Genomic DNA, 69,718 nt, shown 5'->3' with positions numbered 1-69,718 from the left:
TTGCACCACCTCTGGCTTTAATAACAGCTTGCTGTCTCTGAGGCATGGACTTAATGAGTTAGGCTATGTGCCCATGCTGCGGAAACGAAGCAGAAATTTTCTGCTTCATTTCTGCATGTCCTCTCCCGTATAAACGCATGCGGAATTCCGCACGCGTTTATCGTGCGTTTATCGCGCGATTTCCACATGCGGAATTGCCTTGCGTATTTTATTGCACTGCAAAGGCAATTCCGCTTGCGGAAACGCAAAATTAATGAACATGCTGTGGATTTTTCCCCGCAGCAAAAATCCGCAGTATGGGCATTGAAATTGCGTAATCACATTGGGGACCATGGGGGGCGGATAACATAGCGTTTCACAAGCATTTACGCTGCGTAAATTCCGCAGCATATCCGCTTGAAAAACGCTGCGTGGGCACATAGCCTCACAAACAGTACTCTTCATCAATCTGGCTCCAACTTTCTCTGATTGCTGTTGCCAGATCAGCTTTGCAGGTTGGAGCCTTTTCATGGACCATTTTCTTCAACTTCCACCAAAGATTTTCAATTGGATTGAGATCCGGACTATTTGCAGGGATTTTTCAGACCAGGGCTAAATTTTGACACTTTATTACGCCAATTCCTTCCTGTGTGTACTATCCGCACCATTAGGGTTGTTCTCTGCGTTCTTGGCGAGCGGTTATTTGTGATTTGCAGATCTGCTGACAGTTTCTCTTCCTGCGTCTCTCAATGAACATGTATCCGCTCTCCTGACACACATTAGATAGTGGAACTTCCTTTGTAATAATGGTTTGCGGCAGGGGCCGTTCCTCTGTTACTCCTCCTGGAAATGTAGAAATAAATTGACAACAGGGCAGTACCGCTCTCCTTGTTAAAGGAACGTCTGACACTCTCTGATCAGTGTGTCGGATCCCCCCTATTGAGAAGGAGACTAGTAACACCATGTTGTCAGTTTAGCCACACATTTCCAGGAAGAGTAATAGAGGGAAACACAGGGCTGAGTTCTAACCAAAAAATGCTTAATTTTTGTATTTCTGGGGAATACTCTCTTAGGCCAGTGTCACAATTGAATGAAACACGGTCCATGGAAATACACTGACACGTGCACAGACCCATTCATTAGGATGGGTCTAAGTGTGTCAGTGTCTCCGGTACGTGTAGAAACTGTCACCACACATACTGGAAACACTGATGTGTGAAAGAGCCCTTACCTGTCCTCTCATTACAGGCAGAGCGGGGGGCTCCTGAAGCAGTAGTCTGTCTCCTAGCCCACCGCTGGGCATCAGACCGTAGGTCTGTGGTAGATTGGGGGCTAACAGATGCTTTCTCAGACACACTATTGTTTCCACTAAAAAGACTGAAACCCGGGTCAGAGAAAAATATATGTTTTATGAATGGGTAAAAGGATCCTATCTTTTTCAGTCCACACCTTCCCTCGTTCAGAATGAAGCAAGTTCTGTGCTGCAGAGTCAAGGTGACCTGCTCAGGTTTATGAAGAGCCAGTTTGGTGAGAAGTAAATCATTATTCTTAACCTGTGATGATGCAGAAAGTTCTCAGACTTTTAGGCTATGTGCACCTTTGACTTAGAAAAAAAATATTTTTACATATTAGTGGTTACTTAGAGATCCAAGTTTCAGATTTTTCTCTTGTGGGAGTGTCCCTTCCAGTAATATAGGCTGAATATAAGGTCTGTATGTATCCAGGGTGTTGCTGTCTTCATTAACTCATGTATAAGGACAGCTTTTTTCTTTCACTTATTTCTTCTTGATGTGCCTTCCTTCCTTCCTTTAGCCTGTTTTCTCTGCCCTCCCTGAAACATTATGTACTTTCTCCCTACATTGACTAAAGCAGCACTCCCATCAATGTTTTTATCCTCTTAATATATTGCAGTCATCATATTATATAGCACTGTGTACTTACAATTGTTCATTTTGCCATTTACCCAGCTAATTCTTCTCTTTTCCATTAGATCTATGACCTCACGTGATTAAAAATTGATTAGATGAATCCTATGTGATTCATCTAATTTTTTATGAAGCTGTATGTAAAAACAGGAGGTCAATTTTCCCTGTATGACTCATGAGTCACTGCAAAAGTCCCTGGCAGAGGGGAGGAGGGAGCAGCTGGGTGAGAAGTTGAAGAGGGGAATGCAGGGACAAGAGACTTCTCTTTTCTCTGCTCTATGTAGAAACAGGAAGAATTAGCTGGGTAGAAAGGTATAATGAGCAATTGTAAGTACACAGTGCTATATAATGTAATAACTGCAATATACTAAAAGGATAAAAACTTTGATAGGAAGAATGCTTCTTTAAATACATCACTTATTCTGTACTCATCCTGAGATACATCCTGTATTATACTCCAGAGCTGCACTCACTATTCTGCTGGTGGAGTCACTGTGTACATACATTACATTGCTTATCCTGTACTGATCCTGTGTTACATCCTGTATTATACTCCAGAGCTGCACTCACTATTCTGCTGGTGCATTCACTGTGTACATACATTACATTACTTATTCTGTACTGATCCTGAGTTACACCCTGTAGATCTTTTTATTATAAAAATGAAAAACATAACAATAACAGAAACATAACAAAATTAACAACCACAAAATAAACAATGTAATGAAATTGGTCCAGCCGCTCCCTCTCTCCTCACACATATATTATACATACAGTACAGACCAAAAGTTTGGACACACCTTCTCATTTAAAGATTTTTCTGTATTTTCATGACTATGAAAATTGTACATTGACACTGAAGGCATCAAAACTATGAATTAACACATGTGGAATTATATACTTAACAAAAAAGTGTGAAACAACTGACAATATGTCTTATATTCTAGGTTCTTCAAAGCAGCCACCTTTTGCTTTGATGACTGCTTTGCACACTCTTGGCATTCTCTTGATGAGCTTCAAGAGGTAGTCACCGGAAATGGTCTTCCAACAATCTTGAAGGAGTTGCCAGACATGTTTAGCACTTGTTGGCCCTTTTGCCTTCACTCTGTGGTCCAGTTCACCCCAAACCATCTCGATTGGGTTCAGGTCTGGTGACTGTGGAGGCCAGGTCATCTGACGTAGCACCCCATCACTCTCCTTCTTGGTCAAATAGCCCTTACACAGCCTGGAGGTGTGTTTGGGGTCATTGTCCTGTTGAAAAATAAATGATGGTCCAACTAAACGCAAACCGGATGGAATTGCATGCCGCTGCAAGATGCTGTGGTGGCCATGCTGGTTCAGTATGCCTTCAATTTTGAATGAATCCCCAACAGTGTCACCAGCAAAGCACCCCTACACCATCACACCTCCTCCTCCATCCTTCACGGTGGGAACCAGGCATGTAGAGTCCATCCGTTCACCTCTTCTGCATTGCACAAAGACACGGTGGTTGGAACCAAAGATCTCAAATTTGGACTCATCAGACCAAAGCACAGATTTCCACTGGTCTAATGTCCATTCCTTGTGTTCTTTAGCCCAAACAAGTCTCTTCTGCTTGTTGCCTGTCCTTAGCAGTGGTTTCCTAGCAGCTATTTTACCATGAAGGCCTACTGCATAAAGTCTCCTCTTAACAGTTGTTGTAGAGATGTGTCTGCTGCTAGAACTCTGTGTGGCATTGACCTGGTCTCTAATCTGAGCTGCTGTTAACCTGCGATTTCTGAGGCTGGTGACTTGGATAAACTTATCCTCAGAAGCAGAGGTGACTCTTGGTCTTCCTTTCCTGGGGCGGTCCTCATGTGAGCCAGTTTCTTTGTAGTGCTTGATGGGTTTTGCAACTGCACTTGGGGACACTTTCAAAGTTTTCCCAATTTTTCGCACTGACTGACCTTCATTTCTTAAAGTAATGATGGCCACTCGTTTTTCTTTACTTAGCTGCTTTTTTCTTGCCATAATACAAATTCTAACAGTCTATTCAGTAGGACTATCAGCTGTGTATCCACCTGACTTCTGCACAACATAACTGATGGTCCCATCCCCATTTATAAGGCAAGAAACCCCACTTATTAAACCTGACAGGGCACACCTGTGAAGTGAAAACCATTTCCGGTGACTACCTCTTGAATCTCATCAAGAGAATGCCAAGAGTGTGCAAAGCAGTCATCAAAGCAAAAGGTGGCTACTTTGAAGAACCTAAAATATAAGACTTATTTTCAGTTGTTTCACACTTTTTTGTTAAGTATATAATTCCACATGTGTTAATTCATAGTTTTGATGCCTTCAGTGTGAATGTACAATTTTCATAGTTATGAAAATACAGAAAAATCTTTAAATGAGAAGGTGTGTCCAAACTTTTGGTCTGTACTGTATACACACAATAATAACTACTTACACTGTGACATCTGGTCCGGTTACCAAACAAAATAATAACAATATAATAAGTAAAATAAACAATAGCTGACAAAAATATATACAAACTAATATGTACATATTCATTTTTTTTTATATTAATATAAAATAAATACCAACTTTACAAATATAAACAATACTAAACAAAACACCCCACACTCAAGCCCACCATTCCCAACCTCAGCACTGACCTGAGAGCTGGTCCTGCGCCTCATGCCTCAGTCCATGTCCAACGTCCATAGGCCAGATCAGGCAGTGCCAGTTTTTCACTCAAATAACCAGTGTCCCACAAGATGAAACCACCTCCCCCAAATCCATATCCTTATATACAATATATACAGAAACAAACAATACAATAACAAACAATACAATAACCACAACTAACAAAGCCCAAGTTCGGCCTGCTGCCCTACATCACTGTCTACTGATCAAAACAAAACAAAAATCTATGGTGTCAGCCAGGGTCGGACTGGGGTGCCTAGGGCCCACCAGGGGAACTGACTCTAGGGGCCCACACTACAGCCCACCTAAAAGGTTTTATTACTTGTTATGTTTTTCTATAATGTACTATAATTACATGTTTGGCCGCGCTGTGGAGCACCAAGCGGCAGGACTTTCTTCGAACAGTCATTCCGTACTGCCAGAGTCCCTTTAATGGTAACTTGTCACCTTGAAAAATGCTATTTATCTGCAGATATAGGGGTAATCTGCAGGTAAATAGGGTGTAAAGCCTGGTTAGACGGCTTATTGGAAAAGCATTGGCTACACGGAGAAAATTACAGTTTATTCTCCCTGCCGCCACTCGCTTCCTGTCATAGGGTCGGTGAGGGTGCTGCAATAACGTCCGGCACCTTGATTGTGACATCTTCCATGGAGGCCAACCTCAGGCTGAGCTTCATTGAATGACTAACATGGCAGCAGCACCTGGCAACTAGTGCTGAGCGAACGTGGTTGGATAAGGTGTGATCCCAGCATGCTCGGGTGTTATCCAAGTATCTTGTAGTGCTCTGCTACTATGCTCGAGTCCTCGGGGTAGCATGTTTTACGGAGGTAGACAGACGCAACACATACAGGAATTGCCGGTTTCTTAGGTAATCCCTGCATGTGTTGCTTCTGTCTATCACCGCAAAACATGCTACCCCGGGGACTCGAGCATATTAGCAGAGCACTACAAGATACTCGGATAACACCCGAGCATGCTGGGATCACACCTTATCCGACCAAACTCACTCACCACTAGTTGCCAGGTGCAGCTACCATGTTAGTCATTCAATGAAGCTCAGCCTGAGGTTGGGCTCCATGGAAGTGTCACAATCAAGGTGCCGGAAGTTATTGCAGCACAATAATGTCTCTTATCCGACCACGCTCACTCAGCACTACTGGCAACTGAACAGCAACCTGCAACTGCGTCACAGGGGGCTGCATGCACCGGCCATTGTGCTATCTAAATGCCGCTGTCAGTGATTAAAAAGGGCACTTAAATACTCAAAACAGCAGCAATCAAGGCGAGCTCTGATCACTGCTGTTACAGGCAGACGCCGGCTATGTAACACAGCCGACATCTGCCCAGTATGGAGCAGGCTCAGCTCCTGAACCCGCTCCATACAAGCACATCCCAATGGTGACAGTTATGACAAGGTTAGCAAATTTCACTTGTCTGTTCCTAAATGTGGAAAGACAAATGGAATTCCCTAACACATGTGAAAGAGACCTAATAGATGTAGTAAAGGTGCCTCAAGCATATGAATGTTATTACACACCACAATGCACAGTTACATACACGCATCTTACAAAAATACATATTATTCCAGATACGCAGACACATACAAACACGCAGACACGCACAAACACGCAGACGTGCACAAACACGCAGACGTGCACAAACACATGAGTACATGAATACATCATCTGAACCACCATCATTTGTAATGTCAGGTCAGACCCATATATCTTTGTATCGCATAAACCTACAACTCCCAGTATGTAATTAACAATAGAGATACTGGGAGTTGTTATCAGTCATCATCAGACTGCGGACCATACAGGAACCACAGTACTGGCGAGACACAGGCAGGATCACAAATGAACATTTACATCCAGGTATCTTACCTGAGACGTCTTCTCTGATTAGAGTCGTTCTCCTTCTTTTCGTCTCCATCTTGTCCAGACCCCTTGAGGACTTTTCTCATCCACAGCTCGTCTCTGCAGACTTCCATCTTCTCCGGTCTTCTGCAGCACATCCCCACACGATGCCCTTAAAGATAGCAGTGTCATTATAATGCTCCTGAATAAAAATATCTACACTGAGCCCCTGAATAAACCTAACTCTTACAATGCTCCCTGCACAAAATATGACATACACTCTACCCCTCTTATGGTACCTGCTCTCCACACTGTCCTCTCCTTACCATACTGGGCCCCCTCTCCACACTGTCCTCTCCTTACCATACTGGGCCCCCTCTTCACACTGTCCTCTCACACTGTGTCCCCCCTATACTGCCCAGTCTCTATACTGTGCCCCTTCATCACACTCCCCCTCCTCAGCATACTGTTCCCCCCTTTCTGTGCCCTCACACTGTTTCCCCCATACTGCCGCATCTCCATACCTTCCCCCACACTACCTAGTCTCTGTACTGTGTCACCTCACACTTTTCTCCCTTCATACTGTCTCCTCACACTATTCCCCCACTCTCCATACTGTTTCCTCACACATCCCCCTTCTGTTCCCGCACCCATTCCCACACCTCCCCTAGTTATTTCACACATCTCCCCATTCTGTCTCCTAAAATTTCTCTCCCATCTCTCCACAAATATAATAAATCTTCGGAAGAGCACACAGACATGCAGAAGCGTGCTTACACACACACATACTAAGGGCTCTTTCACACGTCAGTACATGCGATGACAGTTTCCACAAGTACCAGAGACATTGGTACACGCAGACCCATTCAAATGAATGTTTTTACCAGCTGCACCTCCTGCAAAACGTCCCACACACTGATGACAGCGCTCTTCCCAAGCACCAGGTGCTGAACGCTGCTCTCATCATAGATCCCTGCCGGAGCTGCAATCAGCAACAGCAGGGTCAATGATGAGAGTAGTAGTCTACTCCCGCCGTGTCCAACTGTAAAAATAGGAATAAAATAAAAAAATCCTTATACTCACCTCTCCTAAGTGTCACCCGCTGTAATCCGTGCGAGCGCTCACGCCGAGGAGAATGACTCATGCAGCGAGCGGGCCCCGGAGCTGCGCTCAACAAGGGGTGCCCTGTCAATCACTGAGCACAGCTCTGGGGCCCGCTCGCTGCAGGAGTTGTTCTCCTCGGCGTGAGTGCTCGCACGGATTACAGCGGGTGACACTTAGGAGAGGTGAGTATAAGGATTTTTTTATTTTATTCCTATTTTTACAGTTGGACACGGCGGGAGTAGACTACTACTCTCATCATTGACCCTGCTGCTGCTGATCGCAGCAGGCAGGGATCTATGATGAGGGCAGCACCCAGCTCTTGGGAACAGCGCTAACTGTACATTGATTCCCAAGCGCTGGTATGTGTCACACGGATGACACACAGGTGGACACGGATATCTCCAGTCCCGTAAACATCAGGACATGTGAAAGAGCCCTAATATACACAAGCAGATACACATACAGAAATGGGGACACGTACACACGCAGGCAAGCACTCACAGAAATGCACACGCAGTCATGCACAGACACACTCAGACAATCACACACAAAAATGCAGACATGCAGGGAAGCATGCACACACGTGTGAAGACACATATACACATGTAGACATGCAGGCACTCAAATACATACACACACACGCATGCAGGCATATACACACACATGCAGGCAGGCATATACACACACACTGTACACACACAGCCATATACACAAACTGTACACACATGCATATACACACAGGCAGGCATATACACACACACACGCAAGCATATATACACACGCATCGCAGGTATATATACACACACACACACACACTGTACACACACAGGCATTTTCACACACACTGTACACACACACGCAGGCATATACACACATGAACTGCAGGCATATACACGCACCAGCAGGCATATACAAAGTAACACACACACAGGCATATGACTCACCCATAAAAACGTTATTGAATATTTGGCACGGTGCTCTTGATATGAAATTGAAGCAGTGAGAGCTGTAGGCCTGCAGCCTTGTTTCCAATTCCAGGCCAGGCCAGGTTGGAGAGTTGAACTGTAGAGTGCTGCAGGTCACCGTCCACATATCCAGCCCCGGAACCGGTATAAAAAAAACAGAGTCAGAGCAGAAGAGAAGGGGGCGGTGCCACCACCCGGGAGCCAGTATTACTACAGGGGAGCAGGCCAGGGCAGATATGGAGCCGGGATAGGACGTATCAGAAGCCCGGGAGCAGGGAGAGCAGAGCGAGACGTCGGCTTCGGTGGCGCCGGCGTCTCAGAGGCCGGCCCTGGAGCAGAGAGAGAGCACTGCAGAGCGCGGCCGCGGCGTATCAGAGGGCAGAAGAGAGCGGCGTCAGCGTCAGTGTCACCTGACACCACAGTCTGCCAGCCAGCGGGAAAGCAGAGCGTGGTGCGTGTCACCGCCCAGAAAGAATCCGTCCTCTCAGTGTCAGAGACTCACGTGGTAAGTATGCTGCATGCACGTCACTGCAGGCCCGCTGTCACCAATGAATGTGCCGTGCGCGCGACACTACATTTGATTCAGCCGCGCTTTTAAAGGGCCCCCGCCACCAATTTTCTCACTCTTATATCGGGGCCCACCGGGAAATTTCCCGATTTCCCGCCAGGCCAGACCGACCCTGGTGTCAGCAGCAGCCCACCACCAGGAGAGGAGATGACCAGACTAGGGCACACTAAAAGAAAAGCCCCTCCAGAGGAGAGCGGCCCTTCGTGTACCCAGTCTCTCATACTCCAGAGAACGCACCTTCACCAGGTCACCGAGTATGGTCCTAAACACATCGTCCACTGGGAGGATTTTCCGTTGCGTCGATACTAAGCACCGTGCGTTCCACATGTGATACCTAACCACTGCGCTAACTAGAAATAAGGTGCAGCGGTCCCGACCACCCAGGTCCCCGAATGCTCCATAGGCCCATTCCGCATAAGAGAGACCGGCCAGCTGGGGCCAGCCAATGGAGGCGCCCACCCTGTTGTACACCTCTGTGTTAAAGGGACAACGAAGCAGGAAGTGTTCCATGCTTTCAAGCATGGTACCACAATGCTCCCGAGGACAGTTCCTGTCCTCAGAGCTCCTACACTTCAGATTGTCCCTCACACACAGTTTCCCATGGAAGCAGCGCCAAGCCAAGTCCCAAAACTTCGAGGGGATCCTGATAGAATTCAAAAGATGCAGACCCACCCCAAGATCCCGACTTGGGCAATCCCTGAGCGCCAGAGGCCTCTGAAAATGGGTCAACAGAACCCTTTTGTCAATGAGCTTCCTTGGCAGAGTCCTGACCTCCCACATTCCCAGACCCCACCGGCGAATTACCTTCAGAACCACGGTAGCGTAAGCCGGGAGATGTCCATGCGGTGTGCGTAGATCCTTCACTTGCCCTCCTGTCTCCCATTCCTGGAAGAAAGGCTGAAACCATCCCTTACAGGAGAATACCCATGGAGGAGCCTTCTCTTTTCAGAGGTTTTCAATATTGATCTTAATGAAGGTATTCACAAGGAATACCACAGGGTTGACCATACCCAACCCTCCTAGTCTCCTCTTACGGTAAGTAACCTCCCTCTTGACCAGGTTCAGTCCATTCCCCCATAACAGTTGGAAGAACAAACTGTAGACCCGAGTCCAGAGAGGCTCCGGCAAGATGCACACACTGCCCAGATAGATCAGCAAAGGGAGCAGGTAAGTTTTGATCAGGTTTACCCTTTCCCTTAGGGTCAAAGACCAACCCTTCCATTGGTTCACCTTCTGAGTGGCGATCTCTAGCCTGCGGTCCCAATTTTGTTTGGGGTAATCCCCCTGGCCAAATTCGATGCCAAGAACTTTTGCAGAGACTTTGGGTCCTGGAAGGGTGTCTGGGAGATCAAAACTAGGATCTCCTCCTCCCAGCCAGAGACTCTCACACTTATCCCGGTTGATCTTGGACCTGGATGCCTCCGAGTGGCGATTTACCTCTGACATCAGCCACTCTGCCTCCCCATCAGAGGAAACAAAAACGGTGACGTCATCGGCATATGCCACCACTCTGAGTGGCTTCCGGAGCTGCCCGGTCCATCCCGATCCCAGCCAACGGTCCACGCTCCACCCTCCTAAGAAGTGGGTCAGTCGCAAACACGTACAGCAGCGGGCTCAAGGGACAACCCTGGCGAACACCACACCCAACCTCAAAAGAGCTGCCAATCCAACCGTTCACAAGCGGGAAACTCTCTGCCCCAGCGTACAAGGTCTTAAGCCAATCAACAACCCCCCCCGACAGGCCATACCTCAGAAGGACAGACCAGAGGTACTCATGATTAACCCGATCAAACGCTTTTGCCTGGTCCAATGACAGCATGTACACCTTCCAGTGACCAGCCCTACCCTGCTCCACCGCCTCTCAGACACAGAGTACAGCACTAATTGTACTGCGGCCCGGAACAGCGCAATGCTGGGCTCCCGAAAGGAGCCGGGGCGCAAATTTCACCAGCCGATTAAACAGCACCTTTGCCAAAACCTTCCTGTCTGCATTGAGAAGCGCTATGGGACGCAAATTCTCAATGCAAGATGAGTCCTCACCCTTTGACAAGATGATCAGGGCAGACCTTCTCATTGATTTTGGCAGAGTGCCCGAGGAAAGACACTCATTGAATACCTCAATCAAGAGGGGAACCAAGGCGTCCTTAAAGGTCTTATAGAATTCAGATGTTAAGCCATCTGGACCGGGAGATTTCTTTAGGGCAAGCCCTTCAATCGCCAACTTAACTTCCTCTTCCCTGATCATCTCTGTCAAAACGCCAAGAGAGGGGTCTACCCCTGGTTCGGGGACGGCTTCAGCCAGAAAAGCCGACATCTCATCCCAATCCAGATCCCTCTTCCCCAAGAGGTGCGAGTAGAAGGATCTGACAACCTCCAGGATCCCTGATCTGGATCTTTTCAGGGACCCCGCAGTGTCAACCAGTCCTGTAACAACTTTACTATTCACTGACATCTTGCAGTTTCTGTAAGGGTTGGGCGAGTGGTACTTCCCATAATCCCTCTCAAAAACAAAGATGCATGTCTATCATACTGACACCTCATTAGCAAAGATTTCACTCTGGAGATCTCCTCGCGGCTACCTCTAGTTGAGACAAGATGCTCGAGTTTCTTCCTCAGGCCCTGATACAGGCGGTACCTGTCCAGGCTCCTGAGGCTCGAGAGCTGGCGGAAGAATCTCGCCACCCTTTTCTTGAACATCTCCCACCACTCTGACTTACTACTACAAAGATCCAGTAAGGGTACCTGGCTCTGAAGAAAATCCTCAAAGGACTGTCTTATCTCCGCTTCTTCCAAGAGAGACGAATTGAGCCTCCAAAAGCCTCTTCCCATCCAGGGGGTCTCTGTAACATTCAGAGAAAACAAAATCAAACAGTGATCGGAGAACTCCACCTCGACAACAGATACTGCTGAAGAGACGGCTTCCTCCTTTAAATAAAACCTCTCTATCCTGGACCTACAGTTACCTCTATGATAGGTGAATCCCTCGTGGCCTGGGGTGTGCCGGATGTGGACATCCACCAGGCGAGCCTCACTAGTTACACTATTAAGGGCGACACCATCATAAGTCAGCTTGTCTCTGGAACCTCCTCTATCCCGGGGCCTCGTGACAGTGTTAAAGTCCCCTCCAAAGACGACCTGCCGACTCGTAAAAAGGTAGGGCTTGATCCTCATAAAGAGACACTTCTGGTTCCACTTAGATTGAGGACCATAGATGTTAATGAGCCGGAGCTCTTGTCCCTTCATGAGGACATCTAATATCAGGCACCTCCCCATTTCTAACTCAATAACCCGTCGGCATTCTACCGGTGCGGTAAAAAGGACCGCCACTCCGCTATACGGCTCGGCCGCAAGAGACCAATAGGAGGGCCTGAGACTCCACTCCCTCTTAACGATAAACACCTCTGCCATATTTGGCAGCCTGGTCTCTTGCAAAAAGAAAATGTCAGCTTCAACCCGGCTGAGAAAATCAAAGGCCGCAAATCTAGCCATATTTGACTTAATGCTGGCGACATTAATGGACGCCAACGTCAACGGAGTGGGTACCGCCATCATTGGTGATTGAGTTAGATGGCTTTCTTCTTCCCACTCCCCTTATCCTCTGCCTCAGAGGAGGAATCCTTCCCTCTCTTTAATGATACAGAGGTGTCCATTCCCACATTTTTCCTTCTTTTTTCGTCCTCGTCTCCGGACTCTGGACCAGTCCCTCCCCCCAAGGACCTTGCATCCCCAGGAGAAGGAGACTCGGCGCCCCCTGTAAGCTCCGCCGAAGCCGGAACCTCACCCTCAGCCTCTTCTGAGGAAGAGATGTTATCAAGGGCTTGGAACCGGTTACAAAGACCAACCAGAGGGGAGTCAGTTTTACCTTCCTTAGGTACCTTGGTCAGAGCGGGAGAAGATGTTTTATCTCCCTTCTTTCTCTTCTTTTTGGTGCTGAGCTTACGCTTGTTCTCTAGCCACCGCTTATTATCCTCATCCATACTTTCATAATGGGAGGATTCTGAGGCAGAGGCGGTTTCCTCCCTGTGGATCCTCCTGACCTCCTCACCCAACTCCTCATCCCTTGGGGCCTCAGCAGCAACACTGGCATCCAGTATAGGGGCTGCCCCAGTAGCCCGGGGCTCGCCCCCTCCCTCTCCTGTCTGCGCTTGTCTAGATGCCTCAGCTGGGCAGGCGTCTTTTTATTGCTTTTCTTCCCTGGCCCCTCAGCTCCCCCACCCCTGCAAGTCCCCTCCCCAGCAGAATCGGCCTCACGGCTTTCTCCCACCGGGGTCTCGACTGCATTAGCGAAGGAGCGAGGACAACGGCTGAATGGGTGACCCAACTCACCACACAGGTGGCACCTAATCTCCACACAAGAGGTAGCAAGATGGCCGACACCCCCACACAACGCACATTTCTGCACAGTGCAGTTTGCACTGAAGTGTGTGGGGTCGCCGCACCTGTGACAGAGCTTCGGTTGCCCCTGGTAGAAGACCAGGATACTATCCCTACCCAGGAAGGCAGATGATGGAATGTGGGCAACTGTACCACCTGAACGCTTAAGTTTTACCATAAACGTCCAGGCCCCTGACCAGATACCAAACTCGTCGCGTTTTTTTTTTTGGCATCTCCACCACCTCTCCATACCGAACAAGCCACGTCATGATGTCATAACAAGAAAGCGACTCGTTACGAGTCATTATGGTCACTGTCTTGATCTGGTTTTGGCGAGACACTGCCTGAACAGCAAAGTCTCGCCGGACGGGCTCATTTTTTGCCAACTCATAATTCGTCCAGAAGCGCTCAAGCCCCTCCAGCCGAACAAAGCTGACATCAAACTCAGGCATTGAATAGGGATGTATCAAGGCGTAGATGTCAATTGCCTTGAAGCCCATCCTCAGCAGGAGCTCCACAACTTTAGACCTTGGAGGACATGCATCACTACTCCTCCACCGAAGACGGACCACATTCCTACGCACACTACCTGGCCCAGCTGTTGGGAGGGACCATACTGTGCCATGCCTCTCTATCCAGAAGGATAGATCAACCTCTTGACCCCCTACCATTAGTGATCTCTCCCCCTTCTTTAGAGCCTCCAGAAGGCGCCGTTGCAACATGCCGTCCCCAAAGCCCGGAGATGAGGAGGAGGAGGATGCCCTGTTTGCCTCGGAGGTGACACTGGCATAACTCTGGACAGGCGTTGCCACCACCGGGGGGGCAACCGGACCAGTGACTACATCAGCCCCAACAGCATCACCATTACCCACCTCCATCTCACCCTCCACCAAACCAGCAACCACACCACTAGACAATGAATTGGCCTCATTCACACCCACCACCACATTCATTCCTGCTGGACCAGTAACAATGGTGGATGACATTTTGACTTCCGCATCATCAGGCACAAGGGGCTCAGTCACCTCCATAGAACTGGAGGCGACCTCACCCCTGGTCTTATGTGTTCCCTCCACATCATCAGTCGGTAATTTCTGTTTGGCATTCGGTATAATGGACCGCTGATCTTTAGCTGCTGTGAGGCGCCGCTGATCTTTAGCATCAGGATCTTCCAGACCAGCGACGCCACACAAAATAGCACTTTGGTGGGAGGACCGGAAAGCTCAGCCCCGACAGCCCCCTCACACTGCCGCCGCTTCTCAACTAAGTGATCAGCGGCAACAGCATTCAGAGGCACCGAGGCTACCGTAGCTGCCCCAGACACCGGGCTGCTCCCCCCTCCCACTGAGGAGCACACCACAGCATCGTGGCCTGACCGAACGCCCGCCGCAGGGCCGCCCTCACTGTCCAGCCTCTCGGCTGATGCACCTCCTGCTGCGTCCCCGCTACTACAAGCAGAGATGGAGCTCTGCGCCTCACTACCACGTTGTGCAATCTCCCCGCGCCTTTGCACCGGATCCACAGCAGCACTCGGGCTGGGCTGGGCAACGGGGCTTATACAGCTAGCTGAGCCTGCCACCGACTCAGGGGGTACAGGGAGGGGGGCATATACGTATCTTACCGCTTCCTGCAGCTTTGGCTTGGTCTTCTTAGCCTTTTTGTGGCCCCCAGGTGCCTCTTCTGGTAAATCGTCACCAAGATGGAAGTTTTGGAGGCACACTGGGTACTCCAGGAGCTTTATTTCTGCCATTAGCGCCCCTCCCTGGCCGCTGCTGTCACTGTCCTCCCCAGAGGACCAGATGTCACTGTCGCCTGTCCTGCAGTGAGCTCGCTGCATGTGGCCTGCGGGTGACTTTGCAGGCTGCCAGGTGGGGCTTCCTGCTGGTCATCATCACTCTCATCATCCACCTGGCTCTCAGGCTGCAGCCCCATCTGCCTTTGCTCTCTGTTATCAGCCATTTCTCTGAAGAGGTCTTCATTTATCAGCTTTTCCTTGAATGGACCACTCTGCTCTCTGATGGTGGCTTTTCTTAGTTCCAGCACATTAATTTCAGATGTTAGCCTCTTTACTTTGGCCTGGAGTTTAGCCTTCCTCTGTTTGGAGGCACCTGCAGCTTTGGCGCTTGTGCAGTGCAGCTCCTCCCGAAGTCTCCTGACCAGCTTACTTGCATCTTCATACTCACGGAAGTGGATCATGACCCGGGAGGCATAGGTGGACACAGACTCCCGGGGTCCCTGCAGCCCCCAACCCCCCTCAGTGAGGTCGGCCTCACCTCCGTGAGCACTCAGCTTTCCTCCGGAAGGAGCACCATCATGCACGCCGCTGTCAGGCTTTACCTCCATGCTGGAAGCCTTGCGGCTTCTGGGAGTCTCCACAGTCCCGGGGGGAGTAGGAGACACATTGCTGCGACTCCTCGTGGAGAGTCTCACCCCCGAGTCCTCTGATGTGCAGGCCGGTTGCTGGTTTCTCCTGCCCCCCGCCGGCCAGGTTCGGGAAGCAGAAGCCTGGGACTTGGCTCCATCACTCATCCCAGGAAACCCACTCCCTCCCTGGGTAGGAGAGAGAGGTGTTGGTTCTCAGGAGAGCTGGAGCACACAGCAGGATCTGCAGCCACCACACCCGCAATCACCACAGTGAGCAACAGCTGATCAGAGCTGCACTCACTATTCTGCTGGTGGAGTCACTGTGTACATACATTACATTACTTATCCTGCACTGATCCTGAGTTACATCCTGTATTATACTCCAGAGCTGCACTCACTATTCTGCTGGTGGAGTTAGTGTGTACATACATTACATTACTTATCCTGTACTGATCCTGAGTTACATTCTGTATTATACTCCAGAGCTGCACTCACTATTCTGCTGGTGGAGTCACTGTGTACATGCATTACATTACTTATCCTGTACTGATCCTGAATTACATCCTGTATTATACTCCAGAGCTGCACTCACTATTCTGCTGGTGGAGTTACTGTGTACATACATTACATTACTTATCCTGTACTGATCCTGAGTTATATCCTGTATTATACTCCAGAGCTGCACTCACTATTCTGCTGGTACATTCACTGTGTATTACATTACTTATCCTGTACTGATCCTGAGTTACATCCTGTATTATACTCCAGAGCTGCACTCACTATTCTGCTGGTGGAGTCACTGTGTACATACATTACATTACTTATCCTGTACTGATCCTGAGTTACATCATGTATTATACTCCAGAGCTGCACTCACTATTCTGTAACTCCTGCAATAAAATCTCCCAGCATCTAATAATTTGCAATTTGGAAATTTCAGATTTAATGCAGCAGCAAGAAAAGATCTTTTCTTTGTTCCAAGACATATGTTCCAAAATTCCCTCCTTATTACAGTGCCACCCTATACTCCCTGTTCATTAAATGGATGCAGCAACCACTGGGCACTAGCATGAACTGATCTGTGCAGGAAGGAGAATGGGAGTTGTTGTCCAGCGCTTTGTATCAGAAAAATGTGAATATTTTTTTTCAGCCCTTTCTGTGTGATTGGCAGCTGTAATGTGTGAGCAGTACAGGCTGCCCCTACCCCTTGTCCAGTAATGTGATATATGTGACGTCAGCTCTTCTAAGTCACATCGTAGCCGCTCTACTTGTCATTTATACAAGTTTATTTTCATACATGAAATTACAACATATTACAGAATCCCGGTCATGTCGATTACCTGGTCGAAGGATGATTCAACCAGGACACAAATTTATCGGTACAGTGATTATGAAGGGGTCGGGGTCCTGATAGGGTGAGATCAGGAAGAAAGGGGCGTCTAGACCAATATATGATTGTACTGAATCACACACATCCAATTTTGATGTGGAGAGGGCAGGTAGAATCAATTATATTAAAGGGACAGTCCATGATATGTCATATAGGCAGGATCAGTGGGAGGGACGGAAGGGCTGGAACTCTTGCAATGCTGACAAATCTCCTTTGATTGGCTGACAATCATCTTTTTTACTGAATTGGGATCCTTTGCCACCAACGATACTAACCTAAATTAAAGAGGATAGCTAAAGAAAATCTATCATGGGATCTGAGAATTCATTAGGTGGTAATTTGTAAATGATTTCTTGCCACAAGGACAACATGCCTCTGAAAATGTGACGATAAAGGAGCACATATCTGATATATATATACAATTCAGCATCTCATCAGATCTGATGCACCTCTGCCTTTTTCCCACCCATGTGTCCTGTCACAGTAGGTTATTGTTTGATTAAGAACATCACAGAGCAATTAAAGGACACATCTTCAAGGACAAGTTCTTCTTTTTTTCTTAAATAAATGTATTTTCAGCTGAAAGTAATGTTTGCAGTTGGGTTTCATTAAGAATGTTGCACCATTTCGCTGTTAAGGCAATTTGATATTCCGTATACTGCTGGATGCAGAATGAGTTAACTGAGAATCCATCAGTGACTTTCTTCTAATGGGAAGTTTGTAACTCTCTCATCTGTCTTTTTTATTATCTCCTCTCTTTTATGCCCACTGGAATCAAAGACCTGGAGCTGCTCAGCAGGGGAGCCCTTTGGCCTTGTCCTAAATCTGACCAGTCTGAATTGATGGACGTGCTTGAGCACATACTGCACCATCATCAGCTTTTCCATAACTCATATGTTTTCTAATTCTGAGGCATGCGCTGTGCAGCTGGGCACTCTTTCCTGGGTTTATCGCTGCACTGCACATGCGCCATAGACTGTCAGCAAATGCAAGTATACCTACCTCCACTTTGCATGTTGGCAAATAGTGGTGGAGGTTTAGTGACAAACACTTCTCTTGGTTGGCACCTATTGCTGAAATTATAAAGATGGTCTATAATAGTTCATAGACAACCATGAAGAGCCAGGCATCAACCAGAAGCAATCAGTGATGGTAAATCCCAGCCACTGAGATAACCCCTTTTAAAGAGCATCTGTCACTTGCTCAAAGAAACTTTGTAAATACATTGTAAAAAATCCCCGAGCTCTCCTGATTCTGCCACTCTTTTCTGTTTTGTTCTGCGCCTCTCCATTGCAGAGATATTCACATTTGTTTCTTCTGGAGCACACTATGGGAAATTTCTGCTTTTAGACCAAATGGGCATTTCTTCATAGTCTTCTCTGAGGGCTTGCACTGTCACTTCTCTGTCCCAGACTCTGTATATCACAACTCAGTAGTCTATCTGTCTTAGATGCTGCTGAGCTGTGATTGGCAGCGTTTGGGGGAGACTGGTGCCCCCAGAGAAGACTCTGGGGAAACACCCAGTTGGTCCTTAAAACAGAGATTTGACATAGTGCGCTCAGAAGAAAAAAACGTGAATATCTTTGCAATGGAGTGACACAGCGCAAAACGGAAAAGTGCGGCAGAATCAGAGAAGCTCAGGGAGTATTTAACTCAATTTTCTTTAGCAAGTCACAGGTCTTTTTTAATATCAGTGGGACTGCTCTTTTAAACCATGGTATTCATCTCAAAAAATGACCTACAACCATTCCGGCTTGTTCTGCCAGCTGACCCCCATTTCTACTACATAAAAAGGGCTGCCCCAGGAAAACTGGCACTGTTAGTAGCTCTATGTTTGCCGCCTAGTGTAAGAGTGGCAAATTAACCCCATGTTGTCACCGCCACAAGCTTTTGGGCCATAGTATGCCGGACTTAACTACAGATCAAGTCAATTCTGTGTCCGAGATCTCAAAAAATAAATAAAAGTTATATACAATGTCACAATTACATTGTGTTAAAGCTGAATTTATGCCTCATTATTCCTCATAAACAAATGTGTGAATTATATACAGATAACGGGGAGAGGGATTTTTCTATGAGAGTGCCAGCCTCGCGTCCTCTCCTCCACCATGTGAGAGACGTGGAAATTATAGGTAATGTCATTATATCCTCTGTCCTGTCACTTCGGTTGGTCATTGTCTTCTGTGGTGTCGCTCTCTGGAGACTGATCTCTCGCTGTTTTCTTCTTACCGAGAGATTTCTTGGACGCTGACAAGAAAAACATTTCACCATAATCACTGTTTTCATTCAGTTACAATGTACATTATTTTCTACACACTGCAATACCTATTCCGTCCAGTGGTGTTCCCTAGAGCAGCACGTTCCCTTCATTGTTTGCCAGGCACAGCGCCGTACTTTTCATAGTGGTTGTGCCTGGCATTACAACTAGGAGCAGCTCAGTCCCATTCAAAACTTCCTGCAATACCAGGCACAGCCAGTGCCAAACCTATGGCGCTGTGTTTGATAATAATGAAAACGTGGTGCTTCGGGCCCCTGGAGAAGCTGATATTGATGGCAAATCCTGAAGATAGTAATTCAAAAAGGAGGAAAGAAAAGTACTAAAGATCATCTGCAGTTCCTTAATTTTAGCAATATAAATCTTTATTATATAGCAAAACACAAAAGCCTAAACAGGACAAATAGAAACATTGCAAAATGCGAACATTGTGCCAGGAGCTGCCTCCTAAACCAAAAACTGGCACTGGGATACAACCCATATGACCGGCATGATTAACCCATGTAAATAAAATGGATGTCTGAAAAAGATATAGATTGAGACTACCACTTAGGAAAAAAAAGAATTGATTATAGTACATGAATAATGCAGTTTCACATGAAGCCATATCAAAAGTATAGATAGAAGTAACACATAAAGTGCCATGTGCATATTCCTCTGGATGATAGTTTCGCTTTGTTGCACTGTGTAACTTCTTTTGATACTGTATTATTTATGTATTATTATCCGCGTTTCGGCGGATCTTCCTCAGAAGGGATGTGTATCCTGAGAAAGATCCTCCAAAACGCGCGTAAAGGGGTGACGCTGCCGCAATCTGTGATCTGCGTAACCATAAAATCTGCTTTGATATCTAGTACTTGCTTCATCATTTGTTTAGTTCTTGCTTGAGGCTTGGGAAATGTTTTAGTAATATCCAGATATCAGGTGTTCGCCAGATCTCATGGTCATATGTATGGAGGAGATTTAGGCATAATTTGTCATGAAATGTATTATTTATTTATAATATATCTGATTTGTCTCCCTCATAGAATGTGTCCTAGAGATCTCCCTGACACTCTGGCGTGTCTACTGTTGGAGTATCCCATTCCTAACCAAATCTAATGCTGCATGTTGTACTTATGGTTGGATATACACTTCCAATATCTTTATTATTTATTCATTAAGGTATATTGAGGACATATCTATTTAAGAATCTGTTTTGTATGTACATTGAGACTCAGTCTAAATGAGGTGCTGGAGTTATCTTGCTCCAGCTTTTATCCTTATATCCCGGACACATTGTTGCCCAGTATTTTTTCATTCCCTGTCTGTTATGGCTTTGACACATTTTATCTGCTGTATGTTTTATTGCGTAATTTGTCAAGAAAGACGTATTTTTACCTTTATTTAGCCTTGTCTGGTAGACCTTTCTTTTGTAGGGTATTTGTTAACGGCAGAGGCCAGAAGTTCTCGGATGCTGCCACAACACCGTGACCGCGTGTCACGGGTATGTCAGGTGTAATAGACAGTCGCTCTGGATCTGGCTGTAGAAGGTCTCTGCGCTTGGCATTACAGACACCTTCTTAATCCTTCTTCCTTTAAGACCCAGTTGCGACCTCCCTCCTGCTCCTTGCATGGGAGTTAAAAACCCTCAGTTTGCTCCAGGCAATTGCCGGTGATACTTCTATGTACAGGCTTGGAGCACTAGCAGTCTGCTAGCGTCTTCTCTGGTGCCCTTGGAAGACTGTTGGCGTTACTCCTCTGGTGTCTGCTCAAGCTACGTTATTCGCCTTGGTTTGTCTTCCTTGCTGTCTTTAGTTTGTAGTGGGGCCTGACCAGTGCTCACCCCTCCCCTTCCCTATCTAGGGCCAAGCTCTAGGGTCATCCAGGGTTTAGGGTCCTGCTAGGCGATCGGTGTGGGATCTATATAGGGACGTTAGGGCAGGCAGCGTGATATTAGATCTGCCTAGGGGTCTCCACTCCTCCTTTCCCTAGAGTCTGGGCTTCCTCCCCCTCTTCACTTCGTGTCGCACTTAGTCTTTCCCACACCTTGCGTGACACAGTGGCCGGGTACTGTAGACCCACCCACCCCCTATTTAAATGAATGGGCGGATCTGTAGTACCCGTCTGTGGCCACTATATTTTTTATAGCAGTTCTGGCAGCATCCAGAAACTTAGGGCCGATGCCGGTAACAGCTGATCTGCGGTGGTTCAGGTGTCGCCCCTCACTGATTAGATAGTAATGGCCTATCATAAGTATACGACATCAATAAAAAAGTAGGGGCCAACCCCTTTCAATTTTTGAAGCAATTTTTTGAGCCTAAGCTAGAAGTGGATCCAGCAGGGGGAAGTCTTTCCCATATGAGCACAAAAACTTAGTAGACTGCGTTCTTGTGCTCATCTGAAAAAAATGGACACCTTAGGAAAACATCCCCTGGATGCACTGCATAAAGCAGTGTGAACAGGGTTTGACTTCTTTCTGTATATCTACGATGACTTTAGTATGCACTTTGTTTTGTTTTTCTCATAGAACATACATTACTTCTGTAGAGGTTTTTGGTCATGTTACTGTATGAAAATATGGTATTTGATTGTGTGTAAATCTCTCATGTTTCTAAACTGTTACCTGGAGGCAGTCTTTTCTTCCACCGGGCTTTATCTGGGTTCCTCTCATTGGCGTTACTGACTCTCAGCCCATCTCCTAAGGTTTGATCTGGTCTTTCCATTTCTCCCTGTTAGAGAGATGAATTTGAGATTTACCTCTATGATCATACACATTATACATATATATATATATATATATATATATATATATATATATATATATATATATATACAGTACAGACCAAAAGTTTGGACACACCTTCTCATTTAAAGATTTTTCTGTATTTTCATGACTATGAAAATTGTACATTCACACTGAGGGCAACTGAAAATATGTCTTATATTCTAGGTTCTTCAAAGTAGCCACCTTTTGCTTTGATGACTGCTTTGCACGCTCTTGCCATTCTCTTGATGAGCTTCAAGAGGTAGTCACCGGAAATGGTTTTCACTTCACAGGTGTGCCCTGTCAGGTTTAATAAGTGGGATTTCTTGCCTTATAAATGGGGTTGGGACCATCAGTTGTGTTGTGCAGAAGGCTGGTGGATACACAGCTGATAGTCCTACTGAATAGTCTGTTAGAATTGGCAAGAAAAAAGCAGCTAAGTAAAGAAAAACGAGTGGCCATCATTACTTTAAGAAATGAAGATCAGTCAGTCCAAAAAATTGGGCAAACTTTGAAAGTGTCCCCAAGTGCAGTTGCAAAAACCATCAAGCGCTACAAAGAAACTGGCTCACATGAGGACCGCCCCAGGAAAGGAAGACCAAGAGTCACCTCTGCTTCTGAGGATAAGTTTATCCGAGTCACCAGCCTCAGAAATCGCAGGTTAACAGCAGCTCAGATTAGAGACCAGGTCAATGCCACACAGAGTTCTAGCAGCAGACACATCTCTACAACTGTTAAGAGGAGACTTTGTGCAGCAGGCCTTCATGGTAAAATAGCTGCTAGGAAACCACTGCTATGGACAGGCAACAAGCAGAAGAGACTTGTTTGGGCTAAAGAATACAAGGAATGGACATTAGACCAGTGGAAATCTGTGCTTTGGTCTGATAAGTCCAAATTTGAGATCCTTGGTTCCAACCACCGTGTCTTTGTGCGACGCAGAAAAGGTGAACGGATGGACTCTACATGCCTGGTTCCCACTGTGAAGAATGGAGGAGGAGGTGTCATGGTGTGGGGGTGCTTTGAAGGCATACTGAAGCAGCATGGCTACCACAGCATCTTGCAGCGGCATGCTATTCCATCCGGTTTGCGTTTAGTTGGACCATCATTTATTTTTCAACAGGATAATGACCTCAAAAACTCCTCCACGCTGTGTAAGGGCTATTTGACCAAGAGGGAGAGTGATGGGGTGCTACGCCAGATGACCTGGCCTCCACAGTCACCAGACCTGAACCCAATCGAGATGGTTTGGGGTGAGCTGGACCGCAGAGTGAAGGCAAAAGGGCCAACAAGTGCTAAGCATCTTTGGGAACTCCTTCAAGATTGTTGGAAGACCATTTCCGGTGACTACCTCTTCAAGCTCATCAAGAGAATGCCAAGAGTGTGCAAAGCAGTCATCAAAGCAAAAGTTGGCTACTTTGAAGAACCTGGAATATAAGACATATATTCAGTTGTTTCACACTTTTTTGTTAAGTATATAATTCCACAGGTGTGTCCAAACTTTTGGTCTGTACTGTATATATATATACACACACACAAACGCCCATGATCACGCACTACATATACAGTATATGCATAGACATACATACCCCCACGTGTCCCAGACTTAATGAGACTGTCCCTCCCTGTTACAATGTCTCCCTAAAAGTCTTGTGAGCTGGAAACTTATGGGGACTAGACAAAGTGCAATAATTATATGTCTCATGTTTGAGAGGAGACATAATCAGTGCTGATTGTCATGTCTATGGACATAGTGAGGAAATCACAGCCCAAAGGTAAGAATACTGCACAGATGAGAGGATAGCCAAGGTTTACCCTTCCGGAGGGACTGTATATAGGAATATGTGGCAGGTATGTATAGTGATGCATGTGGCTGCCCTGTATATGGAGCATGTTGAAGGCACTTTGCAATGTGATACATATTGCTGCACTGTATATGGGCAGGCATGAGACAGGCACTCTGGTGATGCATGTTGCAAGCACTTTTATGCATATATCTGCACTGTATAAGGGATCCATGTGACAGGCACTTTGTATAGTGATGCATGTGGCTGCACTGTATATGGGAGAATGTGGCTGCACTGTATATGGGGGCATGTGGCTGCACTGTATATGGTGGACATGTTGAAGGCATGTATGGTGATCCTTGTGGGTGCACTCTATACGTGGCACATGTTGCTGGCACTATGGCGATGCACAGGGCCGGAGTCAGCACCCGGGCAAGAGCCGGGGCCCTGAGCAGGCGGGGGGGCCCACTCGCCGTCGGGCACCCCGCCACACTATGGGACCCGTGATGCCAACGTCCGCTTTCCCCTGCTTGCTCAGGGCCCCTGCACCCAGAGCAATATTTACCTCTCCCCTTGCCTCCGCAGCAGGTTCTGTCTCTTCCGCGGCTGCTGCACAGTGACGTCTCAGGTCAGAGGGTGCGGTGACGTCTTTCCAACGCGCTGTCTCCTGAGCCGTCACAGCGCAGAGCAGGAAGACGCCGGCACGCTAGGAGTCCGGACTAGCGGCAGCAGGTGAGGTGAGTATTTATTTTTTTATTGTATGGGGCATAGGGCATTATATGATGGGGTGGGGGGTGTGTGACATCCTGCATGGGGCATTATAAGGGAGGGAGGGGGTGTGTGTGACATCCTGCATGGGGCATTATAAGGGAGGGGGGTGTGACATCCTGCATGGGGCATTATAAGTGAGGGGGGGTGACATCCTGCATGGGGCATTATAAGGGAGGGGGTGTGTGACATCCTGCATGGGGCATTATAAGGGGGGGGTGACATCCTGCATGGGGCATTATAAGGGAGGGGAGGGGGTGACATCCTGCATGGGGCATTATATGGGGGGGTGACATCCTGCATGGGGCATTATAAGGGAGGGGGGTGTGACATCCTGCATGGGGCATTATAAGGGAGGGGGGGTGTGGCATCCTGCATGGGGCATTATAAACGAGGTGGGGATGCAACATCCTGCATAGGGCATTATAAGGGAGGGGGGGTGACATCCTGCATGGGGCATTATAAGGGAGGGGGGGTGACATCCTGCATGGGGCATTATAAGGGAGGGGGTGTGTGACATCCTGCATGGGGCATTATAAGGGAGGGGGGGTGACATCCTGCATGGGCCATTATAAGGGAGGGGGGTGACATCCTGCATGGGGCATTATAAGGGGGGTGACATCCTGCATGGGGCATTATAAGGGAGGGGGTGTGTGACATCCTGCATGGGGCATTATAAGGGGGGGTGACATCCTGCATGAAGCATTATAAGGGAGGGAGGGGTGTGACATCCTGCATGGGGCATTATAAGGGAGGGGGGTGACATCCTGCATGGGGCATTATAAGGGTGGGGGTGACATCCTGCATGGGGCATTATAAGGGAGGGGGGGTGACATCCTGCATGGGGCATTATAAGGGGGGGTGACATCCTGCATGAAGCATTATAAGGGAGGGAGGGGTGTGACATCCTGCATGGGGCATTATAAGGGAGGGGGGTGACATCCTGCATGGGGCATTATAAGGGTGGGGGTGACATCCTGCATGGGGCATTATAAGGGAGGGGGGGTGACATCCTGCATGGGGCATTATAAGGGTGGGTGACATCCTGCATGGGGCATTATAAGGGAGGGGGGTTGACATCCTGCATGGAGCATTATAAGGGAGGGGGGTGACATCCTGCATGGGGCATTATAAGGGAGGGAGGTGTGACATCCTGCATAGGGCATTATAAGGGAGGGTGTGTGTGACATCCTGCATGGGGCATTATAAGGGAGGGGGGGTGTGACATCCTGCATGGGGCATTATAAGGGAGGGGGGGTATGTGACATCCTGCATGGGGCATTATAAGGGAGGGGGGTGACATCCTACATGGAGCATTATAAGGGAGGGGGGGTTGACATCATGCATGGGGTATTATAATGAGGGGGGTGTGACATCCTGCATGGGGCATTATAAGGGAGGGTGGGGGTGACATCCTGCATGGGGCATTATAAGGGAGGGGGTGTGTGACATCCTGCATGGGGCATTATAAAGGGGGGTGACATCCTACATGGAGCATTATATGGGGGGAACAGCCTGCGTGGGTCATTATGTGGGTGGAACAGCCTGTGTGGGGCATTATGTGGGGGGAACAGCCTGCGTGGGGCATTATGTGGGGGGAACAGCCTGCATGAGGCATTATGTGGGGGGACAGTCTGCAAGGAGCATTATGTGGGGGGAACAGCCTGCATGGAGCATTATGTGGGGGCACAGCCTGCATGGAGCTTTATATGAGGGCCATTATTCTGTATGGAGCGTTATATGGGGGCCGGTATCCTGTATGGAGCGTTATATGGGGGCCAGTATACTGTGTGGAGCGATTCGCCGCGGGTTTCTGACCTATTGCAGAATTTACAATAGATATCACTCATGTAATGTAAGAAGTAAGTGAAATCTTTGCATTGTACTATATATCTATATTTCTCTGTGGTATCTGTGCATCATGAATCGTGGTATGTGCTAAAGGGGCCCACTGAGACTCTTTCGCCCAGGGCCCACAAAAACCTGGAGCCGGCCCAGGTCTTGCATGCAGACCTCACTGTCTGATGTGTCAGATTCTCCATCCAGGTCTTGTTGTGGGGACTTCCTGTCGCTCATTGGTTCTTCATCCTCATCTAATGAGATAACAGTAACGTTACATAACCCACATACAATCCAGTCTGCAGACAGCACAGATTTACAGTGAAACAGGAACCAAACATTGCATGGACAGTACAGCATGTCCTCCATCAATTGCTTTTTTGGTTTGGCTACTTTTCCCCTCATCTCTGCACTCACCTGAGTCTCGGTGTCTTTTGTGCCCCTTTGTTACTCTCTTTGTAGTAGACCATTCTCTATCTTCTTGCGAGATCAGATTATAGTCCTAAAGAGAAGCACAAAAAGGCCATACAAATGTCTCCTTTTTTTCACCTTTCAAGAACAGCACCACTTTTGCCCATGGTCAAGTCAGGTATTGCAGTTCAGCCCCATTCACAAATACTGCAATATCAGGCACTGCCACTGTTATAAGTGTTCGAGTGATGTGGACCCAGGGGCCATGAGGTGGTCTGGGGGGAAGACTATGAGCCCCATGTTGTGGTTACCCCCTCTACACATCCTGTGGCTATACAACTACTGGGCTGATCTGAACATGCTCCACCTATTTACATTCTACGATATCAGACTGGCAGCCCCGATAGACACAGTTGGATATGCCAAAATGTATCTTATGGCTGAACAGGCTTTTCTCTTATTTGGATGTGTGCCTGCCACACAATGTTTTTTTTGGGGAAGAGTGATCTGTGATACCACGCCACTTTTATCCATTGGCTATATTTGCTATCTGCAATACCAGATGCAACCATAGACAAGAGTGGTGCTGTTTCTGGGAAACCAGCAGACCTCCGATTTTAGTGGTTTCATGACAATGCATGTGTGGCCTTCTCTCTACCACAATCAGTATGTGGAAATAATGGACATGTGCTAACTTACAATCACTTTATCTTTTGTGTCTTCATCCGTATCATATTCCCCATTTGCCAGAGATGTGGTATCTTTCAGCCCAGTCCCATGTGTACGGTCAGAACACGATGCCCTGATGGGAGGGGAGGCATTCTGTCTGGATGTTGGGCTTGGCGTATGGCCTCCATAACTATGCCTTTGCTCTTTATTGATGACATTTCGATGGTTTTGTTGAATTTTTTTGGTGTCTGAGAGGTCAAGTGGTTTGTCTGGAGCTTCATCTTGTTCCTCGGGTCTCATCTCGACCTCTTCCCACTTGGACTCTTTCTCTTCCCAATCTTGCGCCCCCTCTTGGCTATTTATATGCTTGCTGTTCCTCAAGTGTGCACTTAAAACCTGTATCAGGGACATCTCCTTGTCGTCTTGACTCTCCCTTCGTAGACATTTTGGAATGTCTCCTCTTGAATTCGGTATCCTAAGCCCTTGGCTTTGCTTGGTTAGTAAGTAGTGAAGTTTCTCTCTTTGGGTTGCTTGGTTTATTCTGTTCTTCAGTCCTTGCTCTCTGACATATAACATGGCTCCTTGTAGCTCCGCCATTGCCACCTTTTCTTCCCAATTATCTTCAGGTCGTCTCCTCTCTGAAGGGGTCTCCCGATGTTTGTCTGTGAAAATATGAGCAGCCCCCTCATTCTGCAACCCAAGCCTACGTTGTGCCAGATGCTTCTGGATGTAGTGTTGTTTCAAGAGGGTGAATTGTTCTTCTGAGAGAACATGTTTTAAAGGTTCAAGTGGGAAATGGGGTCCACACGGTTCAATCGAGGGCTCCTTGGAAGGTCTACAATGGGAAAAAAAAGATAGTCATCATGAATGAACCTATAAAAAATCTCATTGTATGGGATCCATCATTAAAGTACAGTAAGGTACAAGCAATCAAATGTTCATAGCTTTTTGAAGAGTAAGAAATATAAAGCAAAAAGTAAAAAAGTGTTAAAAAAATAAAGCATAACATTTTTAACCCCTCCTTTCCCCCATTCAAAAAAAAAAGAACCTCAAAAAGCCTAAAGAAAGCATATTTATTATCATTAGCGTAACACTCATAAAATTCCGATCTGTCAAAATCTAAACATTTTTAACCCATAATGTAAACGGCGTGAAGACATAAAAAAAAAAAAAAACCTCCAAAATTGCCATTTTTCTGTCAACGCACCTCTGCCAAAATTCGCAATAAAAAAACAATAAACCTTCTTACGAACCCTAAAAGTGTGTTGTTAAAAACTATGGCTCGACGTGCAAAAAAAAAAAAACAGTCACACAGCTACATCAATGAAGAAATAAAAAAGTTATAAATCTCTGAATATTGCGACACAAACCAATTCTTTTTACATAGTTCAGTCACTAAAATAAAAAAAACAACTATAATTTTGGTATCATTATAGACATAATGACCTAAAGAATCATGCCTCCAGGTAACTTTTAACGCTCAATGAACTCCATGGAAATGGAACTAAAACAAAACTATAGCGGAATTGCATTTTCCTTTTACCACACTTGGCTTTTTACAAAATAAGTAACCCTCATACGGCTATGTCAACGGAAAAAATATGGGTCTTGGAGTAAAAATGAAGTGGCAAAAGTGAAAATTAGCTGCGTTTTTAAGTGGCTAAAAAACTAATGATATTCGTACCCATAAATATAAACCTATCTCGCAGCTTCACCAAGTGTGTGACTCAGCAGCTATAGTGGGTACGGAAAGTATTCAGACCCCTTTAAATTTTTCACTCTTTGATTCATTGCAGCCATTTGGTAAATTCCAAAAAGTTCATTTTTTTTCTCATTAAAGTACACTCTGCACCCCATCTTGACTGAAAAAAAACAGAAATGTAGAAATTTTTGCAAATTTATTAAAAAAGAAAAACTGAAATATGACCATGTGATAAGTATTGAGACCCTTTGCTTAGACACTCATATTTAAGTGACATGTTATCCATTTCCTTGTGATCCTCCTTGAGATGGTTCTACTCCTTCATTGGAGTCCAGCTGTGTTTAATTAAACTGATAGGACTTGATTTGGAAAGACACACACCCGTCTATATAAGACCTCACAGCTCACAGTGCATGTCAGACCAAATGAGAATCATGAGCTCAAAGGAACGGCCCGAGGAGCTCAGAGACAGAATTGTGGCAAGGCACAGATCTGGCCAAGATTACAAAAGAATTTCTGCATTACTCAAGGTTCCTAAGTGCACAGTGGCCTCCATAATCCTTAAATGGAAGAAGTTTGGGACCATCAGAAGTCTTCTTAGACCTGGCCATCCAGCCAAACTGAGCAATTGTGGAAGAAGAGCCTTGGTGAGAGAGGTAAAGAAGAACCCCAAGATCACTGTGGCTGAGCTCCAGAGATGCAGTAGGGAGATGGGAGAAAGTTCCACAAAGTCAACTATCACTGCAGCATCACTCTATGGCAGAGTGGCCCGACAGAAGCCTCTCCTCAGTGCAAGACATATGAAAGCCCGCATAGAGTTTGCTCAAAAACACATGAAGGACTCCCAGACTATGAGAAATAAGATTCTCTGGTCTGATGAGACTAAGATAGAACTTTTTAGTGATAATTCTAAGCGGTATGTGTGGAGAAAACCAGGCACTGCTCATCACCTGCCCAATACAATCCCAACAGTGAAACATGGTGGTGGCAGCATCATGCTATGGGGGTGTTTTTCAGCTGCAGGGACAGGACGACTGGTTGCAATGGAAGGAAACATGAATGCGGCCAAGTACAGGGATATCATGGATGAAAACCTCTTCCAGACTGCCCTGGACCTCAGACTTGGCTGAAGGTTCACCTTCCAACAAGACAATGACCCTAAGCACACAGCTAAAATAACAAAGGAGTGGCTTCAGAACAACTCTGTGACCATTCTTGACTGGCCCAGCCAGAGCCCTGACCTAAACCTAATTGAGCATCTCTGGAGAGACCTGAAAATGGCTGTCCACCAACGTTCACCATTCAACCTGACGGAACTGGAGAGGATCTGCAAGGAAGAATGGCAGAGGATCCCGAAATCCAGGTGTGAAAAACTTGTTGCATCATTCCCAAGAATACTCATGGCTGTACTAGCTCAAAAGGGTGCTTCTACTCAATAATGAGCAAAGGGTCTGAATACTTATGACCACGTGATATTTCAGTTTTTGTTTTTTAATAAATTTGCAAAAATTTCTACATTTCTGTTTTTTTTCAGTCAAGATGGGGTGCAGAGTGTACTTTAATGAGAAAAAAAATGAACTTTTTAGGATTTACCAAATGGCTGCAATGAAACAAAGAGTGAAAAATGTAAAGGGCTCTGAATACTTTCCGTACCCACTGTATATACATAATGGGGTTGTCCGGCTTTAGGTTACAAGTCTGCAGTCACTTTATGTAACTGCAGACTCGTGAATCCTCACTTCGCATGCACTGCGCGATGTGAGGATTCTTCGGCGGGCACCTGACCGCAAGTATGTGATTTGCATATATGTGGTCATGTCCTGACTAGACGTGCGCGGCCTCGCTGAACAGGAATGTATTGAGCAAGGCTGGATAAGTCTAGTCGAAATTTTAAGTATGCAATTCACATATGATCACATGACCCCTCGCTCCCGGCATCGGAGAACAGAATAGTCACATAGTCTCATAGAGAAACTGCAGACTTGTACTCTAAGGCCGAGCAACCCCTATAACACCCCCATATATAGCCATGTAATGCCATCCAATATATATTCACACATGCCAGTATATTAAGCAGGTGACTCACAATTCATGATTTGGGCTGCGTTTATGGATGTGTGATGGTGGCACATTGGCTCCGCTCTTGGCCCCTGGTCTCAGTACAGCAATGGTCCCGTGGAGCTGGTTGGATATTCTTTGCTGGTTCTGTGTGCTCAGGAAAAGTTTTTGCACCCCGGACATATTCTAGAGAATAACATACAATGAAATTAAATGGGCGTCACAACTAAGACCTGATAATCCAATTAAAAAACATTTCCCTTTAAAAGAAGTCTTTCTGACATACACAGATATTCTGGACAGGAGTCCAAATGCAAAAAAGTAAACTTGGCCCAGCCTATCACTAGGACTGGCGGAGATGGATGATGTCAGGCACAAGTAGGATCGGGAAAGATGAATTTCAGCATCTTGTCCTTTTGCTCTCAATGGAAATAAGCCCCTGCCAGAGTTGTTTGGGAGCGGCTTACTCACCTGTACACATCAAGAACACATGCATTCTTAACTGAGCAGAGCATGCATGTGTATGGTGATGTCAGATAAGGAGGCGTGCTTGGAGCAGCGGCGCCTGTCCACAAGTATGTGGTTTGCATACATGTGGTCACATGCCGACTAGACGTGCGCAGCCTCGCTCAGTACAAACGTATTGAGCAAGGCCTGACAAGTCGGAATGTGGCCAGAAGTATGCCAATCACATACTTAAGGTCATGTGATCACTCGCTTTTCGGATGGGCACCATCAAACAGGGCAGAAGCACGTAGTGCATAGCCTATCACAACTGAAGATGGCACCACTGACCCCGATGGCTGGGCACGCTGGTTCATTGATTAGACAGAGTTAATTGGGCAATGTCATTTGTTCTATAGCTCCTGGCCATAGAGGAAATGATAATATATATAAAAAAAGTATTATTACTGATTACTAGTTGTCAGACATATCGTACCATGTCAGCCTGGCGAGCGTCGTTCTCCAGCTCCTGCAAATGCTTCACTGCTGGTGACAGTCTTAGGACGGCGGCACACGTTTCTGACATAGAAATAGAGAATCAAAGCGTTATGCCGGAATCAAATCGGTTTCCCATTTACAAAAATGTCCTTTTATGTGTTGATGATAAATCAATAGATGGAAGGACCAGGCCTGTTGGATTTTACCAAGCTTGATTCTTTTTCCCCTGTGAAGATAAGCAGCAACAGATTTGTCTGGCAGCCTCTTATCTCCTTACCTTAGCCAACAGATATCAAAAGTGTAGTGTCTGACCTTCAGGCGCTTGGCATTCAGGGATCATTTCTGGCGTCTCCCTGTCTCTGTTTGCCTTTTCACCGCTGTTTTTCTGATTTGAGTTGGAGAGTCCAGGCTGCTGGGCCTCGGGGGCGACACCGTTTTCAGGGGTTTGACTCCCGGACCTGCTCCTGTCACTAAAAATAGTAGAACAATACAATATTTGTCCCTGTGTCAAATAAGAAGACACCAGCAACATAAATGGCACATAACAGGGGTGTGTGTGGACTTGTACAAATATTATATTGGGGCCAAGGTTACCCTTATGGACTAGGTTGGGGGCCACCTATAGGACATTTAGACTGTGGATCTGCGATACTGTAATACCCCAATTAAAATTATTTCTTGTAAGGAGGTTGTACCCCCGCTGGTAGATCAGATACTTTTCAGTTTTTATTTTTCACGTAGAGGCACAACAGGCTTGGTGGTTACAGTCACTGTTATATTATAAACACGGTTAGTGTTTAAATTCACACTCAAATGGATGAACAATTGTAGCACTTTCTACAGTCCCATGCAGGCGGCGAGAGGACGGTGTGCCACAGCACAAATGCAATACATGGGTATGCAAGAGGCTTGTATTATCTCCACCTGCAGATGCTGCGGCACAATGTTTTTGGAGCCACAATTTATACTGTCAAGTGAGCGTAGGGCAGCAGAATGGCCCCAAACTGACTGGCATCTCCTCCTGCTGCAGAATGACTGCCAGGAACAACATTCCTGGTGTTATCAACTAATAGTGGTAATGGATTACCACAGAAACAATAGTTGGATGCCTTTTACTCTACACACCAGACAATTCCCGGGCATTGTGAGATGCAAGAGTTTTTTCTTAATCACATACAGGCTTTGACTTGCATTACTGGTGTCTTCAGACACTTCACCCACTTCATACCATTTCACCTAGATATTGCATTACACACTCTGTACAGATACATGGTCTTCACAAGAGTTCTATGTATTAATCCATACTCTCTTACCCAACCAGCAAAGCTCATTAAATAATCTCACATTCTGCAGCCCTCTTCTCTTAGTGCTGCTGTCAACTCATGCCATGCTGAGTGCTGCTGTCAACTCATGCCATGCTCTTCCTCTCCTCTAGCATGTTTCACACCTGTTGAACTGAAGGCTACTGTAATCACTGCAGCAATATCACATCTACCTGCAGCTGAATCTCTCCCAGAAGACTTTACTCCTTTCTATAGGATTCACTCCATGCTTGTAGCCTAGTTCTCTGCAGTTCTCAGCAAAATAACCTCTGGTTCTCCCGTGGTCTTAGCCACACACAACCCACTTTCTGCTTAACAGCTCTTTTATAGACTCAAGTACTACAGCAGCCTCTAGTGACAATAGTTAATACTGCAGAGATGCATTTAACTGTATGCAGATAGAAAAAAAATAAAGGGGAAAGACAATTACTTGGGCATATAGTGACATTGGCAAGGGTTAGTCAGGTTTAGTCCCACCATCCTTACCAAAAAATGGTGAAATAATATATCTACCTAGTTATTATAGAAAATTTCTTTGTTGCTAAAAAACAAAGTGATTACACTGGAAACAAACGTTGACCCATTACAGACTGGTGGAACCTGTTCTACATAACTAGTACACACCCTTGCTTCTTATTATATGCTAACATATGGATGTAGTCCAGGGAATTTCCCACAAAGGCAGAGCTATGTGCAGAGCAGCTAGCGCTGTTGTATGAAGGCAGAGACATATAGCACCGCAACACAGACCAAATGAATCTCTCACTGATTCCTCCCATCCGTCCTGTTCAGTAATGGGCCACTAGATCTCATTCACAAAAGACAAATCACAGAGTGGAACAAAATTGCAAAAAGGGAATATGGTGCAATGACTGCTACTGTTGCAGCTAAAGCTTAGGTGCCATTTTGGACTTTGCTGTCCGCCTGGGAATTGTAGTTTTGCAACAGCTATTGGGCCACAGGTTGGAGATAACCATGCTAGAGCATGCATTTAAAGATTACCTGCCATTTAAATGACTTTTTGGAATAAACTGATGTATTATATGAGGAATTACACTAATTCTGGCTATTATATATCTTGCATTTTTACAGTTTTGCCCTGTGCAAGTTCTTTCTCTAATTTTGAATTGTCTTTAAGAGTGTGTGTGGAGACCAGCTGCTATGATGTCTTCCATACACAGCACACACAGACATGAGATATTCCTGCTCTCCTGTCTCCATGTAGAACATGTTCAGAAGCAGTAGCAGCATAGAGAAGGTTACACAGCACTACTGAGCAGTGTAGCTCTGAATCTAGGACTGGGGATAAAATGCTTACTGGAATGCTGTGTGTGTCAGTGCCTCCTTACTAGACTTCAATAGTCAGCTGTAATCTGATCCCTCAGTAGAATTGAAGTCTATTGTTTTGACAGATTTTACCACTGTTTCAGAGTGACTGATGAAGTTGAGTAGCTAGGAAGTTGTGAGATGGAGAAGTGGCTCATAAATGGAGAAAGAAGTACGGTATATCTCTCTGATGAGTTATATTAAAAAAATTTCTTATATCCGTTTGTACTGTTGATTTATGCACAGTTTGTTGAAACGACAGTGACCATTTAAATGAAAGCTCTACTTAAGATGATGTTATACCTGGAGTTCATTTCCACACATTTGGCTTTCCTCAGCTCGTCCAGCAGAGTCTTGTTCTCTTCCTTCAACAAATTAATTTCATTGGCTGCAAAAGGAAAAAAAACCTTGTTAAAGTTAAATCTAAATCTGTTCATTGCACATTTACACAAAGCTGCATTAAGCCTAGAACTATGCATATTTTTTTAAGTAGCTCTCCACACTATGGTTTGGATGTGAAATTGTGGGCATCCATATATTACACATGGAAAAGACACTAACAGGTATTATAACAAAGAAAACAGGAGAAAGCAGTGACTATGCATATCTCTGAAGCCTAGGTGACACTTTGACTAAATGAAACATCATAATTGCCAACAATGGCTACTTGTGCAGTTTGGGATCTACCCTGGTCATGCATGTTGTTTGAATGGGGAAAGAAAAGTAAGCTGCTGACTGACACATCTGGAGTACATATACTGGCAGTGAAAGGGTCACTGATCAGTGCCACCATCTGTACTCCAAATTAGTACATTGTGATATTAGGCAAATAGACTGGGGAAAAGCAGCGATTTGGTAGCCACAGGAATGACGACAAATCCACTAATTACGCAATTTGCAAAGTTTCAGAACTTTCAATTCTGGACAAAATTATATAAAAAAATAAAGAGTTTACTCTTAAAGCAGTGAAGCGTTGCACTGCATAGTATAAACTCACTTAGAGAGGAGATCTGCTGAAGATTGTGGAAGTGACAGGTTTCATATTCTTGTTGCTTCTTCTTTGCTAGTTCTTGTGTCACTGTGCACCGATCACACAAACCAGCTCTCAGCCTGAATAACCAAACACGAACATATGAAAGCTGGTGTATATTTCTTTATTATTTATATAAAGGTATATATGCAAAGAGTATAGACGAGAGGCAACATGAAGAACAAGCAAGCCCAACATTTGGAGAACTGATGAGTGTGAATGAATAGCAAACTCACCTGTTTTCAAGCATCTTAATATTTTCATTCAGAACTTTGTGCTGTTCTCTTAGTACATGGTTCTTAGAAAATAGCTCCTCAATCCTTTGTGCATCACTAAAATTGAGGAAAAAGTGAATACAGTTAGGTATTTATATACAGTATACACACACAGACACACACATATATAAATACAGGGTGGGCCATTTATATGGATACACCTAATTTAAATGGGAATGGTTGGTGATATCAACTTCCTGTTTGTGGCACATTAGTATATGGGAGGGGGGAAACTTTTCCAGATGGGTGGTGACCATGGCGGCCATTTTGAAGTCGGCCATTTTCAATGTGAAGAGGGTCATGTGACAGATCAAACTTATTGAGTATTTCATAAGAAAAACAATGGTGTGCTTCGTTTTAACGTAACTTTATTCTTTCATGAGTTTTTTACAAGTTTATGACCACTTATAAAATGTGTTCAAAGTGCTGCCCATTGTGTTGGATTGTCAATGCAACCCTCTTCTCCCACTCTTGACACACTGATAGCAACACCGGAGAAGAAATGCTAGCCCAGGCTTCCAGTATCCATTGTTTCAGATGCTGCACATCTCGTATCTTCACAGCATAAACAATTGCCTTCAGATGACTCCAAAGATAAAAGTCTAAGGGGGTCAGATCGGGAGACTGTTTATGTAGGAATGCTCGGACCTGACACCCATAATGTGGTGGTGCACCATCTTGTTGGAAAAACTCAGGGAACATGCCATCTTCAGTGCATAAAGAGGGCAACACATCATCATGCAGCAATTTCAGATATCCAGTGGCATTGAGGTTTCCATTGATGAAGAATGGCCCCACTATCTTTGTACCCCATATACCACATCCAGGGCCGGCGTCAGCACCCGGCGCACCCGGGCAAGTGCCGGGGCCCTGAGCAGGCAGAGGGGCCCACTGGCGGTCGCGCACCCCGCCGGGCTATGGGTGGAGGAGAGCGGTGTCAGCGCCCGCTCCTCCCCACTTTCTCAGGGCCCCGGCCGCCGGATACTTACCTCTCCCCGTGCCTCCGCAGATCCACTGTCTTCCTGCTCTGCGCTCCCTGTGACGTCTCAGGTGAGAGGGTGCGGTGACGTCTTTCCACCGCGCCCTCCCCTGAGCCGTCACAGGGAGCGCAGAGCGGGAAGATACCGGCGACGCTGGAGTCCGGATCTGAACAGCTGCAGCAGGTGAGGACGAGTGAGGTGAGTATTTGATTTTTTTTTTTTTATGTATGGAGGCATGGGGCATTATATTAGGGGTGACATCCTGCATGGGGCATTATAAAGGTGGGGGTGTGTGACATCCTGCATGGGGTCTTATAAAAAGAGGGGGGGTAACATCCTGCATGGGGCCTTATAAAGAGAGGGGGGGTGACATCCTGCATGGGGCATTATAGAGAGAGGGGGTGACATCCTGCATGGGGCATTATAGAGAGAGGGGGTGACAGCCTGCATGGGGCATTATAGAGAGAGGGGGTGACATCCTGCATGGGGCATTATAGAGAGATGGGGGGAGACATTCTGCATGGGGCATTATAGAGAGAGGGGGTGACATCCTGCATGGGGCATTATAGAGAGAGGGGGTGACATCCTGCATGGGGCATTATAGAGAGAGGGGGTGACATCCTGCATGGGGCATTATAGATAGAGGGGGTGACATCCTGCATGGGGCATTATAGAGAGAGGGGGGGTGAAATCCTGCATGGGGCATTATAGAGAGAGGGGGGGGTGACATCCTGCATGGGGCATTATAGAGAGAGGGGGTGACATCCTGCATGGGGCATTATAGAGAGTGGGGGTGACAGCCTGCATGGGGCATTATAAAGAGGGGGGGTGACATCCTGCATGGGGCATTATAGAGAGAGGGGGTGACAGCCTGCATGGGGCCTTATAAAGGGGGGGGGGGTACATCCTGCATGGGGCATTATAAAGAGAGGGGGGGTGACATCCTGCATGGGGCATTATAAAGAGAGGGGGGTGACATCCTGCATGGGGCATTATAAAGAGAGGGGGGTGACATCCTGCATGGGGCATTATAAAAAGGAGGGGTGACAATCTGCATGGGGCATTATAAGGGGGGGGGGGACAGCCTGCATGGGGCATTATAAAGAGAGGGGGGTGACATCCTGCATGGGGCATTATAAAAAGGAGGGGTGACAATCTGCATGGGGCATTATAAGGGGGGGGGGGACAGCCTGCATGGGGCATTATAAGGGGGGGGGACAGCCTGCATGGGGCATTATAAGGGGGGGGGGGAGCCTGCATAGTGCTTTATGTGGGGGGAACAGCCTGCATGGAGCATTATAAGGGGGGGGGGCAGCCTGTATGGGGCATTATGTGGGGGGTAACAGCCTGCATGGAGCATTATATGGGGGCCAGTATCCTGTATGGAGCTTTATAAGGGGACCAGTATCCTGTATGGAGCGTTATATGGGGGCCAGTATTCCGTATGGAGCCTTATATGGAGGTCAGTATTCCGTATGGAGCCTTATTTGGGGGCCATTATTCCGTATGGAGCCTTATATGGGGGCCAGTATTCCGTATGGAGCCTTATATGGGGGCCAGTATTCCGTATGGGGCCTTATATGGGGGCCAGTATTCCGTATGGGGCCCAGTGTTCCGTATGGGGCCTTATATGGGGGCCAGTATTCCGTATGGAGCCTTATATGGGGGCCAGTATTCCGTATGGGGCCTTATATGGGGGCCAGTATTCCGTATGGGGCCCAGTATTCCGTATGGGGCCTTATATGGGGGCCAGTATTCCGTATGGCGCCTTATATGGGGGCCAGTATTCCGTATGGGGCCTTATATGGGGGCCAGTATTCCGTATGGTGCCTTATATGGGGGCCAGTATTCCGTATGGGGGGTTATATGGGGGCCAGTATTCTGTGTGGAGCGATTCGCTGGTTTCTGAGCTATTGTAGAATTTACAATAGATATCGCTTATGTAATGTAAGAAGTGAAATCTTTGCATTGTAATATATATATATATTTCTCTGCGGTATCTGTGCATCATGAATCGTGGTATGTATTAAAGGGGCCCACTGAGACTCTTTCGCCCGGGGCCCAGAAAAACCTGGAGCCGGCCCTGACCACATCATACCATCAAGATACGAGATGTGCAACATCTGAAACAATGGATACTGAAAACCTGTGCTAGCATTTCTTCTGTGGTGTTGCTATCAGTGTGTCAAGAGTGGCAGAAGAGGGTTGCATTGACAATCCAACACAATGGGCAGCACTTTGAATACATTTTATAAGTGGTCATAAACTTGTAAAAAACTCATGAAAGAATAAAGTTATGTTAAAACCAAGCACACCATTGTTTTTCTTATGAAATTCTCAATAAGTTTGATGTGTCACATGACCCTCTTCCCATTGAAAAAAATAAAGTTGGATTCAAAATGGCCGACTTCAAAATGGCCACCATGGCCACCACCCATCTGGAAAAGTTTCCCCCCTCCCATATACTAATTTGCCACAAACAGAAAGTTGATATCACCAACCATTCCCATTTAATTTAGGTGTATCCATATAAATGGCCCACCCTGTATATATATAGATATATATATCTATATATATATCTATATATAGATATATATACATACGGTAGGTATATATATATTGATATATATATATAGATATATACAGTACAGACCAAAAGTTTGGACACACCTTCTCATTTAAAGATTTTTCTGTATTTTCATGACTATGAAAATTGTACATTCACACTGAAGGCATCAAAACTATGAATTAACAATGTGGAATTATATACTTAACAAAAAAGTGTGAAACAACTGAAAATATGTCTTATATTCTGTAGCGCCGGCGTCCCTGCCCTCTGCTAGGCAGGGACCCTGTTCCCCTCACCTCTCTGCTCCGTGCCCGGCGTCCTCCTCCCGCTCTGCTGGCAGCGCGCGCTCCTTCCCGGCCACTGTGCTTAGGGCGCGCGCTCTCCCTCCCTCTTAAAGGGGCCGCGCGCGCCATCCTAAGGAGTCCCCGGCCAATGGCCGGAGGACTTCACCATATATAAGGCACCTCCTCCAAAATGGAGGTGCCCGAGCAATGTTGTTGCACTGTTCACTACTCTGCTTCAGCCCTCAGGTCCCCTTGCCAGTTACCTGCCAGATACCTGCCAGATTCCTGTCAGCTTGCTGTCTTATTCCTGCCTGATATTCTGCTACCTGCCTGCTAGCCTGAGGTCCGACGGTCTGCCTTACAACTCCTGTCAGTCTGTCTAAGGACCAGCTTGCCCGCTCACCTGGGAGCGCACATCAGCTACCTGCCTGCTTGCCTGAGGTCCGACGGTCTGCCTTCCAACTCCTGTCAGTCTGTCTATGGACCAGCTTGCCCGCTCACCTGGGAGCGCACATCTGCTACCTGCCTGCTAGCCTACCTGGAGGCTCCGCCGTCACGTGCTGTGACCACCTGCCTGTCCAGTGACTCCTGCCCGCTCACCTGGGAGCGCTCATCTGCTGCCTGTCTCCTAGCCTACCTGGAGGCTCTGCCGTCACGTGCTGTGACCACCCGCCTGTCCAGAGACTTCTGCCCGCTCACCTGGGAGCGCTCATCTGCCGCCTGTCTGTTGGTCTTCCTGGAGGCTCCGCCGTCACATGCCGTGACCACCCGTTTATCCAGAGACTCTCGCCTGCTCACCTGGGAGCTCACGTCTACCATCAGCCGCCACAGGTCGTACCAACCCTTTACCCAGAGACTGCCCCGGTCACTTGCCGTGACCATCTGCCCGTTCATCCAGAGACTGCCCCGGTCACTTGCCGTGACCATCTGCCCGTTCATCCAGAGACTGCCCCAGTCACTTGCCGTGACCTCCTGCCCGTTCTTCCAGAGACTGTCCCGGTCATCTGCTGTGACTACCTGCCTGATCGCCACCCGCTCCCTTACAAGGACCGCCCCCTTGTATAGTAGCTCAGAGGTTCCGCCTCCCAGACCCGTTACAGTTTGCTCGGGCCATGGAACCCGGTGGCACCCAAGCTCCCTCGCTCTCGGACCTGTGTCATGAACTGTCCCGTCAGAGGTCCCAACAGGAGTCCATCCTGGGTCACCTGCGGAATGTCAATTCTCGCCTGGACACTCTGACTGCTCCGCCAGCAACCTCCGCCAGTGCCATGACTCGCAATCCGGCAGCTCCGCTGCCCACTAATACCATGGTATCCTACCCCGGACCCCGGCTTTCTGCACCTCCTCGCTTCGGAGGCGACTCCGCCCAGGCTCGGGGCTTCATAAATCAGTGCACCCTGCACTTTGAACTATTGTCCCACCAGTTTAACTCCGACTGGGCCAAAATTGCCTTCATCATGTCCCATCTCACCGGGGAGGCCCTGGTCTGGCTAAATCCTCTATGGGAGAGAGGAGACCCCCTGGTGTCCGACTTGCCTGCCTTTCTCACGGCTTTCCGGAAAGTCTTCGACGAACCCGGACGGAAGACCTCATCCGCATCATCACTGCTACGCCTCCGTCAGGGAGGTCTCACCGTGGGCCAATATGCCATACGGTTCCGTACCCTTGCCTCGGAGCTGGCCTGGGATAACGACGCTCTGGTATCCGTCTTCTGGGAGGGTCTGTCAGGCCGTATTAAAGATGAACTTGCCGGTCGGGACATTCCTACCACTCTCGATGACCTAATAACTCTTGCCACCCGGATTGACCTACGGTTCCAGGAGCGTGCCAAAGAGGTCACCCGTGAGAGGAGGTTTCCACGTCTAGCTCCTACTTTTCAGAAACCCGTCACTCCCTCCGTCTCTCCCCAGGTACACTCTCCTGAGCCTATGCAGGTCGACCAGACCAAGATGGTCAAAACTCGTCAGGACTTACGCCGTGCCGAGGGGAGCTGCTTCTACTGTGGCAGTAAGGAGCACCGGATCCGTGCCTGCCCGGAGAGGTCGGGAAACGCCTGTGTCTAGGTTCGCTCAGAGAGGTCGACCTAGACAAGAATAAATCCTCTCCATCTCTGCTGCTGTCAGTCTCAATCGTCTGCGGGAAGAACCGTTATTTCGAACTAGCCCAACTTGACTCTGGAGCAGCCGGGAATCTTATTTCACAGTCCCTGGTAGAGAAATACCGCATCCCCACCAAACCTCTGGCTGTACCCTTGTCTGTTGCTGCCGTGGATGGGGGTCTCTTACCACGCCCCATCCAACTCATCACCGAATCCATTACTCTGCATGTGGGAATGCTGCATTCTGAGAGTATCTCCTTTCATGTTCTGCCTGGACTCTCTCACGCCCTCTTGCTAGGTCTACCTTGGCTCCAGAGACATGCACCCGTGCTTGACTGGCAGACCGGAGAGGTCCTTCGCTGGGGACAGGACTGCCATAAGACCTGTCTGGTTCCCGTCCATCCCGTCCGTCCTTCTCCTACCCCAGCTAATCTACCTGGACTTCCGATTCCTTATTGGTCTTATGCTGATGTCTTTAATAAAAAGGAGGCAGAGACACTACCCCCTCATAGACCATACGACTGCCCTATCGACCTGTTACCCGGTACTACTCCTCCCCGTGGGCGTATTTATCCATTATCCGCTGCTGAGACCCGGTCGATGTCCGAATATATTGAGGAGAATCTGGCCAGGGGATTCATCCGGAAATCTACCTCCCCGGCGGGAGCAGGCTTCTTTTTCGTCAAAAAGAAGGACGGTTCTCTCCGTCCCTGTATAGACTATAGAGGCCTTAACCAGATCACGGTGAAGAATAAGTACCCCCTTCCGCTCATTCCGGAGTTATTTGATCGTCTGAGGGGGGCTAGAATCTTCACCAAACTGGACCTCCGTGGGGCGTACAACCTGGTTCGTATCCGTCAGGGGGATGAATGGAAGACGGCATTCAACACCCGGGACGGCCACTATGAATATCTGGTAATGCCCTTTGGTCTCTGTAACGCTCCTGCCGTCTTTCAAGAGTTGGTCAATGACATCTTCCGGGACCTTCTCTACTCCTGCGTAGTGGTGTACCTGGACGACATCTTGGTCTTCTCTCCGGATCTCCAGACTCACCGGAGGGACGTTCGTCAGGTCCTGCTCAGGCTCAGGCAGAATCACCTCTTCGCTAAATACGAGAAGTGCCTCTTTGAGCAGACCTTGCTTCCGTTTTTGGGCTACATTATTTCTCAGACCGGCCTACGAATGGATCCAGAGAAACTGTCTGCCATCGAGAAATGGCCTCGACCGGAGGGGTTGAAGGCCATTCAGCGGTTCCTGGGCTTCGCCAACTACTACCGCCTCTTCATACCACACTTCTCTTCCCGGACTGCCCCAATTTCCGCGCTCACCCGTAAGGGTACTAATCCCAAAGAGTGGCCGCCCGAAGCAGAGGAGGCCTTTCTTTCCTTAAAACAGGCCTTCTCTTCCGCCCCGGTGCTGCATCGCCCGGACGGCAACAAGCAGTTCTTCCTGGAAGTTGACGCCTCCTCCTCTGGAGCCGGAGCGGTACTTACTCAAAAATCATCTTCCGGGAGGATGGTAACTTGCGGCTTCTTCTCTAAACTCTTCTCCTCCTCAGAGCGCAATTATTCCATAGGAGACCGAGAGTTATTGGCCATCAAACTGGCATTGGAGGAGTGGCGTTACCTGCTCGAGGGGGCTCTTCACCCGGTAATAATTTACACTGACCACAAGAACTTGGCTTACCTCCAGCATGCCCAGAGACTTAACCCGCGCCAAGCCCGGTGGTCCTTGTTTTTTGCTCGCTTTGATTTTGTTCTTCATTTTCGCCCGGCTGACAAAAACGTCAAGGCCGACGCCTTGTCTCGATCCTTTCTGGTGTCTGATCTCGAGGAAGATCCGAAACACATCATCGATCCCGCCAGAGTAATGCAGGTGGCTCCCGTGAGTCTAAATCGTCTCCCTCCCAGAAAGACGTTCGTATCAGTACCTGATCGGGAGAAGATCCTTCACTGGGGTCACTCGTCTAAACTGGCTGGCCATGCCGGTCAGAAAAAGACCCTCCAGCTTATTACCCGGCACTACTGGTGGCCTACCCTGCACAAGGACGTTATAGACTTTGTTTCTGCCTGTGTGTCCTGCGCCCGCAACAAGGTTCCGAGACATCTGCCAGCCGGTCGCCTCCTTCCGCTTTCTGTACCTGCTGCCCCCTGGCAGCATATAGCAATGGACTTTATAACTGACCTCCCAGTCTCTGCCGGTTGTACGGTCATTTGGGTGGTCGCTGACCGCTTCTCCAAGATGGCTCATTTCGTTCCCCTGCCAGGCCTCCCGTCTGCACCCGAGCTAGCTAAAGACTTTATTCGTCACATCTTTCGTCTTCATGGCCTGCCCCTCCACATCGTGTCGGATCGTGGGGTACAGTTCACCTCACGCTTCTGGAGAGCCACTTGTAAACTGCTAGACGTCACCCTGGACTTCTCTTCCGCTTACCACCCACAGTCCAATGGTCAAGTGGAGCGGATCAATCAGAACCTGACCAGTTACCTCCGGCACTTCGTTAATGCCCATCATTCAGACTGGGTGGATCTCCTACCATGGGCCGAGTTCTCTTATAACAATCACGAGAGCGAATCCTCCTCCAAATCCCCGTTTTTTGTAGTCTTCGGTCAGCATCCTCGGATTCCTTTTCCTGTCTCCACCTCTGTGGACAACCCGGCTGCGGAATCTCTCGTTAGCAAATTTTCCTCCATTTGGGAGAGTACCCGATCCGCACTCCTTCAGTCGTCCGAACGGATGAAAAGACACGCTGACAAAAAACGCCTGGATCCTCCACAATTTCGTCCTGGAGATAAAGTCTGGCTCTCATCTAAATATGTCCGACTCAAGATACCTTCTTACAAGTTAGGGCCTCGGTTCATCGGTCCTCTGGAGGTCATCAATCAGATCAACCCGGTGGCCTATAAATTGAAACTCCCGGCCAACTTACGGATCCCTAACTCCTTACATGTATCTCTCCTCAAACCTGTGGTACTTAACTCTTTTTCCAACTCTACAGGTACGCCTCCTGCTCTGGTTTCTGCTGAGGACGAGTTTGAGGTAGAGAACATTCTTGCCACCAAAAGGGTAAGAGGAAAGACCTTTTTTCTAGTAGATTGGAAGGGGTTTGGTCCTGAGGAGAGAACGTGGGAGCCCCGGGAGAACATCCATGCCCCTCTTATCCTTGCTAAATTTCTGTCTGGCCTAAAAAAGGGGGGGCCTAAAGGGGGGGTACTGTAGCGCCGGCGTCCCTGCCCTCTGCTAGGCAGGGACGCTGTTCCCCTCACCTCTCTGCTCCGTGCCCGGCGTCCTCCTCCCGCTCTGCTGGCAGCGCGCGCTCCTTCCCGGCCACTGTGCTTAGGGCGCGCGCGCGCGCTCTCCCTCCCTCTTAAAGGGGCCGCGCGCGCCGTCCTAAGGAGTCCCCAGCCAATGGCCGGAGGACTTCACCATATATAAGGCACCTCCTCCAAAATGGAGGTGCCCGAGCAATGTTGTTGCACTGTTCACTACTCTGCTTCAGCCCTCAGGTCCCGTTGCCAGTTACCTGCCAGATACCTGCCAGATTCCTGTCAGCTTGCTGTCTTATTCCTGCCTGATATTCTGCTACCTGCCTGCTAGCCTGAGGTCCGACGGTCTGCCTTACAACTCCTGTCAGTCTGTCTAAGGACCAGCTTGCCCGCTCACCTGGGAGCGCACATCAGCTACCTGCCTGCTTGCCTGAGGTCCGACGGTCTGCCTTCCAACTCCTGTCAGTCTGTCTATGGACCAGCTTGCCCGCTCACCTGGGAGCGCACATCTGCTACCTGCCTGCTAGCCTACCTGGAGGCTCCGCCGTCACGTGCTGTGACCACCTGCCTGTCCAGTGACTCCTGCCCGCTCACCTGGGAGCGCTCATCTGCTGCCTGTCTCCTAGCCTACCTGGAGGCTCTGCCGTCACGTGCTGTGACCACCCGCCTGTCCAGAGACTTCTGCCCGCTCACCTGGGAGCGCTCATCTGCCGCCTGTCTGTTGGTCTTCCTGGAGGCTCCGCCGTCACATGCCGTGACCACCCGTTTATCCAGAGACTCTCGCCTGCTCACCTGGGAGCTCACGTCTACCATCAGCCGCCACAGGTCGTACCAACCCTTTACCCAGAGACTGCCCCGGTCACTTGCCGTGACCATCTGCCCGTTCATCCAGAGACTGCCCCGGTCACTTGCCGTGACCATCTGCCCGTTCATCCAGAGACTGCCCCAGTCACTTGCCGTGACCTCCTGCCCGTTCTTCCAGAGACTGTCCCGGTCATCTGCTGTGACTGCCTGCCTGGTCGCCACCCGCTCCCTTACAAGGACCGCCCCCTTGTATAGTAGCTCAGAGGTTCCGCCTCCCAGACCCGTTACATATTCTAGGTTCTTAAAAGTAGCCACCTTTTGCTTTGATGACTGCTTTGCACACTCTTGGCATTCTCTTGATGAGCTTCAAGAGGTAGTCACCGGAAATGGTCTTCCAACAATCTTGAAGGAGTTCCCAGAGATGCTTAGCACTTGTTGGCGCTTTTGCCTTCACTCTGCGGTCCAGCTCACCCCAAACCATCTCAATTGGGTTCAGGTCTGGTGACTGTGGAGGCCAGGTCATCTGGCGTAGCACCCATCACTCTCCCTCTTGGTCAAATAGCTCTTACACAGCCTGGAGGTGTGTTTGGGGTCATTGTCCTGTTGAAAAATAAATTATGGTCCAACTAAATGCAAACTGGATGGAATAGCATGCCGCTACAAGATGCTGTGGTAGCCATGCTGGTTCAGTATGCTTTCAATTTTGAATAAATGCCCAACAGTGTCACCAGCAAAGCACCCCCACACCATCACACCTCCTCCTCCATGCTTCACGGTGGAAACCAGGTATGTAGAGTCCCTCCGTTCACCTTTTCTGCGTTGCACAAAGACACGGTGGTTGGAACCAAAGATCACAAATTTGGACTCATCAGACCAAAGCACAGATTTCCACTGGTCTAATGTCCATTCCTTGTGTTCTTTAGCCCAAACAAGTCTCTTCTGCTTGTTGCCTGTCCTTAGCAGTGGTTTCCTAGCAGCTATTTTACCATGAAGGCCTGCTGCACAAAGTCTCCTCTTAACAGTTGTTGTAGAGATGTGTCTGCTGCTAGAACTCTGTGTGGCATTGACCTGGTCTCTAATCTGAGCTGCTGTTAACCTGCGATTTCTGAGGCTGGTGACTCGGATAAACTTATCCTCAGAAGCAGAGGTGACTCTTGGTCTTCCTTTCCTGGGGTGGTCCTCATGTGAGCCAGTTTCTTTGTAGCGCTTGATGGTTTTTGCAACTGCACTTGGGGACACATTCAAAGTTTGCCCAATTTTTCGGACTGACTGACCTTCATTTCTTAAAGTAATGATGGCCACTCGTTTTTCTTTACTTAGCTGCTTTTTTCTTGCCATAATACAAATTCTAACAGTCTATTCAGTAGGACTATCAGCTGTGTATCCATCTGACTTCTGCACAACATAACTGATGGTCCCAACCCCATTTATAAGGCAAGAAATCCCACTTATTAAACCTGACAGGGCACACCTGTGAAGTGAAAACCATTTCCGGTGACTACCTCTTGAAGCTCATCAAGAGAATGCCAAGAGTGTGCAAAGCAGTCATCAAAGCAAAAGGTGGCTACTTTGAAGAACCAAGAATATAAGACATATTTTCAGTTGTTTCACACTTTTTTGTTAAGTAAATAATTCCACATGTGTTAATTCATAGTTTTGATGCCTTCAGTGTGAATGTACAATTTTCAAAGTCATGAAAATACAGAAAAATCTTTAAATGAGAAGGTGTGTCCAAACTTTTGGTCTGTACTGTATATATGCAATGTTCTAAAAGAAAACAGATTATTAATGGGTAACTAGTCTGCTGGATAAATGTGATGTTATATGTTATGTGTGGGTGTCTAATATGCATATATACATATATATATATATATATATATATATATATATATATACACTGCCCAAAAAAATAAAGGGAACACTCAAATAACACATCCTAGATCTGAATGAATGAAATATTCTCATTGGATACTTTGTTCTGTACAAAGTTGAATATGCTGACAACAAAATCACACAAAAATCATCAATGGAAATCAAATTTATTAACCAATGGAGGCCTGGATTTGGAGTCACCCCCCAAAATTAAAGTGGAAAAACACAGTACATGCTGATCCAACTTTGTTGTAATGTCCTTAAAACAAGTCAAAACGATGCTCAGTATTGTGTGTGGCCTCCACGTGCCTGTATGACCTCCCTTCAATGCCTGGGCATGCTCCTGATGAGGTTGCGAATGGTCTCCTGTGGGATCTCCTCCCAGACCTGGACTAAAGCATCCGCCAAATCCTGGACAGTCTGTGGTGCAACGTGACGTTGGTGGATGGAGCGAGACATGATGTCCCAGATGTGCTCAATCGGATTTAGGTCTGGGGAACGGGCGGGCCAGTCCATAGCTTCAATGCCTTCATCTTGCAGGAACTTCTGACACACTCCAGCCACATGAGGTCTGGCATTGTCCTGCATTAGGAGGAAGCCAGGGCCAACCGTACCAGCATATGGTCTCACAAGGGGTCTGAGGATCTCATCTCGGTACCTAATGGCAGTCAGGTTACCTCTGGCGAGCACATGGAGGGCTGTGCGGCCCTCCTAAGAAATGCCACCTCACACCATTACTGACCCACTGCCAAACCGGTCATGCTGAAGGATGTTGCAGGCAGCAAATCGCTCTCCACGGCATCTCCAGACTCTGTCACGTCTGTCACATGTGCTCAGTGTGAACCTGCTTTCATCTGTGAAGAGCACAGAGCGCCAGTGGCGACTTTGCTAATCCTGGTGTTCTGTGACAAATGCCAAGCGTCCTGCACGGTGTTGGGCTGTGAGCACAACCCCCATCTGTGGACGTCGGGCCCTCATGCCACACTCATGGAGTCAATTTCTAACCGTTTGTGCAGACACATGCACATTTGTGGCCTGCTGGATGTCTTTTTGCAGGGCTCTGGCAGTGCTTCTCCTGTTCCTCCTTGCACAAAGGCGGAGGTAGCGGTCCTGCTGCTGGGTTGTTGCCCTCCTACGGCCCCCTCCACGTCTCCTGGTGTACTGGCCTGTCTCCTGGTAGCACCTCCAGCCTCTGGACACTACGCTGACAGACACAGCAAACCTTCGCATTGATGTGCCATCTTGGATGAGCTGCACTACCTGAGCAACTTCTGTGGGTTGTAGAGTCCGTCTCATGCTACCACGAGTGTAAAAGCACAACCAACATTCAAAAGTGACCAAAACATCAGCCAGAAAGCATTGGTACTGAGATGTGGTCTGTGGTCCCCACCTGCAGAACCACTCCTTTATTGAGTGTGTCTTGATAATTGCCAATAATTTCCATCTATTGTCTATTCCATTTGCACAACAGCATGTGAAATTGATTGTCAAACAGTGTTGCTTCCTAAGTGGACAGTTTGATTTCACAGAAGTTTGACTTACTTGGAGTTATATTCTGTTGTTTAAGTGTTCCCTTTATTTTTTTGAGCAGTATATATATATATATATATATATATACACATACATACATACATACATACACACACACACACACACACACACACACACACACACACACACACACACGCACACACACGCACACACACACACACTTATACATAACATATAGCAGCACATTTACCCAGCCGACCAGTTTTCTTTTTTATAACATGAAACAATTGCATTTTATTATCAGGAAAATGTATTTAAAAGAAATCTGTTAACAGGTTTCTGATCTAAGGGCAGCATGATGTAGGGTCAGAGACCCTGATTCCAGCAATGTATCAAATACCAGGCTGCTTGCTGCAGTTTTGATAAAACCACTGTTTTATCTTCTGCAGATCTACCAGTTCTCTGAATGTTGAGCTCTGTATAACTTTGCCCACACCACTGATTGGCAGCTTTGTGTACACAGCAACAAAGAGCTCATGAGTATGGATGACAACTTGACAGCAAGTTTTCTAGTCCTCTTATGATAATCTCTTGCTGATAAAACAGTGATTTTATCAAAACTACAGCAAGAAGTCCAGTAGTTAACACATCGCTGCAAACAGGGTTTCTGTCTCTATATTATGCTGCTCTCAAATTAGGTGGCAGAAACCTGGCGTCAGATTCCTTTTTAGACATTTTTTACATGTCCGTATTTCAAACGGACAGCGTGCGTCTGTAACACAGATGACATCTGTCTGTTCTCGGTTTGAATTACAGATTATTTGCTAGGATGAGTGAATTTGGTCTACACATTGGAGTAAAGAACAATACTTTTCTGTTTCATTTTTGTGGACATGTGAAAAGAGTCTAAAAATATAATGTGTCCATGTACTGTTCATTAAAAGAAACAGTCAGCATATGTATAATAAAAACAGGTGTGTAAATAAGGCTTTGCTTTTAATATAACTAAATATTTTTAGGAACCGTAATGGGAGCAAAAAAGATGCCTGCAATACTCTTTTCTCCAGATAGAGGGAGTAGGAGGGCAGCATTGAGTCTCTGTTCTTCTGCATTTTAATTAGATTGTAATGGTGAGAAAAAAATAGGAATATAAGTGGAAACTCATAAATCAGTGATGTATAAAAACTGAGAAAAATAGTCTAATAAAGCCTAACTCACCGACACTTCTCCATTGTTAATTCTGTGAGTTTTGCTTGCATACCTGAAACAAAGCAAGTTATTAACATAGTTATTAACTTCTAAGTGTAAAGTCCTGATGATTGTTCTAACTAGAGGCAAACATGGCACAAAAGAAGCAAAAAAAAACAACACATTTTGACTAAAAAAGTTAGAGACTTATGATCCTACCACTGATTCACTGGTTGTCCTTACTTGGACCACTTTTGACAAGTACTAGCCACTGAATACTGGGAACACCCTACAAGACCTGTTTTGGATATGTTCTGAACCAGTCATCTAGAAATCACAATTTGGCCCCTGCTCAGATCCTTACACTTGCTTATTTATCCTGCTTCTAAAACATTAACTTCTAGAACTAACTGTTCATTTGGAATCTAAGATATCTTATCAGGTGTCATTGTAATGAGATAATACAAAACCAGGGGCGGACACAGACATAAGAGGCCCCTGTGCAAGAACAGTATGTGGGCTCTTTGCAGTCCAATAGCGGATCATAATACACCCCTTTATGTGTCTGTGACAGAAACTGCTTGCTGCTTAGGAGGTTGAAGCGGGCTCTAACCTCTTACGCCCTGTGCAATTGCACAGGTTACAGTAATGATATGTCCCAAAGCAATAGCTACAAATAATTAGTTGCAGTTTTTTAAGCACATTTTCTAATTTTTTTTATTGATTGTCCTCAGTTATCTGCAGTGATGGTCATATCATGTGCACAGCAGTTACTATGATCAGTCTTAAAATTGTTAATTGTATAATTGTTCAAATTTCCAACATTTTAGGGTTTCTGTAGTCAAAAGTGATCTGGCAGGTTTGTAAACAACTTAGTGATGGAAGTCTGTAGCAGATTTTCTTGCTTGTTTATCAAAGGGGTGGTTAATAATTAGAGTAACAGCATTGTTGCTGTAAGCGAGAAAGATTGTTAACCTTTCAAGAACGCATTACATGTAGATTATTGAATGCCACTTTACACCATTTATGATACACATTATCAGACAATGTAAACCTCTGTTCACACTGTTCTATGCTCTTTTTATTAATGATTCTGAAATTAGTAACATCAAAGGTGATGTAGTCTGCAGCTCTATAGTCAGGAATACTGGAACCGCGATGGGCACCCTATCAAGCTAATAGAATTGTTGGGATGCATTTAGAAACTGATCCATCAGAACTGCTCTAGCTCCTGGTTCTGTTATGAAGAGAAGCCGTGAAACTGGAGTGAGCCAAGCCTTAAGGGAGAACTAAGTATAATTCTGCATGAGTTAGAAAACTGTTAAACATTCGTATGTGATACATTTGCTTATAGTTTTCTGAATGGAGATTCACGGTGACTTCCTTGGCTACTATAGGTAAATTATAAGAAAACTTGGGGGAATTATTCTGAGGGCCACTCTCCATCTATGATGAACAGGTTCTCATTGCATCATTTCGGTCTTATAGATTATGTGTGAACTATCCTAAAAAGAATAGACCTAGTGACAAGTGATTGTCTCCAGTGTCACCTCCAAATGGAGTTGTCTTCTGGACCTTTGGGATCATTATTATATTTAGTAGTTATACCGGATTTTAAGGAAGATAGCTGGCCATGATGTGAAGTGTTAAGGTGCCTATATACATGGCGCTAAAATTAGTGGGGTCAGCAAACTTTTGTCAAATGTATTTGGGGGCCTTCATTTATTTCCATGCACAAGTACTGTTTATGGTTCTCCAATAAGTTTGAAGGATCTGCCAACAGCAGTTCCGGGGTGGGTTGAGGAAGAAAACTGTTCCCTTTACAAACCTTGCCAACTTCTGCAATGATGAATTGAATTTCCCTGTGTATAATAAGGGCAGCCGTGTGTTATACAGCACAGTTTTATACCTCCGCTGTCTGAGACTCTCTGCCACACACATTGCTACATGTCTGCTCAATAATGGGAAAATATTCTTTCCCTTAACGACTCGTGACACGTGACAAACCTGTCTGTCGGGTTTCTGGCTTTTTACACAACTCCAACAGCTATTTGCACTTCAACTTAGACTTTGCCAGTGTTCTAAGAAAATGTGACATTGAAAGAAGTCCGAAATACTTGTTAAATTCCATGTAGCTCCGTCTGGTGTGAGGTGATGAAAAATCTGGTCACCCTTCACAGATGAAATTGGGTTAAAAGGGGTTAAATTACAGTGTCGTTACCCGCAAATCCACCAGACTATGGACAGGCATGTAGTATCAGAAGCTTTAAGGTCGTGTTAAAACTGGTCTATCAGGACGCTGGCCATCTGTAGAGGACAGTATGACCTGAGAGACATGTCTGGAGCCCAACTGGAGGGGTACCCTGATTGTACACAGGAACATGTGGGTGAAAGTGCCACCATATAATGGCAACCTCTCATCAATTGACCAGTTTTCAAATTATATCCTGGAACTTGAATACATGTCTATGGTCCTAGACTGGAATTGTATTCAGAAAGTTGTAGATGATTCTCATGGACTGAAATGGGCGAGGCTGAGAAGATCCATAATGTTCTAGGAGGTTCAAGAGTAGAAAGACCTGTAGTAAAGTTGTAAAGTTCTAGATCAATGATCTCCAACCTGTGGTTCACCAGCTCTTCTGAAACTACATATCCATGCAATGTGCATGCCCTGATAGGTGAAGCCTATAGGACTTTTTGCTTGTTTTTTTTTTTCCTTAAAGGTATTGTCCACATTTTAATAAATCTGTTGAGGACATGATCTTCTGTCCCTTACTTATGTACAGGTATTGCCTTACAGGTTCTCCTCCTGCACTTCTTTCTTCACATACTGCACAGCTCTCTCGTCCACATAATGACTTGATGGAGGAGCACTTGACCAGACCTGTCCAACAGTCTCTTTTAATTGAAAAACAGCTTTTCCAGCTTTCCAGGTGCAGTGTTTTTCCATTGGAGGATCTTGATGGACAGGTCTGGTTACATGCACCTCTGTCAGCGGTCATTCTGTGGACAAGAGAGCTGTGCAGTCTGAAGAAGGAGGAGGAGAACCTGTAATACTTGTATATTATTAAGTGCCACAAAATAATGGCCCTGACACATTTGGTATGATAAGATTACCAGCCCTTTAAAATTGTGTTAATTTATCATTATTTATCATTGCATAAGGAAAAGACATATGGCTGCAACATTACACGTTCATTTCTCTATAACAGGACTTCCACAACATGATAGATCTATTCTAGGCATTGGCACAAATCTTACATTGACAACGCGTTTCATTCCCTTTTATGTCTCTGAATTACATTCATTAGTACTAAGTACTAACAATACCTGTAGTACCTGAATACCTGTAAAATACCAATCGCTAGTACACATGACAAATTAAAACTCAACATGTTTCACTTATTTATAGTCCATTGTACTAAAGGTGCCAATACACCTACGATGTGCTAGTTACATGCCAGTTCTGCCCACAGCTCTATTGCTCATCCCTCCCCCTGCACATACTGTATATGATCAGCTTGGCTGAACATGCATGGGTTATCAATGGAGAGAACAGAATAAGCCTCTGCCAAACATATCTGGCGGCAACTAAGGGGCAGACAGTATCTGGTCCCTGTGAAGAAATAGTATATGGGCCCCTACTGTTTATCAGCTAATTTAAAGGTAATGTGTCATCTGAACATTGCCTGTTGCTTAAAGGGGTTGTCCAGGACTTTAACATTAATGGCCTTATCCTTGTATAGTGGCCTCGGCCAGGTACTGCACATCCGCCACTTATTAAAATAAATGAGGGGGTGGATGTGCAATACCAGGCAGTGGCCACTGTTCCGCCGTCGGAGCTGTGCTTTGCGGGATAGGGGTACGGTGATGGCCTGAAGCCACAGCTCATCTAATTCATGAGGAGATGTGGCATTCCCTACTCCAGAACTCTTACTCCAGAGACTGTAGGGAATAGAGTAAGATTTGTGGTGTGGTTCATGGAGGCGCACACCAATCATAAGACTGTAAGCATTAAAGGGGTTGTCCGGGACTTTGACATTGATGACCTATCCGTAGGATAGGTCATCAGTGTCTGATCGGTGGGGATGCGACACCCGGCACCCTGGCTGATCAGCTATTCCCATTGTCGACATCAGCCAGAACTGCACAGCACGGCTCCTTTACGACTGCATAGTGGCCACAGCCGGGTACTGCACATCCGCCCCTTATTCAAATAGGAGGTGGATGTGTAGTACCTGGCCGCGGCCACTATTCCGTCGGCGGAGCTGTGCAGCTCTGTAACTGAGCACTTCCTTCCGCCGCCCCCACACCGAGAGCAGCTGATCAGCGGGTGTGCCGGGTGTCACACCCCCACCGATTAGACATTGAGGACCTATCCTAAGGATAGCCATCAGTGTTAAAGTCCCGGACAACCTATTTAAATCAGGTGTCTATGTCAAATGTATTTATTTTGATACATTTTGCTCAGATTTTTTTGGTCACACCACTTGTTAGAGAATTGGTGTCATGCGGCTCATGCCCGCCGAGTAGTCCCAGCTTTAATCCAAGTATGGTTGCCTAACAGTGAAGTGTCTTGGACTCTGCAGTCAGTACTCCCCAACATCTCCGTTCTGCACTTTAAAAGGTTTGTCCATGTAAAATAATGATTTGCTGCAGCGTTCAGATAACTTTGAGCAGCACGTCAGTGCAAGCGGTCTTAGGGTACGAGCACACGATCAGTAATTGCTGCAGATTGTACGCAGCGCACTTACACTGCGTGCAAACCGCAGCGGCCAGATGTTACAGCATAGTGGATGGGATTTCAAGAAATCCCATGCCCACTATGCGTCTCCGTACACCTGCGGATCACCCGCGGACACCGACATGCAGCGCGTCTTTACAGACCGTAGGATGTCAATTTCTCTTGCGGAGACGCTAGTCTAGAGAAATTATAACAGTGCAATGTATAGGATGCGGTGAATCCGCATGGTTCATTGAACACATGCGGATTCACCTGTGTGCAACGCTTTGGATGCAGCATAAAGTATGCTAAGTTCAAAGCGCTGCTAATACCGACCGTGTGCACATAGCCTTACTGCTGCAGCCAATCACTGGCTGCAGCAATCTGTCAGCTCATTGAACGGTTATATCTCTGCTTCCTGTCGCTACTCAGTCCAGGGAAAAGTCTGTACCAGTGGATATTACTGATTTAGTTTTTTTTACATTTCTAGTCCCCTTTTACTCAGTACAGCCGTCACTCAGGAGCAGCTGGGAGGGGTTGAGGAACGCTTGCAGTATAGAGCCGAGGGCACTTCACTGTTAGGGAAGGCGGCAGCGGACACTTGGCATAGTGATATGCTGGATTTGCCTCGGTCCTACTGATAGTAATAAAATCAGCATAAATATGTTTAAATAGTTTTCCAGGTCATCTATCATGTGCAGTCATAGTTGCTGAGTGTCCCCTTAAAGTCACAGAAACACCAGGCTCCAAACAGCCATGTGAGAGATCGGTGGGACAAGTCTATTCATGAGTGGTTCTTCTCCAACCTGTCTAAACGCTGAGGAAAACAATGCGGTCTCACCACCAGCCGTACTCGTTTAACCAACACAGCCCAGTGCACGCAGTGTTTCCCAGAGCATTTTTCTCAAGGTTCTCAGACGTGCCTCATCCTGTCCTTGAAAGACAAGACAAATCATTAATCCTGCCTGTTGTTGAAATGATTGTGGAAGTGGTGAATGGAAGATGCTGCTAAGAAAGTTTATATAAAATACAGTATATATTCATACCCCGGAAACTTTCCACATTTTTTCATGTTACACCCACAAATTTAAATGCATTTTATTGGAATTGTATATGATATATCAACACAAAGGAGCAAGTATTTGTGAAGTGTAAAGAAAATGATACATGGGTTTCAAAATATTTTAAAAAGAGAAATCTGAAAATTGTGATGTGCATTTGTATTCAGTCCCCCTGAGTAATTACTTTGTAGGACCACCTTTCACTGCAAATACTGCTGCAAGTCTTATGGGGGCTGTCTCTACCAGATTTGCACATCTAGAGGCTGACATTTTTGCCCATTCTTCTTGGCAAACTAGTTCTAGCTCAGTGAGATTGGATGGAGGTGACTGTGAGCAGAAATTTTCAGGTCTTGCCACAAATTCTCAATGGGATTTAGGTCTGGACTGTGACTGGACCATTTAAGCACTTGAATATGTCGTTGTACTGCTGAAAGGTGAACCTACACCCCAGTCTAAAGTCTTTGCCAGCCTCTAGCAAGTTTTCCTCCAGGATTGCTCTGTATTTAGCTCTATCCATCTTCCCATCAATTCTGACCAGCTTCCCTTGTCTCTGCTGAAGAAAAGCATCCCAATAGCATGATGCCACCAACATGTTTGATGGTGGGGATGGTGTTTTTAGGGTGATGTGCAATGTTAGTTTTCTCCCCACACATAGCATTTTGCATTTAGCCAAAAAAGTTCTACTTTGGTCTCACCTGACCAGAGCATCTTCTTTCACATGCTAGCTGTTAACCCTACATGACTTTTAGCAAACTGCAGATAGGACTACTTATGACTTGGTTTAAAAAATGACTTTCTACTTGCCACTCTTCCATAAAGGCCAGATTTGTGCAGTATAAGACTAAAGCCACGACCCCACTATCAGTATTTGGTCAGGATTCGGTCAGTATTTTTTCTCAGGAGTGGGAGCCAAAACCAGGTGAGGAATAATCAGATTAAAGGTACAGTATAATAGAAACAAGTGCACCAATTCTGCATTTATCACCAACTCCTGGTTTTGGCTCCCATTCCTGAGAAAAAATACTGACCGAATACTGATAGTGGGGCCATGGCCTAATAGTTGTTCTGTGTACATTTTCCCACCTGACCTGTGGATCTCTGCAGCTCCACCAGAGTGACCATGGGCCTCTTGGCTGCATATCTAATTAGTTCTCTCCTTGCTTGGGATGTCGGTTGAGGTAGACGGCTATGTCTTGGTAGATTTACAGTTGTGCCACACTCCTTCCATTTTTGGATGATGGATTGAGCAGTACTCCGTGAGATGTTCAGAGCTCGGGCTATTTTTTTTTCAACATAACCCAGCTTTACTTTTCTCCACAACTTTATCCCTGACCTGTCTGTTGTGTTTCTTAGTTTTCATGATGCTCTTTTATCACTAATGTTCTCAAACCTCTGAGGCCTTCACAAAACAGCTGTAGTTATACTGCGAATAAATTACACACATTGGACTCAATTTTCTAATTATGTGACTTCTGGAGGCAAGTGGTCTCGAGATTTATTTAGGGGTATCAGACTACAGGGGGCTGAATACAAATCCACTTCACAATTTTCAGATTTATATTTTTAAAATAATTAGAAAACAATGTATAATTTCCTGTACACTTCACAAATACTTGCTACTTTGTGTTTGGTATATAAAATCCCAATAAAATAAATGTAAGTTTGTGGGTGTAACGTGTAAAAATGTGTAAAAGTTCACAAGGTATGAATACTTTTTCAAGGCACTGTAAAACAGTAAGAAAGTTCACTAGGATTTGTGTGATCGGCAGCGGTACGATTTCTCGGACCCCACTAATCCTGAAAATAAATGTGCAGTAGCACTCATTCAGTGTAGCAGTCTCTGCACGGCTTTCCCCCTAAGTCACTGGCTGTGCAGGGGAACAGCAGCACGGCTCTTTCCAAGTGAATAGGGGTCGGCTGCAGTACCCTGCTGACAGCACCACTGCGGTTGGACCGCAACTTATCATAAACGAACCTTCATCTTATAAGGTGGGACTACCTATATGCTCTAAAACATTTGAGTACTTTTGCAATCATTTTTTTATTACTCCAATGCATATAAAATACAATTGAAGAAAATTTGCAAAAACATTTCCTATTCTGTACAGAGCTGCAATGCAAACCCATATGTCTCCATGATAAATTATAATGCTGTCATGTGTTATTTCGGAGAGTAATGTGACTGCAGGATCAAACTACTTCGAAACAATATGGTGACACATAGGTCTGCAGAGGAGCTGTAGACACAAAATGTCAGAATTTTTAGGAAAACTATTTGCAACATTTTTTTTAATTTCCTTTAAGATGCATTGGAGGATAGCAAAATTGGTAAATACATATACCCTTTGAAAAGTATTTTAGAGCAGTTTCCAGCATTTTAAAAGGAATCTGTCACCATGTTTTTGGTACCCCATCTGAGAAAAGTATTATCAGAGACCCTGATTCCAGCAATGTGTCACTTACTGGGCTGCTTGTTCCAGTTTTGATTAAAAACTTTTCTCTGCTGGAGATCTAGCAGTTCTCTGAATGCTGAGTCCTGTATAAACCATCCACATCACTGATTGGCAGCTTTTTGTGTACACTGTGCATAGGCAGAAAGCTGCCAATCAGTGGTGGATGCATGGCTTACTAGTCCTCTAGTGATAATCTCCCGCTGATAAAACAGTGAGTTTATAAAAACTACAGTAAGCAGTCCAATAAGTGACACATTGCTGGAATCAGGGTATCAGCCCATACATCATGCTGCTCTCAGATTAGGTAGCAAAAACCTGCACACAGGTTCACTTTAATGGTTACATGTAGGAAAGGCGGGTCATGTGCAGCTCACATAGGTGCATGTCTCGTCACAGAAGAGAGCAGTGATAAGCGTTCTGTATATGTATATCCCTGGCCTTACCTACTACTTCCTTGTCATGTATCTCCTTCAGTCTGTGCAGAGCGTCGGTAAAGCTTTCATTCGCCATATTGCCACACTTTTCGTTCACAGATTCAGGGTTATAACCATTCAGATGTTGCCCTTAGAATAGGAAGAGATTAATAAGATGTTATTATTGTTCTCAAACATGACACCATTGTTCCCAGCCAGCGGTTTGGGGGCCATCATCGGCTAATAAGCATCCTGCATGTACCTGCCCTACCAATATATTATTAATAGAAGACATAGGTAAAGGGTAGGAGGGGTATGCAGCTGCAGTATTTCTCCTCAGAGCGCTGTGAGCGGGGGGACATGTTGAGATCACTTTTTAGGGGTCCAATAGGCAGGGCCCACATTATTGCACCCTTTCCTTAGCATATTGGTGGGCCATTGAGTGAGGGATTGTCCCGGTGACCAATTCTCTCAGGTATTTTGTATCTTATTTAACGCCTTTTGAAATTATTAATCCAACAGTCATTTAGTAAAATCCACTTTGAGTCTGATACCTTGTGGTTTAGTGACTCAGCGATGGCTCCCGGCAATCCTGTTTCAGAACTGGATGCGTTTGGTGGAGACTCTGCTGTGCTGCCAGGCATTTTGTGTTTGAACAAGCTGGCGATGGTGCCAACGCTTGGCATCAATATACAGCCTCATGGATTTACTCTAAGCATTAGCATACATCGTATACATAAATATACGACGCGTTTCACTCCCACTATTTTCCATGCTCCTTCGTTACTGTTGCATTAAATCGTAAAAAAAAAAAAATCAGAATATTCAAAAGTCTTTTTTTTTAAGGGACAGATTCACACCAAGCAGTTATTTACATATGGCAAATTAAAATCCCACGCGCTTCAATTTAGTTTTTCTTCTCTTTCGACTATGATACTATAGAAGGGATTCACATCAAGCAGAAACACACATTACATATTTGATCACAACGCGTTTCACTCCAGCTTTTCTTCTCTATATTCTACAGTACTAAGTATATCATATGGACTACTTTTATGACATCTTGAAGTATTATATTTATCTATGTAAAATACAGAGACACGCAACATATTCGAACACAACGCATTTCATGCCAGCTTTTCTTCTCTTTAGTCTATTGTACTAAGGATATTAGAAGGACTATTTTTGAGACGTCTTTGAGAATCCTATTTCTTTAGTGAAACTAAACTCTTGATTATCGTGCTGAAATATTATCTGGGTTATGACTGTAAGCTGTGCGGAGCAGGTGAGTATTTGTCCTGTACACCCTGTGTGTCATTTGACCCATTGTAAAGAGAGATGACATAGCGGAGAACTTGTTATTTCACTTTATGTTGACTGTCTGGTTGAACTTGTGAGAATTAAAGGTTAACCACTCCTCGTATTTAGAGTAATGCCACAAAAAAATATTGTAATGCACCATAAGACCCCCTCAAAATTTAATTGTTTGCTACAACATCCTCAGGTATGTCTGCAATTATTCCAGATTAACCCTTTACTTCTAATAGGGCTGATTTAAAAAAAATCCCCAATTAATTGAGTTTTTATGATATTTGTCAATAATCATGTTGATATGAGGTGCACCACGTCAGGCTACATCTCAGGGCAGGAGGGAAGGGGTGTTTTATACCCAGTCTATTATCAGACCTATGAACACCCCTGGATAAAACTCAAGAAACAGGCAACATATGGTGCCCAAATAATGGCATAAGCAATGCCCCCAGAAGTGACCAAAGTATTATTGGAAAGGACCCAGAACTGTTGGTTCCGCTAATTCTGCATGTGATGAATGTTAGTTAGTAGAGGCTAAAAAAAAAAATTTCTAATAATATATACATATCTATCTATATATATATATATATATATATATACCAGAATTTTATCATTTAAAAGGGTTGTCCACTACATTTCATGAATGTGTTAATCTTTCCAGGGTGGTTGTAAAGTGCACAAATAACATATACATTTTCTTTTACCACCACCCTGGGCCCATTATTACGTTTATGAAATGTAGTTGACAACCCCTTTAAGTCCATGTTTATCCTCTGCATCAGGAAAACAGAATTCTCATCTGTAGAAAGCTATATTAAAGGGGTGTTCCTGTCTTGGACATTTATGACATAGGGATAGGATAAGCATCGATCGCCGATGTACACTGGAATAAGCGGTGGCTGCGCAGGCATGGCTCTCTCCATTCATTTCTACATAAGCTCAGAAAATTGGCGATCAAGCACAGAATTTCGTACCGATTTAGGTTATGAAAAGAGGGGGGCAGAAATTTAGTCTAATCTCTGACTACAGACGTCCTGTAATATGATGAAGTACAACCTGATAACACGTTACTGCCAGCACCACCATCCAGCCGAATGACATATGATGGACGGCTCTACACCTGATACGCTCCGTCGCTCTGTCATGTAATAGCTGCCAGTATTACCGCCCCAAAAATAAACAGATTCTGGTTTACAAAACAGGCCTGATTAACCCATGAGTGTTGTATGTATACAAGCTGTGCCCGACTGCTGCACCAGTACAAGGGTGTGATCTGATCACTTCTGCAGCACAGCATGCCGCTTAGACAAATGAGCAAGACGTTCTGCGCCTGAACGATCATTAAACAGATTGACGCACAACACCTTTAAAAGCATGATCGTCCGACCAATTATTGACCCATGTAAAAGGGCCTTAAAGGGTTAATCCCATTTTTTATCATTTAGGTTACCCCCAGATTTGGACCCCTGAGAATGGGCTCTGCAGAACGCCACTGGAATGGAACCATATCATACACACCACCGCTTCATTCATTCTCTGTGGGACTGCTGGAAAAAGCCAAGTGCTGTATTTGGCTATGCGGTTGTGGTGCGTTTGTCCGCCCTCCATTTTGGCAGTTTTAGACCCCCATTCCCTGTATTGGTGGGGGTCACAGCTTACGGAGCCTCACCGATAGGTGATAACTTTTAAAGATGAGAATAACTCTTTAAGGAACTCAATAGTGTCAGATTCTAAATTCTGAGCTGAATATTTTCTTTATATATAGGGTATAGGGACTGGAGTTGTTGGATTGATGATATAACTGCTTCAAATAATGCCATTCTGGCCACCAGCAGCCACCACTAGAGGGAGCTCAGGAGCTTACTGTTCATACACTGAACTCAATAGTAATACAGTATGCAAAAAACTCCTAAGCTCCCCCTAGTGGTGACTACAGGCCATTAGAATGTTATTATCTATGCTAGGAGATTGGAGATCTGTATCAGAAAAGTAAAGCTGAGGCTGAGATAAAGATATATTAAGAAATGGAACAGCTAGTGGTAAAAGGCTGAGATTAACGTTCGTGCTTGCCACACATGGTCTACTCCCAGCTCCACTGTGCGGCCCATGCCTGGTATAAGACTCAGCACAGACAGGACATAAAATGCTCAGTATTAATGGCAGCACATGCTCCTAGTCACACAAGAAAATCTCCATCTTGCACACATGATCCTTCCTTTGCTGAATAGGAGAGGATTATTTTTCACCGCTTGTGCACCGCTGGCACGATTTCTGAGAAGGAGGTATACAGAGGTACTGCGGTATGTGAATGCTTTACTTTCATGTATTGGCCCACACAATGTAGCCTAGATTTAAAGGAGTTGTATTAGATTCACATAAGTATTTTCTACCAGATACAGCGCCACTCCTGTCTACTGGCTTTGTGTGGTAGTGCCGCTCAGCTCTATTTAATAACATGTAGCACCCCACAAATGAGTGGCGCTTTTTTTGGTATTGAGAAGCAGCAGCAAGTTTTCAATCTCCCTCCAGCACCCCCACTGGAGAAATAAAGTATTACATGGTACCTAATGAAATCAATGAGCTCTCTTTGTAATGCACGGACATGCTGGGTCCTCCAAGCTGAGAGACACTCTTTATAGCCGCTCACTGATGTCTTATAGCTAATAGATTTAATGTCATGCTTTGCCACTCAGGACCTTAACATATTCGTTTTACACTGAGCATTTATTTAAAGGGGTTTTCCATTTCCAATTTTATCTTTAAAAAATTAAATGGTTTAAAATGATAAAAGTAGCTGTTCTTATCTCTCCCCGCTGCTCCTCTCCTGACGATGGCTGGCCCCCGCCAGTCTCTACTTCCAGCTGCAGAGGTGACATCCTAACACAGGGACAAGTGACCGCTGCAGCCAATCACTAACAGACTGGTAACTGCTGCTGTCAGTGATTGGCTGCACAGTTTACATGTCCCTGTGTTGAAGAGACCGGCGTGGGATGAGAACATGATCAGTGGGGAGTATTTTTTTTATGACTATTTTTTTTTTAACTTTTATAATTTCAAGCCTTTTTTTTAATTAAAAAGTAGTAGAAATGGACGATGTTTTACAATGGAAATGGATTTTGGCAAAATTTTTTGGCTAGACTGTAGTATAAATATAACCAACATCATGGAGCCGATTTCGCTTGGGTGGGACTGATTGTTACGGATTACGTCTATGGTCAGATTAAGGGCGGCTATGACAGATGACATGTCTGCTGGACGACTGGTTGAGAAAGTCTTGGAACGCTTTTTATCTCCTGGAGTGTTTCGTCAGGTCTCTTTGATTATATTTAATGACCTGCAGACAAAGACTGTTTATTCTCCGGCTGCCTGGGCGGCAGGGCACTGCCATTCCTTCAGAGACATTCCACCTGCTTGGTGTGTGAGCACAAAGCTCCTCTTATGTGGCGGCCTCTACTCCTGCATTCCTGTGGGGTAACACTGGAGAAGTCACTGCCAACCTCAAGAGTCTGTGGAGTCATGTGCCTTCTGCAGCCATTAACTGTTAACCCTTTACATGTGACCTTAAAGGGGTTGTCTAGGAGGAGAAATAGCACCACACTTACCTACTGGTTGTGTCTGGTACTGCAGGCAGCTCTATTAAATACCAATACAACCTATTGATAGGTTTGGTGCTGATTTTGGAAGAAAGTGTCTATGTTCTTCTTTTTTTTTTTTAATCCTGGATTAAAATGTGCCTCTGGGGGCTATTTTAACCTCTACAAGAAAATACATTTTACCTAAACTAAGTCTAGTTGGCTGTCCTGTATCCTGGTACATAACCTTACCGGACCCTTATATATCACAATGTAGTATAAAATGTATATACACATGGTCACTAATATATACGGACAGCTCTATCCAGCCTGATATGAGTATACATCAGCGCACCAGCAGGGATGGACGCTGGACCTTTATTAAAGGGTTGTCCAAAATAAATTCCTTTTGAAAACAGCGCCACCTCCGACTACAGGTTGTATGTTGTATTGCATTTCAACCTCATTTACTTCAATGGTGCTAACATGCAATACCCAACATTGCAACAATAGACAAAGGTGGTGGAAATATAATTTTTAAATTTATTCCTGATCCACAAAATATAATATAATATAGCTATGAATATATACACCGCTCTACATACACTGGGCCACCAAAATCAATGATAGCCACCATGCTCTTGCATCATTTTGAAGGTCACCCCATCCACCCCAGACCACATGTTCCTCTTCCGCTTAGACCCTCACAGTCTGATATGAGTGATGGCTGACCACCACTCAGGTCTGTTCCTCCCATCCCCTGCAGTCCTGCCTCCGTCTGTATATTACAGTGACAATATATGCCCCGACGATAGCCGTAAATGCACGGCACACATGTCACTTACATATCCCTCGCAGACACCTCCAGTCCCCCAGGGCTTGGCGTCCACCACGTTCAAATTTGGCAAATTGGAAGAGTCTCCGCAGCCTGATATCAGCCGGCAGTCCGACCGCACAGATACCAAACACACAAATAAAATAAATTTGTCTTTTTTCTTTTTTTTTTTTTTCCTTTCTTTTTGACAAACTCGCTGAACAGGTTTAAGTTCCTTCATCCCTGCAGCAGGAACGAGGCAAACCATAGTCTAAGTGGACAAACCGGTCCTGCTGTTTCCCAACAAAGCTGCAGAACTCGTATGGTGCTGGCCGCAATAGAGATACGATTGTAGTATGGGAATCTAGAGATGGCGGCTCTGTGACATTCAATCTAGACATTAAAGACTTGTTCCCCCATAAATAAAATATGAGTCCTTCTTGCCCTCCTCTGTCGCGTTCTATCCAGTGGTCGTGTTCCTGGTGACAACTCATATGGTCCCAATTTATCATTCACAGGTTTAATCCCCTAGCTCCCCCTTTTGCCAGGTATCATGCTCACATTCTATATTTTAATTATTAGGGCCATGTAAAATACCTGGGGGGCAAGTGATCCCTCTATATGAAAACCTAAGTCGTTTTTATTTTTTCCATAAATCAATAGTACATGTGAAAATAAGAAACTTTGTTATATATCTTATCAGAGAAATCCGCTTCTTTCTCCTAGATTTTTCATTCTCTATATTTGCAATTCAGGGGTAAAATCTGTCTTCAGTGAGAATAGATTTTTCCCATTCCAGAGATAGGAGATGACAATTAGTGCTCATAAAGTTCTATGGAGAAGTGTAACTGTCATATCCGTAGAACTTACAGCAGAATGTCTGTGTCTGTCTCTGGCTCCTCCCTCTCCATTGGTTTTTCAAAGCACTAACTGTCAACTTCTATCTCAGTAATAGGGAAATCTGTCTTCACTGAATATGGATTTTATCCATGAATTGAGAGTGAAAGATCAGTCTAGGAAATAAGCAAATTTCTCTCATAATATATATTATAAATTTGCTTATTTTTACTATTGATTTATGAAATAAACATTAAAGTGACAGTTACTCTCTAAAGGAGCACTCTGTGCAAATGTGTAATATTGTGTATGGTCTAGTATACAATATAAGGGGGATACATAGAATACCCATGAGAGAATCCCTGTGCACTTGGTATAACATGGTGTATTAGTTTAGTCTGGAGTGCTCCTTTAAAGGGGCTGTCTGGGACTTTAACATTGATGGCCCAATACAAGAGATTCGATCACCATCCGTCCGCAGTCTCTTATGCCTAGGGGCTGTCGTAAGCGAGGTGTGTAAGTGTCCTGCTCAGACGCTTACACAGCCCCATAGATGGCAGCCTCCAGTGGCTAAAGTAAATACTATTAAAGTTGTAGAATTATATTTGTATTAAAAATAATTGATTATATAATCAATAATTCTTATTAATACAGAGTTAAAAATCACAGCACCTTCCCTTAAAGAGGCTGATGTGCAGTACCCGGCCGCGGCCACTATTCCGTCGACGGAGCTGTGTAGCGCCGTAACTGAGCAGTTCTGGCCGACACCGAGAACAGCTGATCGGCGGGGGTGTTGGGTGTCACACCCCCACTGATCAGACATTGATGATGACTTGCCCCCAGGGGCCGGTGGCGGATCACTGGGGTCATCACGGTGTCTGGCCCAGGGCGGTCAGTGCACAAAAGGGGCTACCTATTATTAGTTAATGTTCAAAGAGTTCGTGACACCACCTGTGGTGTCTGGGGAGGATCACCAGCGCTGCAACAGTCCTCTGAGGCAGATGTCAGGGCAGCTAAAGATGGTACGGCTCCCCACAGGTGGAGCAGGCCTCAGGGCAGTGTAAAATAGATGGAAGGTGCGCTGGGCATTGTAGTGCGGTGAGGATTAATGGCGCCAGTGAAGAAACAGACGGAGGCTGTTCGATGCAGTCGTCCAAGATTTTACTTACAGTTCTTAGGCAATTCACAAGTGCACTTTACAGGTGAAGGCCTCCCTCGTCGCGCTGCTTTCACCGGGCAGGGGTTCAGTCCTTCTTTAAGCAGCTTAGGAATGCCTGGCGGAACCCCACGTTCTCGTGTTCCTACTTTGACCGTCTTCGCACTTGGTCCTTCTCTCCGCTGCCCTACGCTGCCCACTCTCAATCCCGCTCGGGTATGCTGAAGTCCTTCCTGTACGTCGGATCCAGGACCAACCTGACCCCCTGGAGATTATAATGAAGCAACCGATCCCTCCTGACACCTGGCAGGAGCGGGGCGTACGGGTGCCGTCCTGCACGCGCCGTACCCCCTGGGATCCTCTTGTAGAACGGAGCCTGCTCCCTGCTCCCCTACAGGCCTCTATCCTGGGCCCTAACTTGTGGAGCAGAGCTCTGACAGAGCCTCTGCTCCCGGACTGTTCCACTGAACAGCCCTCACTAAACTCCACTCACTCCACCTCTTACTAGACTGATCTGAACTAAGATGTCTTCCTTTTATATCTACTGTATCAGTGCTTCCTGTATCTGCTTCCTTCACCCACACCCACTATTGGTTCCCCCTAACTTTGGGTTCCCCCCTACTCCAGCCAGTGTCAGGGCTCAGCAGCTGCGCTCTGCATGTTGCCCCTCCAGCCGGCCTGGAGCAGTGTGGTGTTGGATGCAGGTGTTTGGGGTTCCGTGCAGCACTCCCATCTTACCTGAGTGAAGGGAGACACCACACCTTGGAGTGAGGCGCAGTATCTCTGTGGCGACTGAACCCTCAGGGGTGCCACAATGACCTATCCTAAGGATACACCATCAGTGTTAAAGTCCCAGACAATTCCTTTAATGCTTAGGGTACATCTGCTCTAAAAATTCCATCTTGTTTCCTAGGTGCATTCAATACAATCTATAATCTTCGAATATTCTACAGTAAAGATAATGGGTGATCAGCTGTGATGTTCAAGACAAATCAGCCAATTTTCCTGCAGCGCCCCCACCGGGTAAATGAAGCATTGCACAATTTCTAATGAAATCAGTGGACCAGCCAATAACATACGTACATGCTGAGTTCTCTAAAGAGAGAGACACATTTTGCAGCCCCTCTAGGTGGGACCCTATGCCTTAATAGGGTGATTTTTCTAAAGCAGGCTTGGGAGAATACATGGTGGCCGGTGAAGTTGTCGGAGATTAGTCCTGGACCTTGGTAAAGATTTTGCACCAGAGATTCATCTGATGCATTGTGGTTGTAGAGGAATAATTGGATCTATTATGGGATTTCCTTTAACAATGGGTCGTCACATATTTAGTTTTCTTTCAGGTATACCCCTGAGATCAGGGGTGTTGGCTGGCTAGTATGTACCGGTAAGGCTTGTGGCCTCAGGGTCCCTGTGAGATTGAATATAATGGGATTAGAGGGCGACAAGGAGCGCAGAAAGTAATACAGAGGCTTGGTCCCAAAACAAACTCAACACCAGACCACCACCTACCTACTAATGTGATATAGTGGCGTTCGGGGACCCTCATGCACCAGGGTCCGGACGTAACTGCTAATCCTGCACCCACTACAGTTACACCCCTTAAATAATGTGTTTCAGACTGATACCATGAATGTGGGGTGGCGCTGAGCATCAGTGTGTGTAAAGTGGCGCCCCGGCACTCTCACATATTCACACCCTGCTCTCAGGAACCGGTCCTTCATACTCCTTTCATAAAAATGAGAAACATAACAGCTTACAAACTGCACCAACCACATGCCGGGGCCACAAGTTAAGCATCCAGGAACCATAACTTATCTCTGGGTGACAGAGCAAGGAGAAATATTGTAGAGGACAAAAAGCTCAAGGGCCCCAAAGGAAGATCTATAGCCGGGCCCCCCCAATATTTACATCATTTTTACGCCATTGTTCCTTTTATGGGTTCACAATTGGTTTTGGGAGCCCTAATTCTCCAGGAAGCAACTATAACCCTTTAGATGACCTGTCTGCTCGGCTTTAGTAACTACGTCTCCTAAAATAACAATTGTGGAGGAGCTTTTCTTAGAACTCAGCGATTTGACGTTTCTCTGTAATTCCTCCTAGAAATGCATATATAAATAGTAAACTGGGTGTCACATGGTACAATGATGTGTGACCCTACAAGGTCAGACGTAGAGGGGTAACTAGGGGTTCGGCATGGAGGGGTGCTCATGTATAGAATGACGGAGGCGCACCCTGATTATATTGGGTCACACTCACTACACAAAGACCAATATTACAGCCGTACAGTGACCATATAGTGGTAGATACCCATTCTGCAGACTGTATCAGTGATCACAGTACAGGTATATATGACTCACATTCCAGATGGCATCCTTTCACTTTTCCCATCTTTTCCATCTGGCCCAGACCGTTATGACAACTTCTTCCACCCATGACTTGTTTGCAGAGTTTGCTACACAAACACCTATGACTTCTCATACTTC

General features: G+C 46.1%; 1 protein-coding gene across 2 annotated transcripts; it reads right to left on the bottom strand.

Moving 5' to 3' along the window:
• Window positions 1-17,071: 17,071 nt before the first annotated feature.
• On the bottom strand, window positions 17,072-65,425 carry RBBP8NL (RBBP8 N-terminal like). 2 transcript variants are annotated; one of them, XM_073682980.1, is made up of 14 exons: window positions 65,274-65,425; window positions 59,576-59,695; window positions 50,926-50,968; window positions 36,305-36,400; window positions 36,036-36,148; window positions 35,342-35,426; window positions 32,703-32,860; window positions 32,389-32,471; window positions 31,477-31,634; window positions 27,719-28,523; window positions 27,026-27,110; window positions 26,783-26,862; window positions 22,077-22,182; window positions 17,072-19,443 (listed from the first exon to the last, which is right to left on the bottom strand). In XM_073682980.1, exons 2-14 carry the CDS (start codon window positions 59,640-59,642, stop codon window positions 19,355-19,357), a joined length of 1,968 nt encoding a protein of 655 aa, XP_073539081.1. In that variant the 5' UTR covers window positions 59,643-59,695; window positions 65,274-65,425; the 3' UTR covers window positions 17,072-19,354. The 2 variants fall into 2 exon arrangements, with proteins under 2 accessions (XP_073539081.1, XP_073539080.1); XM_073682979.1 differs by lacking the exon at window positions 65,274-65,425 and adding an exon at window positions 61,913-61,934.
• Between the last annotated feature and the right edge of the window lie 4,293 nt (window positions 65,426-69,718).

Source organism: Phyllobates terribilis, unplaced genomic scaffold (assembly GCF_046119375.1).
Source record: "Phyllobates terribilis strain yellow unplaced genomic scaffold, ASM4611937v1 Scaffold_5__5_contigs__length_657084704, whole genome shotgun sequence".
Classification (NCBI taxonomy): Eukaryota; Metazoa; Chordata; class Amphibia; order Anura; family Dendrobatidae; genus Phyllobates; species Phyllobates terribilis.
Note: the sequence above shows the minus strand (reverse complement) of the source record. Positions and strands in the feature narration are given on the sequence as shown.

What these genes read in the sequence shown, in the direction of transcription:
- RBBP8NL (XM_073682980.1), bottom strand. Translation starts at nt 59,642, where the DNA reads ATGGCGAATGAAAGCTTTACCGACGCTCTGCACAGACTGAAGGAGATA. An exon ending in TGAATGCCAAGCGCCTGAAG is followed by an intron (nt 32,472 to 32,702) that starts GTCAGACACTAC and finishes TTTCTATGTCAG; the next exon opens with AAACGTGTGCCGCCGTCCTA. An exon ending in ACGCTCGCCAGGCTGACATG is followed by an intron (nt 31,635 to 32,388) that starts GTACGATATGTC and finishes GTTATTCTCTAG; the next exon opens with AATATGTCCGGGGTGCAAAA.